General features: G+C 37.4%; 1 pseudogene; it reads right to left on the bottom strand.

Annotated features, from left to right (window-relative positions):
- Positions 1–6,097: 6,097 nt before the first annotated feature.
- On the bottom strand, positions 6,098–57,770 carry LOC100483266 (annotated as a pseudogene).
- Positions 57,771–72,089: the final 14,319 nt, after the last annotated feature.

Below are 72,089 nucleotides of genomic sequence, written 5' to 3' on the forward strand. Positions count from 1 at the left end.
GGAAGAAGCAGGCTCATAGCGGAGGAGCCTGAGGTGGGGCTCGATCCCATGATGCCGGGATCACGCCCTGAGCTGAAGGCAGACGCTTAACCACTGTGCCACCCAGGCGCCCCTACTTTGTTCTTTAGAAACAATGCTGAGATAGTTTTGCAATTACGTTTGTGAGCCTTCAAATTCAAAAGATTTTTAGGTTTTGTTGTTGTTTTTGAAACCAGGGAAATCATGTATATTTTTCTGCAAATGAGATTTTTCCATGAAGTTCCAGTGTCTGAAACAGACAAAAGTGGAGCAGCCTCGGATGATGAGTAGGCCAAACCTGACCTTCCCCCACCAACCTGTGGGCTGTCAGGGACCCCTGGGGATGCTGGGGCTCAACGGAACACAGTGTAAAAACTGCCACCATGGCATTTTCACTTGTGTGTATTAAATGTGATTGTGTAAAGACAGGGCAGGTCAGACATGCAGAATCTCAGGCACCATCCCGGCCCTACTGAATTGGAATCTACTTTTTAAGAAGATTCCCAGGCTATTCTTAAATGTATTACCGTCTGGAAGCATTCATTTGGAGGATTTGGAGGATGTTAGGATAGGAAAGGGGATCAAATAAGAATTTATGTATAATAGTCATGGGAAATAAGATCAAATAAATTATATACATGAGAGAAAACTGTGCTGGAATTGCCTTTGTGTGATTCTGGGTGAAGGCTGGGCACAGGAGAGATGCATATAAGATTCGGAAGGTAGAGATTTTGTGAGTCCCGGTGGTCTTCATGGGTTCTAGTTTTCCCTTGATTTCTCCAGCGCGGTGGCAAGATTTCTTCCCCTGCCTCTGACCTAGCTGACCTATAACAACTTGTGCCTGACCAGCAGAGCCAGACACAGCAGGCTGGTGTAGACTTCTTCTCCAGCTCTCCCTGTCGTTCCTGGTTAGGGATGATTCTCTGGTTCTCCAGCTACCCCCCCTGGAGTTTTCTTTCCCCAGCTTCTCCCACAATTAAGTTTCAATCCCTAAACGAAGCCCTCATTCCATACTAGTCATTGTGGTCTTGGTTCTCCGATTAAACCCTGATACATGTACTGATTCCACTGATGATTGCTGACATGCTGCCTTCAAGTGTGGCTCATTCTGTGTGTATGTGTGTGTGTGTGTGTGTGTGTGTGTGTTTCAAGATTTTATTTATTTATTTGACAGAGAGAGAGAGCACACACAAGCAGGGGGAGTGGCAGAGGGAGACGGAGAAGCAGGGAGCCTGATGGGGAGCTGAATTGGAGGACCCTGAGATCATGACCTGAGCTGAAGGCGCTTAACCAACTGAGCCACACAGGCGCCCCCCTGCATATTTTTTATAGTTCCTCTCTGTGAAGGTTTTCTTGAGGCCTTGAAAGAGGACTTACTTTTTCTAGAAAAACTTAACCTTGATATGCTTAACACAGTTGTTCTTTTTTGGTTTCTTGATGAGGCACAGAGGATAGCTAAGCTGCTACTTAATGCCTCTCTATATAATTTCATACAGATAAGTTAAAAAAAAAAGGCAAAAAAACAACACACAACCCAATCAAGGAGCACTAAATAAGAGGAGAAAGCTCAAGAGAGAGAGGCTATTAAGAGAAAGAGGACAAGGGTTATTGGAAGATATAAAAGGTAATGATAAACTTAAGTTGTTTTGTACCAAGAAGCTAATCATCCCATTGGGTCAGCCTCTCATCTTTTCCTTTACCGTGTTTTTTTTTTTTTTTTTCAGTTAACCATTTTACATCAATCAAATGTGAGTTTCAAGTAACCAGAGGACATAGGATTCTCTGTTTTCCTGTTTTAAGTAATGTAAAATTTAAATTAAAACAACACAAAACCACAAATTTATTATCTGATAGTTCTGGAAATTAGCATCCTGGAAAAAAAAATGAAGAGAATTAAAATCCAGATGTTGGCAGGGCTGGCATCCCTTGGATGTGCTAGGAGAGAATCCTGTTCCCAGCCTCTCAGCTTCTAGAGGCTGCCGCATGGCTTGTGGCTGCTGCATCACCCCGGCTATGTGTTTCCATAGCCACTTCACACTGATCTGCCTCCCTCCTATAAGGACCCTGGTGATGACATCAGGTGCACCCGATATTCAGGATAATCTCACCTCAAGATCTTCCATTTATCGAATCCACAAAGTCCTTTTGCCATATAAGGTATTTAAATTAAAAGGTATTTAAATTAAAATTTAAATTAAAACTAAAATTAAGTAATGTAAAATAAAAATGAGGCCATTTTTGCACCTTTACCCCAAATACTCCATTTCATCTCTTAGGAGTCTTCTTTTACCTTAAACTGAGTTACAAAATGGAAACCAAAGACGCTCATAGTTTCTTTTCCTCGTAATGAAGTCTATTTAATCTGCAGCCAACTCTTTGTTGCTTCTGGAATGCATACACATTTTGAAATTTTCTTTTCTACCCTTGCCCAGAGTATTTCACAGCTCACCTCTTCAGATGTAAGGTTATTTTATTTTTTCACAGGAAGTCCTAACATTTTTGAGCCAGCTCTTGTCTGTTTCAGGCAGTTACCTTGGAAGTCAGATGTTTACTATTTTCCAGATCTTTAAAGTAGAGGAATAAAGAATGTGTGAATCGCACTACTTTTCAACCAAGACATACCTTGCGGGTGGTGCTTAAAGAGTTCCTGGAACACTGCTCTCCCTCTGCTAGAATGAGAGTTCCATGAAGGCAGAAATTTTGATTTGTTCCCTGTTGTATCCCCAGTGCCTAAACAGTGCATGGCACACGGTAGACGCCCGACCAAGATTTCTTTTGTTGTTTGCCATACATACTCTTACACACGGAGTCAACCCTGAACACGAATGTCCACAATTTATTGAAGGGAGTCAGGGCAAGTTTTACTGAGGAGGAAACATTGAAGGATCAGTGGTTTGTAATCTGTTGATTTCCATGGTTCAGTGGAATGTTCTTTACGTGCTCTGTTACCTGAATTGTAAGTGTGTTTGCACCGTTTACTGTGGCAGGCTGAAAAACTGCTCCCCTCACCAGATATCCACTCCTGATCCCTGAAATTTGTAAATGTTACCTTATATGGCAAAAGGACTTTGTGGATTCGATAAATGGAAGATCTTGAGGTGAGATTATCCTGAATATCGGGTGCACCTGATGTCATCACCAGGGTCCTTATAGGAGGGAGGCAGATCAGTGTGAAGTGGCTATGGAAACACATAGCCGGGGTGATGCAGCAGCCACAAGCCATGCGGCAGCCTCTAGAAGCTGAGAGGCTGGGAACAGGATTCTTTCCTAGCACATCCAAGGGATGCCAGCCCTGCCAACATCTGGATTTTAATTCTCTTCATTTTTTTTTCCAGGCTGCTAATTTCCAGAACTATCAGATAATAAATTTGAGGTTTTGTGTTGTTTTAATTCATTAAATTTGTGGTAATTTGTTACAGCGGCTGCAAGAAAACTACCACAGTGACAGTGCTGTTTTTTCTTTGTGGTCAAGTGGTTTCTTTATTTCGGGGGGGTGGTCTTTGTAACTTTTTGTAACTTTTTAACTTGTTTGTCTGTCCTTAAGTTTGCAAGTGAAATAAAAGTTTATAAAGCCAACAGTTAATTGCTGATTTTCCTACCAGCACCTTTGTTCCTTTATTCTGAAATTCCTCAAAGTTTAACGAAGGCAATTTTAGTATAAATTGATTATAGTTTACTTTTTAAAGTTAGAACACACTGGGTGATCTCTTAATTGAGGAACACGTATCTTCAGTATTTCCATAATGACATTCCCTTTATTATCTCCCTTTTGCCTCACACACACTAAAAAACCCCTTTAAATGTATATATTAACCTTTTCATTTTTCAGATAAGGAAAAAAGGGAAATCAATTTATCTTGCTTAGGGTAAAATTGGATGAAGTTAGTGGGTAATTAATAAGAAGAAATTTGAATTCAAATCTATCTGCCTCTTAAGGATGTATTTTTATGCATTGCTTTATTCTGAACTCACTGGTAAAATATAATTTAAATCCAGTAAGGTGAACTTTTAATATGCAGTTGATCTTTGAACAACATGGGGGTTAGTGATACCAACTCCCGTCCAGTTGAAAATCCACTTGTAACTTTTGACTCTCCCAAAACTTTGCTAACTTGTAGCCTACTGTTGACAGGAAGCCTTACTGACAGCATCAACACCTGATTAACACTGTTGATTATCACATATTTTGTTTGTTGTATGTATATATGCTGTGTTCGTATAAAAAAGTAAGCTAGAGAAAAGGAAAAAAAAACTCATTGGGAAGGGAAAATACATTTACAGTGTTGTATTTATTAAAAAAAAAAACCCAAATCCATATGTAAGCGTATCTGGGCCGTTCAAACCTATGTCGTTCCAGGTCCAACTGGATTGCCTTTTGTTTGAGAAATAGAAGAAAATGCCAGTAATCGGAATCTGAATTCTCTTTCATAGGAGAGGGCGGCTGCCCTACAAACAGGGCCTCTGCTGCACGTGTGTGTTGGCACGAGATTAGATCATATCGACCAGACTGAGCTTGGTGCAAGGCTGTCTGCAGAGTGTAGTAAGAGTTAGCAATTCATGGTGGTAGCCATGTCACATTAAAGACTTGATAAAGGACAAGGGATTTAAGCCATGAAGGTGAATATTTTCACTCATCTGACGGACAAATAAATCCCTTGATGGCAACTCTGTGAAAAAAAATGGACAGTGTAAGTTGATAAACTTTTTAGAGGCAAAATGGGTAGTGGCATATCAAAAAATAAAATGTGCATCTAACAATTTTTGATCTAACAATTTTCACTGCCTGGGTTTGGATTCTTTCGGATCTTGTAGGATCAAAGGAGCAGACAGTGTAAGGGTAATTTTTCCCCGCGACGGAGGCAAATCCCCTCGGATGCCCCATGCATTAGGAAGTGTTGCAGTCTGGCTGGGGGGAGCAGACACTACTCCAGGTTCTGTGAATGCAGCAGGTGCTGTTCCCTCTAATCTTTCAGGTGGTTCTTTCCCTGGTCTCACACTGTTTCCTCACATGCAGGTGCTGGTCAGTACTTGACCATCTGCACATTCCCAGATTTCTCTCTGCAGGCAGCTTTCACTCTCTATGCTGCCAGTTCTAACTTCCTTTGTCTCCCCAGAGTCTCGCTTGCAGCTCCTTACCTCAGGGAGACCTTGTCCTCAGGTTGGGCTTTCCTGCACTGGGGTCTGGAAACTCTTAAAGCAGTAAACTGGGACAGTCCCAGTGTCATTTATTATCTCTTAGGGATCACCGTCCTTCAGTGTCTGAGGTTCAGTCTTTAAAGCCATTGTTCCTAATATTTCATTTGGTATTCTTGGTTGCTCTAGGCAGGAGGATAAATCTGATCTGTTATTCCATCTTGGCCAGAAGCTGAAGATTATTGCTTTCATTCATCCATTCTTCCATCCANTAAAGCCATTGTTCCTAATATTTCATTTGGTATTCTTGGTTGCTCTAGGCAGGAGGATAAATCTGATCTGTTGTTCCATCTTGGCCAGAAGCTGAAGATTATTGCTTTCATTCATCCATTCTTCCATCCATCCATCCATCCATCCATCCATTTATTTAAATCTGCGTGTCTATTTTATTTCCATTAGAAAAATATGACCTATTAAAATTTTATCCACTTTCTTCTCCTTTACCTCTACTGTTCAAACTTCAACACTTTAATTTTACTCAAGTAAAAGAAGAATTATATAGCTGATGTGAGAGCTAAATATCTCACCTCATTAAATTAATAGGATTTAATTGAATTAGGTGTGCTTTTTATTATTTATCAGGAAAAGTGAGTCATCTCTCTTACATGTTATTTCCCTTTCCTTTTATTTATTTGTGTAAGTACATAACGAGTGTCTATTTTCCCACATCCAGTAACATGTGTGTGCGTCAGCGTGATCTGTAACACTAGTACCTGGATTTGGCATCTGATCTTCAATTCATGCTCAATTCCCCTTATTATGTGGTATTTCCATAATAACCTCCAATGTTTTAGTCAGTCGTACACTTTCCAACATCAAGTGTAAAAATTCAGATGTTAATTTAAAAGCATTATGATAATTCCAGACTAAATAATGCTGAACCCACTTATGGTGATGCCGTTGTGAGAGGTCCTTGGCCAGCCACTGTTTCAGTCTCCACTTGGCCTCCTTTGGGCAAAGCCGCAAGCTGGTAAGTTGCAGCTCTCACAGGAAAACTACTCTTGAAATGCCGTCTGTCATTTTTATCGGCAGTATTGAAGTCATTCAGGTCAGCCAGCAAAACAGTTGTTTTTACCACTTTAGTGAAGTCACAGCCTGCAGCTTTCAGAATTCCACCCTTGTTTATAAGAGCTAGTTTGGCTTCTTTTGCTGGCCCTCCTGGCTCCAGCTATCCACAGGAAGGGTCCCTGCCTAGCTGTGCTGGAATGTAAATGGTCCTGTCGACTCACACTGCTGACTGTAGGAACCAATGGCCCCTGGGGCTTTCACAGTGCTGATCACCTTTCTGATCGAAGACTTCGTGAAGTCTTCACGATCGGGCTCCACAGCCGGCTTGCTGCCTGCTCCTCCAAGAGAACAATCCTGTCCACTGTCTCTACTGCACCTCACTGGAATAACTGGACAGACAACTGCTTTTAAAAGAAGGAAAAATATATAGAGGATAATTATTAACCAGAGTTTATTAGAAATAATTATTAATTGGCAAAAACTATTGTTTTGCAGCCACTTACTGTTTGGAGTTTGCCTGAGTGGCTTTTTTCTGGAGCAGAAGTTTCTTCTCTTTGTGAAAGGGACATATTTTGGGGTGTCAGGGGATGGGGGGTAGTACTTGCAGCCATTTCCTCCTTGGTGTGCTTTACCTTCCAAACAAGCAGTTCTGGTTAAGAGTCAAGGTGCTGACAATGTGGGAAGGGCACGGATGAGGTTTGGTTCTGTAATTCTCAGGGCCTTGTGCATTTTGTCTTATTTCAGCATAACGACTGCTACCTAAGACCCTTTAAACAAATCCTAATTCCTTAAAGCTTACACCTGATTCTTTTCCTAAGCAGTTTGACATAATCACTTCCCTTCAGGATGAACTGCTTCACGTAGTCTTTTCTCTGTACAAATAGACCTGCTCACTAACTCAGTACTTTTTTAAGTCGTTACATCTTTTTTAGTCTCAGAACAAGTCCAAATTCCTGCACAAATCAAACACCTAATATTTTATACTTCATTCTCATGTCTCCACATTGCCAATTTTCTGGTAAGATTCATTTAAATTTCAGCTGGAATTAATGTCAGGCACAAGCAATATGCACGTCCAGCTGGAGTTTAAAGGTAATTCCTGATCATATTTCTCTTTGAAAACTCTGGCCTTCTCTCTATTTCTCCTTCTGAGCATAGGAAGTAAGTTTTCTGTGCGGAATATCAGTCTGTGTTACTGTTGTGACTTTAAATCAAACCTAGTTTTGTCTTTTACTGTCACTGTAATACGTTGCAAAATTATATTGCATTTTGGACGTTTTCCAAGTTTGTTTCTGATAACAACACTTTTCCCTCCGTTATGCTTTAGTGAAGCTAAGCTTCCTGTTTGGTTTGCGAAATTTATTTAAGAATGTAATGAGAGAAACATATAAACAAATCTCTCCACTTCGTTACTGACCCAAAGCAATAAAAAGATCTTGTTAATTTATAAAAACCATTTTCAGATTGTTTTTTTCCCAAAAGAAGAAGCTCTGCTCCCTGAAAGAAATAATAAACTGCCTTTTAGTCAGCTGCGGAAGCATACAAACAAATCTAGCAAGGAATTAGCTTGGCAGGATATGGTCGGATTTTTCTCTGGAAGATTTCCTTTTATTTCCATATGACAGCCTTACATGCTAGCGAAGTTTGAGCGAATGTTTGAGGTGAAATGGATTGAAGGAACCCCTTGGCAGACAGCACTGTTTACCTTCCTGTGACACCTTATGGTTGCATAAACTCTCCCGTCGGGGCTCACTTCTATGTGAGGACATCTGCTGGATGTCTGAGCCCAATCATGGGACTCGAACTTGAGAACCTCTTTGCAGACAAATATAACTGTATCTCTTATACACAAATACTGGTTGGAATGGATTTCCAATACTTTGTTTTTCAAGAAGCAGGCTTTGCTTCATCCGTGTTCTTGTAATCTGTTCCCCAGATTTTTTTTTTTTTTTTTTTTTTTTTTTTTTTTTTGTTATTTTAGTCCCTGCCTGCCAGAAACCCACTTGACCAGTGAGGGGAAAATTTTTCTGCTGAAGTCTTAAGGTGTTTTTTTTTGTTTGTTTGTTTTTACATAAAATTACTTGTTGTCACTAAATTATTGAGTCTGATTTTTCTAAGTAATTTACGTCGGATGCGGAGAGAACCAGGTTTCTTACTGGAAGTATCTAAATGTTAAATACATTTCGTTATGGTTCCTTATAAGAGTTTTACAGTGGGGCAAGTACCACCCTTAGAGCTGGGTGACTGGAGCCCCCGGTCTGGGTGCCCCATCCTCCAACCACCACTGCCTCACTGGGCTGGACCACCTGTAAACCAGAAGCTTCTGTTCTCCTGCCTCCCCCACTCCCACACCCACTCCAAGCTCTTGGGGACCACGGGATTCCCTGTGAAAATGCATGGGCTTGCTTTCATGCTCCAAGCCTACTTTAAATAGCTGCTCAGGCATCTTCCCCAAATGGGTCACCTGAGCCCCACCTGAACTCCAGTTGTTCACCCCTGCAGCCCCCAAGGGGCACCATTGAAGGGAATGCGATCAGATCATGGGAATGTGGACTGACTGCTCCCCAGATGTGCACTGAGGCCCACTGGGATATCAAGTGGTTCTGGGTGGTGGTGGGTTGAAACCATGGGGACACAGGAACCTTAGTTTGTGTTTTTCCTGGGCTGTAACTGATTGAGGAGGGCCTTGGACAAAGAAAGAAGAAGTCATGAAAAACTGAACGTCATGTGATTTTTCTCGAAGATAGTTTATATGCATGTATGTATGTATGTGAGTACAATGAGAAGATGACGAATCCATTGTCAAGGGCAAGGGATCTAAATTATATGGACTGAATTTGTTCTGGTTTCTTCTCTCATCTGTGTGCTTTCCCCCTACATCTTGGAGTCCCTTCCCAGAGAGTGTTTCTAGCTGAGGTGAGGAAGAGCAGGAGACATGCTGAATGACCATTGGTGGGGCCAGATCACCATCCAACTGGAGCAGAGGTGAGACTGGCCATTAGTGGTAGTGGGAAGCATCATGGAATTAGCTGAGGCAATCAAGCGTTCTATATTCATCAACTGGGAGAATGAATAGGGCTTTACCAGTGCAGGTGCTCTTTTAATTTTCCTTTTTCTAAATTTAAATTCAATTATTCCAACATATAGTACATCATTAGTTTCAGATGTAGAGTTCAGGAATTCATCAGTTGCATATAACACCCAGTGCTCATAGCATCACAGGCCCTCCTTAATGTCGGTCACCCAGTTACCCCATCCCCCAACCCACTTCCCCTCCAGCCACTCTCAGTTTGTTTCCTATAGTTAAGAGTCTCTCATGGTTTGTCTCCCTCTCTGATTTCTTCCCCATTCAGTTTTTCTTCCCTTCCCCTATAATCCTCTGCATTTTTCTTGTATTCCACATATGAGTAAAACCATAGGATAATTGTCTTTCTCTGATTGACTAATTCACTCAGCATGATGTGCGTTCCATCCATTTGCAATGAGCAAATGACAAGGTTTCATTTTTTTGGTGACTGGGTAATATTCCATTGTGTATATATCACATCTTCTTTACCCATTCATCTGTCGATGGACATCTGGGCTTTTTCCATAATTTGGCTATTGTGGACATTTCTGCTATAAACATTGGTGTACACGTGCCCCTTTGGATCACTACATCTGTATCTTTGGGGTAAATACCCAGTGGTGCAGTTGCTGGGTCATAGGGTAGCTCTATTTTTAACTTCTTGAGGAACCTGCATGCTATTTTCCAGAGTGGCTGCACCAGCTTGCATTCCCACCAACAGTGTGAGAGGGTTCCCCTTTCTCTACATTCTTGCCATGGGAGGCCTTTTGAAGTAATAGGGAATGGGGCTTACTCCCTTGCTTAAACAACAAAAAACTGGATAACATATGTGAAACAATCGTTTATCAAGACACGACACATCAAACAATGAAGGACAGGATTCCCTGAGAGAGGAGAAACAAACAAGGTGAGCATTACCATTTCCCCAGTTTACCACTTGAGAGTTTCCAGGCCATGGCAAAAGCAACGACACTCCCAGATGGAAGTCAGTGGTAACCCTGAGTTGATGAGATGAAACTGAGAAATCAGGTAGGCTAAGAGGCTAAAGTAGACAGGGCATTATGCTCAGTGAGGTAAGTCAGACAGAAAGACAAATACTGTATGATACCACTTATATGTAGAATAGAAAAAAGCTGAACTTGTAAAATAGGGAGTAGAATGGTGGTTGCTAGGGGACTGGGGTAGGGGAATTGGGGAGATGTTTAAGTATATATACTTTCAACTAGTAGGAAAGTTCTGGAACTCTAATGCACAGCGTTGGGACTATACAATTCAACAATACTGTATTGTAAACTTCAAAGTTGCTAAGGGACTGGGTCTTAATTGTTCCCACCATGAAGAAGTGGTCATGATGTGATAGAGGTAGTAAATGTATTAAATCCAACGTGTTGTCTACCTTAATTTATACGACTCTATATGACAATTGTATCTCAGTAAAAAAAAAACAAACCAAAAAAAAAAAAACATTTATAGGGCAGAACACCTGAAGGAGGGAGCTTCAGAGAATTTGAGAGATCTTCAGAGGACCCCTTAGAGTCTTCCTCTGAGCACGGGACAATGCTTGTGTGTCAGGATATTACCTGAGGACAAGGAGGAAAAGAACACTCAAAAGGCTCAGAAGGAACAACCCCCTAATAATCTAAATACACATTTAAACGGCAGAAATTCTCAAAAACAGTGTGGTTGGAATGACAAATGGCACCTGGATAGAACAATTAAAACTTTTAATATTAAATCATATTTGCCTGAATTAAAAAAAAACAAACCCAAACTTTAAGTCTGCAATGAAAACAGATTTAGGACCACTGAGAAGATTTGTATTTTAAAAAACTTGCATAAAATTATATTTCAATTACTTATGTATTCTGACAAAACTAATTACATGTGAACATTAAACATCTTTTCTCTAAATTTCTTCTACTCTCATCCAAAACTGTAGATGAATAAATGTATGCTATAAAAAATTCTCGTATGATGCCGCAGAACTTACTGTTTTCATGGTGTAGAGGTAATTTTTTCTTATAAAAGGTGTCCTGAATATTCAGTAGGGTCTGAATAAAAAAATGATTTGTTAGTTTTTTCGGGAGTCTTTTGGAGTCTGTGCTTCGTCTTTTAGACCAACGTTATTTATGAACCGAATTCAATATTCAGATAGGCCATTACATATGAGTTGAGAGTTTGCCATAAACCAAGCACTTTTCTAAAATCCTTCCAACAGTTCAGTGATACAGGTACTATTACTGTCATTCCCATTTTTACAGATGAGGACCCTGAAATCCAGAAAGTTAAGGAATGAATCCAAGGCACTCAGCACAAATCTCATGCATTCTGAGTAAAGGGGCAACTATCCTGACCGTTCAGCTTTATCACGTTGGTATTTTTACTTTAGTCTTTCAAGGTAATGAGAAAAGTATAAACTTCTTATATTTAAATTGAAATTATTTGTCAACCAGTACGGCAGGTGAATTTTGAGTTAATCTCTTTAGATTGGGATTCCTCTTGGTCTCTTAGCAGGACGCTCAGTTCGAGGAGGTTCTTCTAGGTCAGTACAACTCGTATGTGCCCAGCAAGGGAGCCAGCAGCACATAATTATTTCTTTTTATTTGGATCTATGTAAATAATCCCAGAATTGTTTTTTTTTAATCTTACAACCTCTTTTAAAATGTCCAAGGATTCCATTCAAAATAATAGCTTTATTTCTGTAACAATATACACATTTATTTCAACATACTCCAAAACTTTTGGTGATAATAAAAATATGTAGAATGCTGCTTTACTCAGCTTAAACTGTCGTAACAAAATACCATATACTGGGTGGCTTTAACAACAGAAACGTATTTCTCACAGTTCTGGAGACTGGAAGTTCAAGATCAAGTTGACAGCATGGTCAGTTTCTGGTTGAGGACTCTCTTGGCTTGTAGATTGGCTGCCTTTTTCTGTGTCCTCACATGGTTGGGGAGGGGAGAGAGCAAACTCGCTCAAGTCTCTTCTTGTAAGGGTACTAATCCTGTCATGAGGGTCCAGTTTTCATAACCTCATCTAAACCTAATTATCTCCCACAGGAACCATCTCCAGTGAGCACCGCAATGGGGATGAGGCTTCAACTTAAGTCCATGGAACATGCCTACATTACTTTCTCAGAGTTGCCCTATCATATAAAATAAACTGAATTCAAAGACTTTTGCCGCTCTAACAAGGATTTGAAAATGAAACAAATTCCTTTTTTTATTTAAAATTTTAAAAACTTGAATTTGCTTTCTAATTTTTATCTCAGTGGAAAGATTTCCCTTTATTCTAGTGCTGTTACAGGGAGTGAGTTGGAAGTAAAAGCATTTAGGTATAGGGGACCTTTCCATGTATTGTTTCTATGTAAAATTTTGTGATCTGAATCTTTGTGACTTTCTCATTTATAGCACATCACAAAAAGCATATGCATTTCAAGGGACTATTGGTCTCAGTCAAGGAACTATGGACATAACAATCTGGATAAATGTCACATGGTAATATCACTTTTAAAAAAGCAATATTAGGGGTGCCTGTGTGCCGCAGAACTTACTGCTCAGGTCATGATCTCAGCGTCTTGGGATGGAGTCCCACATTGGGCTCCCTGGTCCCTGGGGAGTCTGCTTCTCCCTCTCTCTCCCTCTGCCCCTCCCCCTTGCTCATGCACTTGCTCTCTCTCTCTCAAATAAATAAACAAAATCTTTAAAAGAAAGCAGTATCACACCAAAAATGATGTGGTGTCCCCCTCCCAAAAAAACCCCCCAAAACAAAACAAAACAAAACAAAAACCAACAAAAGAAAAAAACCCAAACCCAAAACCTCACATCGGGCAGCTCAATCTGGCAGTGGGGAATAGTAACCCAGAAGATGGGCAGTGTGTGCAGTAAATGGTAAAATTACTGATCACAAGTTAGTCTGTCAAATATTTCCTTAAAAGTCTTCTCTCACTCCACCCCTTTTGCACCTCCTCTTCCTTCTGGAGTCTTTAAAATAATCCATTCTAATTCCGTTGGAATGTAAGGTGAAATTTAATAGTAACAACTGTTTGACTACAATGCCAACCTTGTATTTGCATGACCGAGGACTGGCTTCACAGCTACGAGTGAGACACCATTTTAGGGATGATGGCACAGAGGCTTAGAAAGTTCTGCAATTGTCTCAGTTTCACAGAGTTAATATGGGTTTGAGATGCACCAGCAGCTCAGGCATTTGACTCTGAAGCCCAAGCTTGTACCCAGTATATTGGAGTTGATTCATTCTGATATACGTATTTATTCAGGGATAATGCTCAGATCTCCAGGAGGAAGCTGACCTGCACTGTGCGCTCCTCTCGTGTGAATGGATTGTCCTCATTCTTAGCCATCAGCTGGCTCCATCTCCAACATCCCGGTCAGAGGAGCTCATATAACAGCTCACTGCGAGAAACTGGTTGGTTATATCGTTTCTCTATCCAGATGAATTAGAGTTTTTCACTAGGGTGAAAAGCCTAGGGTTGGCTGAAAATAGCAAATTTGAAACTATAAAATATCAAGTACCCAAAGGCAAATGGTTTTATTTATTCTGACTTGGAAACTGTTCTGGAACATATCTCCAAATGACGAAAAATCTTTTCTACTATGGTAGGATGGAAAATTTAAGGCATAAATTTCAGGCTGATTTTAGTATCTATTGTATATGAAGAGAATGTGGAGTCTGACTTTTCCTGTTGTTTCAGAATTGTGGCTGAAACCCACAGCTGAAGACACAACAAGACACTAAATATTCCTAAGACATTAATGGCTGCCAGGGCTCAGTAAGTGGCATTTGTCCCTACCATCACCATTAGTTACCATCTCTCTTCCACTCCCCCATCCCATTTCCTCCTCCTGTCCCAGAATTTGAGGGAGGGAGAACATTCACAATTTATGGCTGAAGGTTCCTGCCTCTCTGTTCTTGGAGGGAGAGACCGTGGTGCTTTTCCATCCATGGAGCCAAGTGAGCTTCAATAAAATTTGGGTAGAGGCAAAGGTAAAGATAAGGAAAGTTCTACATTAATAGGTGTTTTTTTTTTTTTCCCTGTGAGTTTATTTATTCTTTTTCAAAAAGGTAGTATAGAAGCATCAGGGTGTACTAACTTGGCTAGGACTTACTTTAATCCAGTTTAAAGAAAATCTTAACAATTAAAAAAAAGGTCACATGTTTAATGACTCATTTGTTAACTTGAGTGTTGAAAGGATGGGATGGAATGCTTGGATTTAGCTCTGCAAAAAACTAAGCCATCTTTATTCAAAGATCATTTCTCCATGGGTCATTGTCCAGAAACATTTGCTTTGACCTTAAAGTTAGAAGTCAAAATTTCTTCCTTAAATGTATTCTGTTTGTCAATATTGCTGTCTTTCAGTTTGACTGTTTATATCAAAGAATGGCTACATAAGGAGTTAAGAAAGCCACAAGGGGGAGGGACATTTTTTTAAAAAGATTTTATTTTTAAGTAATCTCTGCACTCAACATGGGGCTAGAATGCAGGACCCTGAGATAAAGAGTCACATGCTCTACTGATTGAGCCAGCCAGGCGTCCTAGGGCAGTGGCCTTTCTAGTGCATAGGAATTCTTCATAATACCCCTGTCAGAATCAAGATGGATAAGATGGTGTTCTGCTCCATTTCAGTTGGAGATAAGTAAAAGCTATGTTCTATTCTCTCTTCTTATCCATATAAACCAAAAATCTTGTTATTATTATTTAGGTCAATTGGATTCACATCCTTTTGTTGTAACAAATAGTAAAACAAACAGGTTCTCTACACTGATGATGTGGTGATACTCTCATGGATTAGGAGAAGCCCTGTCATCCTGATTGACTACTACTGATAAGAGAACTAACTAAGTTTTCTTGGCTAATGAAGCCCAACTTTCAAATGGTGAATATTTTAAATATTTGTATCCAGTAACTTGGCTGTACATTTCACAGCGAACTCATTCTGGTTGGCTTAATAGGAAGCATAGCTGCTCCAAATCGGTTATTGGCAGCTAGGGTCCCAACTGTCTGCCTGCAGGCCAAATTCTGCTGGGAGACTGGCTGCCACACTGTTTTTGTATTTTGGTATGTGAATGTCTTTCAGTAAGCATCTCCAATTTGCCACTGTTCACATGGAGCCCCATTGCATGGTTAGTGATGGCTAGGGCTTTTGAGTCGTCAACCTTCATTCTACTCAAACTACCCTGAGATTCCTCTATGGTGAAAGCAGCTCATTGACAAAATAGCTGCCCTAAAAGATTTCCAGATCCAATCATCTCTATCTTGCTCTTTGGGGGCTCAACTTAGTGGTTACGTAGGCTTTGGAACAAACTCAGAGAGTAAGGTAAAAGACCCTGCTGACAGGCAGTTCTGGAGTCCCCAGCTCGAGAAGTCCTCCTAATTTATGGTCAAAGGGAGAGATGTTGGAAAGAAGCCATTTATGGGACCATTATGAGGTCCTCTAGATTCAGTCCTTGCAGCAGCTTAGATCAGAAGGCATCTACTTGGACTTATTAGCTTTCCTGTAAAAGTGTTTCTCCTGAAATGAGATTTAGTATTGTGCCCTTGGCTTTATAAAAAAGAAATGTTGGATGAAAAAATTTTATTGATCAATGTCTTTATATAAAGAAACATGGGATACATTTCTTTATCCTGAGTACCAGGGGAGAAGTCTGACTCTCTTGAATTGTCTGTGCTTCTTTTTTATCACACAGTGAGAATTTTCTCACCCACAATGCTTACTTTTCTAAGTTGGTTGTCAGAATATTGAAATTAATCCTGAGTACCAGGGGAGAAGTCTGACTCTCTTGAATTGTCTGTGCTTCTTTTTTATCACACAGTGAGAATATTCTCACCCACAATGCTTACTTTTCTAAGTTGGTTGCCAGAATATTGAAATTANGAAATGAGATTTAGTATTGTGCCCTTGGCTTTATAAAAAAGAAATGTTGGATGAAAAAATTTTATTGATCAATGTCTTTATATAAAGAAACATGGGATACATTTCTTTATCCTGAGTACCAGGGGAGAAGTCTGACTCTCTTGAATTGTCTGTGCTTCTTTTTTATCACACAGTGAGAATTTTCTCACCCACAATGCTTACTTTTCTAAGTTGGTTGTCAGAATATTGAAATTAACTAAAAATTAACCCATGGATTCTTCCTTACACAGTTACTCTCCTCTTTCTGTGGTATGGTTTCTTTCTCATCTCTCTTTCACCTGTACTGCCTTTCTATATGAATGCATATGAATTCATTGGTAATCAATTTCAATGACCTTTTGAAAATATATGCCTCAAAGAGTACAAATAAATCATTAATCATAATACATAGCCATATTCAAATATGCCAAGTAACTTAACAAAAAATTATTTTGTTTATTTATTTATTTGAGAGAGAGAGGTNTGGTAATCAATTTCAATGACCTTTTGAAAATATATGCCTCAAAGAGTACAAATAAATCATTAATCATAATACATAGCCATATTCAAATATGCCAAGTAACTTAACAAAAAAATTATTTTGTTTATTTATTTATTTGAGAGAGAGAGGTTGTGAACATGAGTAGGGGGAGGGGCAGAGGGAGAGGGAGAGAGAGAAACCCAAGCAGGACAATCCCAAGCAGGCTCACTCTCACGACTCTGAGATCATGACCTGAGCTGAAATCAAGAGTCAAACACTTAACCAACTGAGCCACCCACGGGTGATCCATAATATGCCAAATAACATTTAACGATTCTATGATTCTTTGTCTTACTCTTTCTCTCTTTTTTTAAACAAATAAGAAAAAGTATAGAAAAATCTAGTGTTCTAAAGTATAGATTTTCTTAAGGACATAAAAAGATGTGCAAACCAGATATTCTCTTTGACCACTGTTTGTAATAAGAGGACATACCTATCTGCATTTATAGAACCAGTGGCAATTTGTTAAATACTGTATCCATGCAGTGGGATGGTATGCAGCCATTTGAAAAGCCGCTGTTGCAAGTATATTTGTTAGATGAAAGTTGTTAGACTATTGTGATTCAAAACAATATAGTGTTAGAGTTTTTTGTTTTTGTTTTTGTTTGTTTGTTTTTTTGCACAGAAAAGCCTGGAACTATATATACACTAAAGAATTAACAATAATTGCCTCTGGGCAGTTGGAATTACATTTAACATGTATTTTATTTTTTCCCATTTGTATTTTTTCTTTACTTTTTCTGTAATAAACATAGATTACTTTATAATAAAGGCTAACAGATTTCAAATTAAAAAGAACCAGCCAGTGGTTTGGGATTTTTTTGTCATGAGTGTCTGAAATGGCAAAGGAACATGGACTGTGAAGACAGGTCTGTTAGGAAGATGGGGCCCAGAAAGGAACTTCAAAGAGCGGCTTACAGATGAGCCAGGGTGCTTTGATCTTTAGTTAGCACTCCCCTGAGCACCATTTAACTCCTCTTTGTTAGTGTCTGCTGATAAGAAAACAGGCTCAGAGATCCACCTGCTCAGTATAGTAGCTTCGATGTAAAAGAGGGGGAAATCAAGGGATTTTTATTGATTTGACCCATGAAGTCTCATTACCAATGTTTATTGACATTGCTGAGAGATTTTCAGAGAGGGGCATAAAATAATTCAGTTAATGTCTATAAGATAACAACTTTTTAATGGAGAGGCATTTATGAATTTAAGATTTAGAATTTATTAATATCTGAAAAAAAAAAAGCCCCAAACACAAACCTTGATGCCTAGCAGCATTGCAGGAGGGACCAGTGTTGCCCTGTTACAAGCCAGCCCTGTTATAAGCTAGTTCATTTATAAGCTAGTTCTCCAAAGTGATCCCACGAAGTCTTTTATTCTTTTTAAAGTTTCTTCTGATTCTTTTAAAGCATGGGGATTTTATAAATTGCCAGCTTTCACTTCTCCTATGACAATTTGTACTGCGGTTTCCATTTCCAGAGCAGAGTCACTTTTAAGAAGCAGGTCTCTTGTCATTTTCCAGGAATGGCAGCTAATCCTGATTCAATCCTCAGGAATACTCAAAAGGTACAGTTTGCCCCACAGTATGCTGGAAAGTAAAACATTGGGCTGGTGAATGGTGTCTGACTGATGTGTAGAGTGTGAAAATGAAGGTAGCCATTTGGAGAACTGCTCTGTTCATGTGAAGATGGAGAGAAATGTGCTCTTCCGACCTGTGAGGTACCATCTGTCTATGGCTTTATGTAGTTGTAAATTAGAGATTTAGATGTAATGGTCTCTGTAGCAAAAGCCTCACTTGAAACGAAACTCTCGCTCTCTGTTCCCAGTATGACCATTAAAGTCTACCTTCTATGGCAGTTTATATACTAATGCCTGATCTTCTGCTAGGTAGTTAGAGGCCTGAAAAGACTGTGTCTTAGATTTTATTCCTTATAGTGCCTAGTGTAATGCTTTTCACCCTGTTTGCATATGGTACATATACAAGCTATATACATAAAGCTTCTCTTTAAGCTGATGAATAAGAACTGTAAGCTAAAAAATTTATTGGTTCAATATCTTTTTTTAATATAGATTTTATTTATTTATTTGAGAAAGAGAAAGAGAGAGGGAGAAAGGACAAGCAGGAGGGAGGGGCAGAGGGAGAGGGAGCAGCAGACTCCCCCTTGAGTGGGGATCCCAATGTGGGGCTGGATCTCAGGACCCCAAGATCATTACCTGAGCTGAAGGCAAACACTTCACTGACTGGGCCACCCAGATGCCCCTCCTGGTTCAAAATCTAAAGCAAAGAAAGTCTATATACATTTGATCAAATGCCATTTCCTTGAGGTAGCTCCTAACAGTCTACACTGTAATCCATGGTAGATGGCCTCAAATAAGAAGTCCAGACTAAGTATGGAAATCTCTTGTTAGTGATTGGTTTAGGAAAAGTCATGTGACCCCATACCATTCAGTGGGATACCGGAAAGCCAGTAAGTGGCTTTTGAGGGAGGAAAGTATTTCACATTTTATAGAAGGAGGTATATTAAGAGATGGTTCATTTCATCCTTTGGACATTATATCTAGATGTGATATTTGGTATTCTTGCAGTTAACTTGGGGCCACGTGGAGCCAGCCTGAGGGCAAAGGCAACACAATGAAGATAGCAGAGAGGTGACCATAAACTAGGTCTTTGATACTTTATGGAGTCACTGTGGCAAACAACCCTGTAGACTGTACTCCCACAGCAAGTATTACCATGTGACATCATGTATTTCCCTATTGTTTAAGACAATTCATAAAATTATTTTTTGTTATCTGTAGTTAAATGCAAACTGACTAATACAGCCAGCACTCTAATCTCAAGAAATTTTGGAGAATATATATGTTCTAAGCACATACAAGGACGAATAATGAAAGATTGCCTTTCAGAACTTGTTGGTGAAAAAATAATACATTTTTAAAGAAACGAGGCAGTTTGGCTCAGGTCATGATCTCAGGGTCATGAGATTGAGCCCTGAGTTTGGCTCCATGCTGGGTGTGGAGCCTGCCTAAGATTCTCTCCCTCTCCCTTCCTCAACCCCTCCCCCCACTTCCGCTCTCTCTCTCTCTCTAAAAAAAAAAAAGACACATTTTATTAAAGAGGCCCATGTATTTCTTAAAACCATCTATTTGTTATTTTATTTTTATTTATTTTTTTACGATTTTGTTTATTTATTTGAGAGAGACAGAGAAAGTGAGAAAGAGAGAGAGCATGAGTGGGATGAGGGGCAGAGGGAGAAACAATGCGGAACTCGATCCCAAGACTCCAGGCTCATGACCTGAGCCGAAGGCAGATGCTTAACTGACTGAGCCACCTAGGGGCCACTTGTTATTATTATTATTTTTTTAATCAACTTGTTATTTCAGCCCAGATGTTTATTTTTGGTTCTCCACCTGGATGCTGGAGTATGGGGAAAAAAAGATTTGAAAAGTTGAAACTGGAGTTAGGATCTGGTAAGCTAAGTGAAATGGAAGGGAAAGTGGGTTAAGAAATGGACTTGATGGGTTGGTGAAAAAAGAGTTAAGATAATTTATCATGCTGTCCAGACTGGGGTAGAAAGCAAGTGAATCCCGACGGGCTGAAGACCTGGAAAAGGCTCAGTATCAGTGGGTTGGGATGATGATGAATAGTAGTAGTGGTAAAAGGAGTTCAAGCAATAGAAGCAGAGCAGGCTATCATCCTTCTTGAAACAAGCTCAAAAATATGGCTTCATTCATACAACAACTATTCCTAGTGGCTTACTCTTAGAGCTTATAAGATCCATTCTCACATTTTTAGTAGTTAAATCAGAGACCATTGGCTGGCAAAATACTAGAAAATTTTATTTGTACATCATGATTGTGATTCTAAAGGAAAAATTTTTGAAGAGATATTCCAAGCCAAAACTTTCTTGGTTCCTCATGCTAGCTACCCCATTCTAAAAGGAAATGTCTCATATCATATTGCCCAGGGATTTTATTTTAATTTTTAATGTAACAGAGTCATCAGTGCCTCACTCCAAAAATAAAAATCCTAAATTGGTTTGATTTTTATGTTAGGTCCAAGAAACAGATAATCATATTTTTCCATTTATAACACTCATGCCTAAGGCACTCAAACTAACTGTAAGAGTGGGGAAATGTTACTTTAACAGAGAATTGATCCTTGATCTAACCACCTGGAAATGAAAACAAAGGGCTGGATATTCATACCTATTTGACCTTAAGATATTTCCAACTAATAATGGAGAGGGTGAGTTATAATTTTTCAGGAGTTTATTCTTATCTCCATTTCAATATTAGATCTTCTTAATATTTACTTCGGTCAAGAGATTGCTGTCAAGTTGGTGTGAAGATACAAAACACAAATCAGAACTTTTTAAATAAAAATATTTTATTTGAGAGAGAGCATGAAAAGGGGAGGTGGAGGGAGAGATAGGAGAGGGAGAAGCAGACTCCCCTGAGCAGGAAGCCTGACTGGGGCTTGATCCCAGGACCCTAGGATCATGACCAGAGCTGAAGGCAGCTGCTTAACCAATTGAGCCACCCAGGTGCCCCCAAATCAGGACTAACTCTTATAACCAAGCAATGGTGAAGTATGTGTGTTTGAGGTGTTGGTTGGAAATGAAAAATGAAATTTTAAAAATGTGCAAGTAAAGTATAGGAAGTTTTCATTGGAGTTATGTTGATGCTGCTGCTAATTGAACTCACAATACCTAATTTTTGAGTAGGTAGTTTTCCTACAGAAAATGGTATTTTTATTTTTACCAAGTTTATTCTTACAAACTTCTGACAATGTATATGTTAGCAGTGGATTTTCAAATTCCACAGTAATTTAGAAATATTCCAAATTGCTGATGACAAGAAATGCATTAAAAGCAAAAATACTTTTAAAGAAAAATAATATAAATCCTCATATATTTTATGAGTCTATTCCAGGTATCTCCAGAGTAATCTTTCATCTTTTCCTGTGATAGAATTTTCAAGCAGCAGTAAGGAGATGGTGTGATTTCAGAGGTAGTGGTGGAAACTTTCATTCATGCAGGGTTTTTCTCTCCTGGAAATGTGATGCCAGAAATGCCCTTAACTGCACCTCTTTCCCCTCTTTCTCTGCTTGAGCAAATGGTACCCGTGTTTCAAAACTGGTTTAAGTGTTCCTTTCTCACAGAGTCTCTTAATCCTTTCTACTGAAAGGAAGATGTGGAGAGTTTGTGTCTGCCTTCTCAATGATACTGCCCGCCTGGGGGTGAATACTGGCTCTTGGGTAAGTTTGGGTGAAAAAATCTTGGATATTACAAAGGTTCGTGACCCTCCAAAGCCCAACTCTACCCAACAAAATTTTATTATTAAATATTTAATTTCAGGGGAGAGATGGGAATTAGGAATTAGGAAGAAAGATATCTAAAAGGGCTCCTTAAGGTGATAATAGGCAAAAGGTTGAGAAAGATTGTTCTACATTAAAAAGTATGTAACACATGGGGCGCCTGGGTGGCACAGTGGTTAAGCGTCTGCCTTCGGCTCAGGGCGTGATCCTGGCGTTATGGGATCGAGCCCTACATCAGGCTCTTCCGCTATGAGCCTGCTTCTTCCTCTTCCCACTCCCTGCTTGTGTTCCCTCTCTCGCTGGCTGTCTCTATCTCTGTCAAATAAATAAATAAAATCTTTAAAAAAAAAGTATGTAACACATACTCTGTACTTCTTTGTCATCACTACAACCTATAGAGCTCCAGTAGGCTTGAAATGTTTGTGTGTGTAACACTGTACTGTGTTAATTGTTTATGATGGTCTACAAGCTCTTTCAAGGCAGGGTCCATGGTTCATTCATGGCTGTATTTCCTATATGTGGCATATTTTCTGTATGGTCTAAAAAATTCTTGAACTTGACTTTAACTCAAACTCTGTATCTTAACAATCCTCAATGTCTGGCTGTTCCCCAGGGTAGTTACTTGAATAAATGGTCATAGGTCGAGAAAGGATTAGAGGAATCATTACTATATATCTTTGCTTTGGTGTTGGAGGGTCCTTGTTCATGGGGTTTCAGCCCCAGTCAGTGAGTTCCCAGTATGATAATTGGCTCAAGATCAGAAACTGGGCAATGGATCCTGACTTTTAATTGGGGCAGCTGCCCTCAGCTTTCTGATCATTCATCCTTGGCTTTGATTACATCCATGTTCAACATGGTAGCCACATATGGCTTTGCATTTTAAATGAATTTAAATTACATAAACAATTACATTCCCCAGTTGTACTTGCACATTCCCATGATTGCCCATTTCTAGCATCTCTTGTTTTGAGAATCTTTCCATTAAATTACTGGCAAAAAGTGAAACCTTGAGCTTAAAAACTGAGATTTAAAAAGCAAAACAAAAACAAAACATACCAAAAAAACTGTGAGATTTCCCTGTTCATTCTCAACTAAAGTCATAACTTCCAGATGGCAGAGGAAAAATGTCTACCCTCTGCCCAAACAGAGTCTTCCCTCTGGCAGCAAAGCTGCTGGTTTTTAACCACCGAGCTTGGGAAAGGTAGGGAGCTGTTCCAGGCAAGAGTTTCCTGCCACAGACTCCTACCATCCTAGCAGTTTGTCAAATGTAAATACTTTTCTTTTTTAAAAAAAATTATTATTATTTTTAAAAAGATTTTATTTATTTGAGATAGAGAGCACAAGCAGGGGGAGTGGCAGAAGAAGAGGGAGAAGCAGACTCCCTGATAAGCAGGGATCCTGACGTGGGGTTTGATCCCAGAACCCTGGGATCATGACCTGAGCTGAAGGCAGATGCCCAACCGATGGAGCTACCCAGGTGCCCTTCAAATGTAAATATTTTTCAATTTTTTGTCTGCCTTTGGCAATATCCAATGCCCTAAATTGATTGTTTTAGACATTTTCCCCCAGTTTTATATTATTCTTTAGGGAGAGAAATCATTGACCTTTTGATGCTTCCCAAATCAGAAGTCTCTCCAAGGATATGGTTTTAGTTGGTAGAGCCATTAACATGTAGTTAATTCTCAGTAAACATGAGCTAAAAATGCCATCCATACCAATGTCTATTAGAGAGATAAAGTGAAATCATATCACTTTTCTGGCAAAACATAACTTAAAACTTACGTACTGACTTTTCTTAAAGTAGAATGCCACGTTCTTTGAATGGTCTACCAGGCTCCACAAGATCTGTTCTCCTCCTCATCTTCATTTCTCTCCGACCATATTATCTATGAATATGTTTTTTGCTCCTTCTGCTCCAACCACTCTAGCCTCCTTGCTATTTTTCCAAATGCCAAGCACAACTGCCCTCAGGGTTTTTTGATTTTTGCTTTTTTCCACTTGCTCTTTTGGCTGGAACATTCTTGCCTGAGACATCTGTATGGCTCAATCTCTTACTTCTCATCAGTGAATCTTTTCATGACCACATGATATAAAAGATCAACCACCCTCTTGCCCAGCAGTCCCTAGCTCTGTTCCTTTATAGCTCTTGTTACGTCTGACAAAATAGATATTCTTGGATTGTTTACGCTACTCTAATGTCACCTTTTTTAAAATAAAGATTCCTAAAAATAGCTTTATTGAGGTATAATTGACATATAATAAAATGTTCAAATTTAAAACATACAATATAATTTAAAATACAGATATGTAGATGTATCAGTGAAACTATTGTCATAATCCAAATAATAAACATATCCTTCAGTTCTGAAATTACCTACCTACCATTGTAATTCTTCCCTTCAACTGGACCCTTCTCCAGACCACCACTGATCTATTTTCTAATGGTTTGCTGGCATTTTCTAGAATTGTATTAAAATGAATCACACAACATGCATTCTGCTCCATATAAATACTTTGTGATTCATCTATGTTGTGTATATCAATAGTTCATTCTTTTTTGTCTTAGTTCAGGCTGATAAAACAAAATACCATGAACTAGGTAGGTTATGAACAATAGAAATTTACTTTTCAGAATTCTGGAGGCTGTAAGTCTGAGATCAGGGTGCCAGCGTGTTTAGGTTCTGGTGAGAGCCCTCTTCCGGGCTAGACTGCCAACTTTGTGTTGTGTTCCCATTGGTGGAAAGGGTTAGGGAGCTCTGTGGGGTTTCTTTACCAAGAGCACTGTACCCACTCATGAGTGCTCCACCCTCATGACCTAAGCACTCCCAAGGGCCCCACCTCCTAATACCATCACACTGTGCATGAGGACTTTAACAAATGAATGGTGGGGACAGGAGGAGCACACACACTCAAACCATGGGGCTTTCTATTGCTGAATGGTATTCCATTATATAGATCAGGACTGGCTTTTGCACTTTCATATAAAATTTTGGATCAACTTGTCAATTTCCACCCAAAAAGTCTACCAGGATTTTGATAGGGACCATGTTTATTCTATATACCAATTTGGGGAGAATTGCAATATTGATAATATTGAGACTTCTAATCCATAAAGATGAAACGTCTCTTCATTTATTTAGCTCTTTAATTTTTATCAACAATATTTTGTAGATTTCAGTGTACAAGTCTTGCTCTTCTTTAGTCACATTTACTCCTGTTTTATTTTTGATGCTGTTGAGAATGTAATTTTCTTAATTTCATTTTTGGCTTCTTCTTTCCATTTCATAGAAATAAAGTTGGTTTGTATATTGATCTTACCCTCCAACCTTGCTAAACTTGTTTAATTCTAGTTCCCTCTCCTTACCCCCCACCTCCTGGGAATTGTCCCTATATAGGATTGCATCATCTGTAAATTAAGTACCCACATTCCTGTTCAATGCACCTGCTTAATTTCTTTCTTCCCTTTCTTTTTCTGTTTGTCTTATGGCACTGGCTAGAATAACCAGAAAAATGTTGAAGAGAAGTGACAAAAGCCAACATCCTTGCCTTGTTTCCAATCCTAGGGTGAAAACATGCAGTCTTTCGCCAAAATATTAGCTGTAGTTTTTTGTTAGATGTCCTTCACCACGTTCCCTTCTATTCCTATTGGAGAATTTTTTTCTTCATCACAAATGTTGGATTTTGCCAAATACTTTTTCTGCACCTGCAAAATAGTCACTCCGTGATGGCGAAAGACAACAGCAGCTAATTTTGATGGAAGCCCTTTGACAGAAGTTGGTGCAGTAAGCAGACAGACACCACTTGATAGAGCAACAAATTATTTCCACAACAGAAGGATCCAAGCGCAGAGGTGAAGACAGAAACAAAACATCTTCTTATATGATCTCAAAAGGTACCTGAAAATGTTGAACGTTTGCACTATATATGCATGAAGGACACTTGACAATCTTAGGTATCCCCATAGCGCCTGGAGAACATAGGGCAAACAATGCTTGTGCACACATCCATGTGCTCTTCTGACTTTTCTTCATTGCTGTTCACAGATTTTGTGCTGTTTGTCATTTGTTCTTTCACATTTCTGTTTTCTGTCGTTTAGCATCAAGTCCACTTCAACATTTTCCCAGTGGAGTCTGAAGAGTAGAAGGTCATTATGTTCTAAGCGTGTATCATAGTTCGATAGTGTTTCATAGGAAGATTTGAGTTTATTTATATGCTGTTTTTCGATAAGTATAACTTAGATTACATTTTTTCCCCATAAAATGAGTTGATAATGCTGGTGGTGAATCTGGATCAGTAGGAGCACAAGCAGTAGGGACTAGGAGAATTCCTAAAATCCAAGAATTCCTAAAATCCCAGGATGGCAGTAGAGGCCAACTTCCCAAGTTCCTTGAAAGTCACAGTGTCATAGCAGAAAATGTGATACTTCTGAAGCAGCATTTACCACAGTCTTATGGGGTAATAAACTGGAGGCTGGTTGTTACCTTCATCAAAATATACAGCTATTTTATCAAATAAATGGAGGCAGCCTGATGCCTCAGTTCCTGAAGAGTCATTTCACTGAAGTTTATCTAAACATCCCTGGTAGCAGAGAATTCTCCCTTCTATTGGTGGGGGGCAGGGAGTTTTAGGGAACCATATAAATCTATACAATTAAGATTTTTTCTACTTTTCATGGCCAGTTTTCCCATGGTTACTATAGTAAATCAAGGCAAGATCTATTGTCTAAGTTTTTCATTTTCATTAACATTATCATAAATAGGTTCTCTCCAATAAAGAATCCTATACTTATCAAATACCCAAACATTTCTGCGACTCAGAAGGCCTGAGGGTTGCAGTGAAGGTCTGAGCCCATCTGGAACTTCCAATCACCTGACCCCGAAACCTCTCCACGCGCAGTGATGTCAGCTTCTTGAGGGAAATTTTACTCTTGCTGTATCCTGATACCTAAAACCATGCCTGGCATATCCTAGATTTTCAATATATACTTATTGAATTAAGTAAATGAATGAACGTACAATGTAGCAAGTTGAAGAGAAATATAACAGAATCGAAAGACAAAACCATAAAGAAGGTAAGACTGAGCCTTTACTCTTCCCTGCCATAACTTCTCCCCAGGTAAAAACACTTACATTGGGGATACTGACTATACTGGTAGGATTTCTTCCCTCGTCTCTCACAATCCACTACAAATATGGATTGTCGCATAATGAAATAAGGGAGAAATGAACTTGGAAAGGATAGTGAAAGATCTCATCATGAGAACAGTCATCTTACCTGTGCAAACCTCAGGAAAGTCTTATGCACATATCTTGAACTTGAGACATCCTTATTTCTTACTGTCACAAGCTTTGAAGTGAATAAATACTCTCAAGTTTCTGCAATCCATAGTAGCCTCTGCCTAATTACCTGAAGGCTCCACAGAGGCCCTGGTTCCTGAAGGAAGAGTTTGATAACAACAATAATGTTAGTAATTATAGCTAACACGTATTTGAAATTATTATGTGCCAGGCACTGTTAGAAGCTTTTAAGTGCATAATCTTATTTGATCCTTCTAACAACTCTATGAGGCAGGTGCTATTGTCATGCCCATTTTCTTTATGAACTAAAGCACAGAGACATTATTTATTTGGTATTACACCCTGAAAGTTAAAGTTCAAAATGAATGGCACAGAAATTTACTGTTACTGGACACAGAGGAGATAGTTTGAATAATAATACCATTATTTTCTCTGCCCCAGTCCAAGAAAACTTGCAGATTTCTATACTGAATTCATGCAGCTATAATCCAGAGCCTCAGAGAATACATCTAGTCCCATGGTTCTCACAGAAGCGCTTTTGTCTCCCAAGGGATGTTTGGCAATGTCTGAAGATATTTTTGATGGTCACACTGGAGGTGGGAGGCTTTTTAGCATCTAGTGGGTGGAGGCCAAAGATACTGATAAACATTCTGTAGCATGCAAAACACACTCCCCTCCCCAGCACAGCAACAAAGAATTACCTGGCCCCAACTGCCAGCAGGTTACAAAACTCTGCTCTAGATTCTCTCTTGCTCTCCATTCTGAATCTACTTTCTCTCTTTTGACAACTCTGGCTTCTGTCCCATGACTTCCTCTAGTTTCTCTCTCTCTCTCTCTGAATATCTTTTAGATTGCTGCTTCAGTTGGACTGTCAACTTCAACTTGATGATGGCTTTGTAAAGGTTAGATGCTTCTGGCATCATAGCCCTGCTATCCCATCTCATTTTCCAACAAACTCAGAAAGTAATTGCTGCTGAAATTACTAATGGAACTCTCAGGGGATGTGGGACTTGAATGTGTCAGATTTTAGATGGGCAGCTTTTGTTTCCAATGTGGCAGATTCTAAAACATAGAATGATTAGAAAGAAAGAGAACTGGGATTTCTAAGAATCCCGGCATAGTATATAAAATCTTCACAGGAAATTTTTTTTTCCTCTTGTAAACCAGGACAACAGATTTATCATAGAAATGACTTGATATTTTTTTAAAAAAGTATCAAAATCAGTCACTTTTGTGAATAACATTTTGGGGTGATGTATCCTGCTGTTACGATAAATTATTGTGACCCAAATAACCCTGATGAGCCTGTGTTCTTGAAAAGAACTTGTACTTTTAGGTAAGAATGGAAACCTGACTGGGTGTTAGAAAATAGGGGGAAAAAAAACCCAATATTAACACAAAGCAGTATTTTCTTCAGTTGCTGATGTTTAATATTGCTAGTGTAATTAGGCTCATTTCCAATTGATTTTTTTCCTCTAGAGGCTAAATTAATCTTAGAAATATATCAATGGTATTCAGTGGCATATTCTTTAAGCATTATGATTTATACACAAAGATTATTGTTATCTACTTTAAAATTTTGAAAGGTGATGGACACACCATACCTCCAGGTAAAGTCTTTAATTTTGTCACCTTGTTTGGAATAAACAGACCACAGTTAAGTTCCTGAGTATAGATAATGAATGTATCTCACTCCCAGAAGTACCAATTGCAAAGAAGAATGTTCTTAATTGTTATGGTAATCATAACTTTAGTCTTTCATGTATTTATGTGCATTTTTTAAATATTACATGAACTAGAAACGCACCAAGACAAAGCGGAACAGAGAATATCAATTGCTTTTGTCTTTTTGCTTTTTCTTACATCAGTATTCTTCACTTCATTTTACCCTTTATTCTAACCTACATCAGAAAGTAGGCAAAGATAATGGATTGATGAAAATGAATCTATTTTGGCTCTTTCTTGTAGCACTGTTAAATCATAATTTTTTTCTGAGATGAGATAAATAATTTGTGAAGAATGAAATGAGTCTTACTTTAGATTAGATCTTATTTTTTTCATTGCACTAAATATGAGTTTTCAAAATTGGAAAGGTAGATACTAAACTACTATAATTATACAGCTGTACATTTATGGTTACATTCACTAAAATTATTTGAAGAAAACTTTCATAAGAAAGGCAAAATGTAAACATCTACCTTAGTTTTTATCTTTGTAAAAATAGTCAAATGCTTATTGGAAAAGAGAGTTTCTTTTTATATCGTTCTTAAACACCAGGTAGGGACATGATATAGTTTACAAACACACACATACACACACACACACAACTTGGTTTTCAGAAAACCAAGAATAATGTATTATGCTTTTTCTTAAACTACAACAAAATTTCACTTTAAGAGGAGTATTTCCTGAATAATCTAAAAGTCATTTTAAAGGGTTCCTGTTTCTAAGAAGACAAGATCAGAGGATCTTCTTTAAAAAAAATCTATTCACATAGCTTCCTGGCCACTAGTTAAAACAAAGCCATATCTTATGGGTAAAGTCAGGTCATCTCCTTTGTGACCAAAATAAATTAAAGAACTGAGACCCTTTCTACCAGTTTCAGTGAGGGAGACTTCTTTTCCTATTACCTGCGTATATCCGGTGAACATTTTTATCATCCTCAGTAAGCCAGGTGTTTCTCTCCATTCTGTTTTATTGGGGTCAGCCAAACATATTGGATATACTGAAAACACAAGTGAAGAAGTATCGACAAAAGCCCTCGTAATGAAAGAGGTATATAGATTCCATTATTGGAGTAGGCATTGTCTTAGTCTGTTTGAACTGCTATAATAAAATACCATAGACTGGGTGACTTAAACAACAAACACTTATTTCTCACAGTTCTGGAGACTGGGAAGTCCAAGATCACGTCCAGACTTGATGTCTGGGGAGAGCTCACTTCCTGGTTCCTAGATGACCATCTTCTCACTGTGTCCTCACATGATAGAAGAGCCAACGGAGTTGTTTTGGCTCTCTTTTTAAAAGGGACTAATCACATCCATGAGGGCTCCACCCTCATGACCTAATTACTTCCCCAAAGCCCCACCTCCAAATACCATCAATTGAGTTTCAACATATGAAATTTGAAGGGACACAAACATTCAGTCTATAGAGGCATGTTTCGAGAACACAAATCAGGGAAGGACCAGGCAGAAGTGAAATATTCTTCTGGGCTCTTTTTCTTTGTATCATGGTATAATCACCAAACTGTATTCCAGGCAACAGGGCCATAGCAGAAACAAATGCCTAAAGTAGTGGTTCGTGAACGTGGTGGCCCACTGGAATCATCTGGGTAGCTTTAAAAGATGCCAAAATCTGGGCCCTGCACCTAGTTATTTGAATATAACTTATCTGGGTTGGGGTCCGGGTATCAACATTTGAATAATGCCCTCTATGAGATCTAATGTTCAATCATGTCAGAGACCCATTGGTCTATAGCTATGGAGATAATGAGATGGAATCCAAGCCAGGAATGACAGCTGCATACCAGACACAGGCAGGAGAAAACATGGATTGAAAACCAGGCTGATGTCCTCAGAGGCAGATACTTCATCAACCCTGACTAGTGCCCCTGAGCAGCTAGCCTCCTGCACTTGATTATGTATCTAAGTCATGAAGGTCTGTGGATTTCTTGCTACTTAGGGAGGAGCTATACAAAATTTTTTTTTCTTGATTTTTTTTTAAAGGAATGAAAGCACTTTGATTTACTTAAAATGTACCTCATTATCATTAGTTAAATGAAACTTCAGTTTTGGATTTTTAAAAAATAATACAGTATTTTTTTCCTTTGGCTTCCTTAAATTTAAACATTTTTTAAAAAGGATCACATGTTCATTATTTATAATAAAGGCTTATATTGAAAAAAAAATGGATGGCCCTTGGCCTAATACTCTCTGTCCTCAGTTCTGGTCTCCCAAGGCAATCATTGTTAACTCTTCCAGCTGTTTCTTCTGGTGTTTATTTTCATATTTCTCAAGGACATGTTCCTACTGTTATTTTTACTGATCAAATTTAGGTCTTCTCTTTAACTTCTTGCTTTAGTAGATGAAGATTCAGCCTGGTGAGTGGACTCTCCCTTCCCTTCCTGGTGTGGTTATATCAACACATATTTGGTTCCATTTCCGGGAACTCAGCTCTTTACTGCCTTCTCAGCATCCTGGATACACTGGGCATTGGTCAGAGTTGATTTAAGTATGTGCCTCTCAAGAATTCAGCAACAAACCCCCTTTCTCACACCCACAGGGATCATTAGGAACAGGCAGCTTTTTCTTATAAACATTTTTAAAAAGTTTGAATAAACCCCCTTTTACTGCACAATGGAACTATCAAACATTTCCTTAAAATTTCCAAATTTTGGGTACATCCCGTATTCTGAAGGGGGTTTCCTTCTATGTCTCAAAAGTGACTTATTGTTCTTGGCATTAGCCTCCAATTATTCTAGGATGCCCACTCCTCTTTGGGTTGGGGCCACCTCCAGTGATTCCCAGGAGAATATCTGACACATTTATAGCCTGAGAAGAGATAAAGACAAAAATAGAACCCCAAATTCCATTTGTAGTAGGGAATCTCGCCACAATGGTAAATGATTTTCCTGAGTCATTATTACAAGTGAATCCTTCATTACAGCTGCAGGTTCAGACAGGGTTGTCTAAAAACTAGTTTCACTGCTTTATAGAGGTGCCTCTATACACTCTGGACACAGGTACGTGGAAGTGCAGAGCTGAATACAGTTAATGGTGGTGATCAAACAAGAAAAATTTCAGGGTGTTTAGCATGAAGAAATGCGAATGCTTTCGGGGCACCTGGGTGGCTCAGTCAGTTAAGCCTCCTACTCTTGATTTCAGCTCAGGTCATGATCTCAGGGTCATAAGAACAAGTTCCCCCAGAGGGGCTTTGCTTCTCTGCTTCTCTCTCTCTCTCTCGGCCCCTCCCCCAACTCATGCTCTCTCTCTCTCTCTCTCTCTCTCTGTGTCTCTCTCTCAAATAAATATGTATTTTAAAAAAGAAATATGACTGTTTTAATTTAGAATCTCTCTCTCTTTAGTGATGAGCTTCATTTTTTTCTCTGCTTGGACTAGAGCTCCCTCCTCTTCTCTTCCAGAACATTTTCTTCTTCAATAATATAAAACTATGTGTCATTTTCTGGGTATGTGACCCCTGACTTCATCCTTAGGAGTCTAGCCAACAGCACTCGGGGACTCTATAGGGCAGCCGCCTAGACCAGGGGAAGACCTGTGGCTTCTCTGACATGGCTCTTTCTGGCTGGTTTTACTTCCCCTTGGTATTACCAATTCAAATTTGAATAGCTTACTCAGTCTTCACCATAGCAAGTATGTGAGTTGGAATTAATTTGAATGAGGCTAATTCTCCCTTTTAGACCAGAGAACACACACATCCTCTTTTGCAAGGTGTGTGAGAATCCTGGCTAATCTCACACCCCCTGGCCTTTGTCCTTATTTCCCCTCTGCCTTCATCTTTCTTATGGCAACAGGCTCCTCAGTGGAGACCTCCTGGAGGTCTGGTATGGTGGTGTCTTTCTAAGTCCTTCCAGGCAGGCTTAATTATTCCCTTCCTTTTGTTTTCATAACATGTTTTCTGTATCTCTGCAATAGCTCTTTTTAATTCCACTCTGTAATTCACTTCCTTCTTCTCCAATTCCTCTATCCTCTATTTCTTACATGATTTAGTGTTCACTGTACTTAACTCAGTGACTGAATCAAAACAAAGGCTAAATAAGTGTTTATTGAACAAATTAATGAAAGAATTCTAAGATGGAGGCATCGGGAATAGCCTATGATTTATGCTGGTTCTTCACAGGAATATACGGCCAGGCCTCTATTATACTTCAGGAGAGAGTAAGCACCTGGGACCAAAAGAAACCATGGACTATCGGAGAACTCAACCAAAACTGTTCAGGTGTATTTTTGAGGGTTATTGTTCTTCCAAGGACCCAAAGTCTTTCTTCTGCACTTCAAACACTGAGAAGTCAGAATAATTGCCTAGGTATCTGCCCCTCTTCCACACTGGGTGACCTAAGAAACATTCTTTTCTTTGCATTGCCAATGACATTCATCAGAGATCTGTGGGAAATATCTTTTCCAAATTTGCCCTTGGCAATTAACTGAGTGAACTTTTTTTTTTCCCAGAGACAGAGCAAAAGGGAAGAGTTTAGATAAAGCATGTTATAAGAAGAAGATAAGCAGATATTTTCCAAAGAGACTCTAAAATTTGGAGGATCATGCCAGTCATTCAGCTTAAAAGCTGAAAACTATGGAAAGTACTTTTTAAAACTTTTTAAAAAATGATTTTATTTATTTATTTAGAGAGAGAGATAGAGCACGAGCAGGGGGGAGAAGCAGAGGGATAAGGAGAGAAAATCTTGCTGAGTGCTCAGCCCAAGCCAGATGCAGGGCTCCATCTCAGAACCCCGAAATCATGACCTGACCTGAAATCAAGAGTCAGATGCTCAACCGACTGAGCCACCCAGGTGCCCGATGAAAGTACAAATTCATATAAGTAAAACTCAGGTAGAAACTAGAAAATAGGGGTACCTTATATACACTGTGCATGTGTATTATTAGTTTTCAGATTCTTTGCAACCAATATTTATCTTATTGTTAAACTATTTGACTTAGTTTCCTAGGGATGCTCTAACAAATTACCACAAATCTGGTGGCTTAAAACCACAAAAATTTATTTTCTCATAGTTCTGGAGGTCAGAACTCCAAAATTAAGGTATTGTCAGGACTGCTTTCTTCTGGAGTCTTTGAAGTAGAATCCGTTCTCTGCCTCTCTCTCAGTTTCTGGGGGCTGTTGGCAACACTTGCTCTCGGTGTGCAGACTTCATCAGAGCCATTTCTGGTCCATCCTCACATCACCTTCCCCATGTGTCAGTGTCTCAAATCTCTCTTTTTTCATATAAGGAACCAGTCATTGAATTTAGGGCCCACTCCAAATCTGGGATGATCTCATCTCAAAATCCTTAATGTCATTTAATCTGCAGACTGTATTGTCAAATAAGGTGACATTCATGGATACCAGGGTTAGGATCTGGACATATCTTCTGGGGGGATAACACTCAACTCACTACACCACCTATGGTTTTTAAAAATTTCTGCACTGTGTAAAAAACACGTGTGTGATTTTGTTTATGTTAAGGATATGATGACAGAAGCAAAGTACAGTGAGAAGTTGAGCCAGTTTTCTGGAAAATTCCAAGAAACTTGTCAATTTTGATCGATGTGGCTGACTATTTTAGGCTGAGTGTACTTTGAAAATTTGTATGATGCTCTGGGCAGATTCTCTTAGCCTTGAGAGATATGGAGTTGAGAAAAAGATAAGGCAATATCTAGAGGGGGGAGGCGTCAGTAGAAAACAGAAAGGCAAGGCTTTTCAGGCTAGAAAACATTTGGGAAGTCTGGTGGCTTGTGAAAATGACTTGCAACATTGCAAAATTACTTGACCATGGGTGTTTTTTATTTTTTTATTTTTAATTTCTTACAGTCTAGAATTTGTGCTTTGATCTGTAATTCTGCAGTTTAAGAAATTAATTGGAGTCAGTTGGTTAATGTTCATTGAACTCTAGATGTTCAATTTTGAGGGAATCAATAAATACATTTAGCTATTCTTTACTAGCTTCCATTGGTCAGTGATGTTTACATGATTGAATAAGGTTTTGATTGCTCTAATCTCAATTCCTTTTAACAATTTATTTTGCCTGTGAGGGATCAGTGGATCAGTGTAGCGAATTTCAATAACAGTGGAGAATTGTATTTACATTTTCTTAAACACATCACTCTAATTTATAAAACTTCTTCTATACAGTAAATAATTTGATGAATTCCTCTAAAACATGATTTGCTTGGTTTTGGAATAAATAAGACATGTTTAACAAAATAAATGGTTGAGTTCTTATGATTAAAAAAGGAAAAAATTATAATTGTTAGTTAAGAAAATTGTACAACAATGAGTCATTGTTTGAATAACTTGTTTTTAAAAAAGTGGTGAATAAGAAACCCTTTAAAATATTAAAGATCAAGGCAATAAAAAGACCGTGTTAACCAGTTTTGGCCCTTTTCATTAACCAAAACATACGGAATATTTACTGCATTGTAAAGACATTCTTGGTGCATTTAATATTGTGGGTTTCTTAACCTATCTGTTTAATTTTGAATCATAAAAAAATGAAAAGAGTAAAATCAGAGAAAGTGCAGTTGAAACAAATGTGGTAGGAAAAGAAAATAGAATCATTAGGGTGAGTGTAAACAGTCATCAGAAAGATGTACGTGTGTGTAGGAAATGGATCATTGAATTGATTATGGGCTAGAGAGTAAAGGATAAATATCCTGCCTTCTTACTGCTTCATTTTTCTCCTCTCCAGCTTTTAACACATTCTAAAAAGTGTTCATATTAATTACTGAAAGCAATATGAATGTGATTGGACAGAATTAAGTTATAATAATATGGTCAAAGAGTATAGTATGCTTCCACTTTAGTAGAAGGAAAGAAACCACTCTCATTAGTTTTAAATATCTAGCTTGGAGAGGGAGACACTGCGGGAAGACACAGTCTACCCTATCAGGCAAGGCTGGAGTAAGGAACGTGGCAAATGATATCTGCCCAGCAGTTCTTCACTGCATGCGGGAAAGGGATGTGTAACGAAGGGAACACACATGTCATCTTTGTGTTCTCACCTGTGCTTTTTCTCCATTATGCAAGAAAAAATCCAAATAACTCCTGGTTAGGTTGCCAAAGAAGAGGTGAGCTATAAAAAGAAACGTTTGTTAAGAAGTAGAATAAAGAGAACATAATCCTTTAGCATGGTGATCTATGAATATAGAAACCAATGGGTCCTAAGTTAAACCAGTGTGAGAAAGTGGAAAGAATAGGAGGTTGGGCTCCAGGGCAAGAATCACTTCCCCTAATTAAATGGGTGGTGGTTGGTAAACCAGCACACTTTTCTGAGCCCCAATTACGTCCTCAGTAAAATGAGGGGCTTGGTGCAGATAAGAATATCATAATGTGTGGTTGAATGAAAAGCACTAATAAGTCAAAGCTGCACACTTAATTTAACCTTTGGGTAGAATAGTGATATCACTATGGTCGCATACAGTTTTTAAATGACATTCAGCTTTTCAGGAGATATTATTCATTTTTTGTAATAGTGCCTGGGTAAGAGATGATGAATTATCCAAAATTTCTCACCATTATTAGGAAAACAGCTAAAACTTCATGGCTCTTTCATTTAAGGGAGGATTGATAGATTTGACTATTTAAAAACAATTGCATGGCAAATCACCATAAACAAAGCAGAAGAAAAATCGCACATTGTGAAGAAAATATTTGTATCTTAAATATCTAAGAAATGAAGGTACTAAAAATAGGAAAGGGAAAAGCTTATAGTAATAGAAAAATGGGTAAAAGACATGGCATGCAGTTCACAAGAAGTGAAAACTGAGTTTCTGATCTATAAAGATACTAAAAGATATTCAAGCTCACTTATAATAGAAGAAATGAAAGTTAAAACTATATTGAGATACTATTTCTGACCTATCAGATTGGCAACAATCCACGTTTGGCAGCATATTCTATTGGCAAGGTTGTTATGAAACAGGCACTTTCGTATGGTACTGGTTGGAATGCAAAATTTTTATGTCCCTATGAAAAGAGATTTGGCAATATTTTTCCAAAGTACATGTTCATTTACTCTTTGACACAGAATTTTAACTTCTAGGAATATAATCCAAGAACACACTAGTATAAATGGAAATGACATCAGCAAAAAATTATTCATTGTGTTATTTGTGTACATAATAATAGGTGTTATCTATGTATAATATAGCAAAGATTTACATACACATATAAAATTAAACATATATGTGAATATTCATAAATGCAATTACATATGTATGTAATAATAGTAAAGAAAAAACAAAACACAACCCACATGGTATGGTACATCTCATTTATTTTATATATATATATATATATATATATATGTATATATATATGCACACACAGACATATATACACTATTATATACTATATTATAACATATTATATATTATCATAAAGGATATTATACAGAATAGTTTCATTGCTTTAATAATCCTCTGTGCTCCACCTATTAACCCCCAACAACTAACAATCTTTTTACTGTCTTCATAGTTTTGTCTTTTCCAGAATGTCATATAGTTGGAATTAAACAGTATCTGTATGTGTACATTTAAAGACTTGTGTCTAGATTGAACATAATAGGTTGCACATAATAGGTGAACAGAAAATAAACAAATTGAGAACTACAAATGATAAGAAGAAAGGACTATTGTGAATTTTTGGAACTACAGGCTACAAATACAAAGCAGATGGATGTTTACAAAGTCAGAGATCTAGCATGTGAGACAGAGATAGACATTCTTAAGAGCACCTACATTAAATGATATGATAGAAGGTAAGAAATACCATATTCCTTAAAAAGTACTTAAATACTTACTTTAGTGACAAGTGTCCAAAATTCCTACATCTAAGATGCTTCTTATTGGATTAATTTTCATAGAAGCTCTTTAAATGTTCCCCAAATGGTAATAATCTGGTAGCATTTGCACCTAAATTTACCAGAGTACTTGCTGACCACTGTCTGAGAGTACTTGCTCCTATTGAATCCTTGGAGATTAAATTTATGCTGGTGGACCATTTTAATTATCTCAATTTGAAATTTGGAAGGAAAGATACAAACCTTTAGATAGTCAAATATCAGAGCCCCATTATATTTTGTCATATGAAATCAAGAGAAGAGGGCCCTGAAAACAAATAAGGAAAAGTCATATAGTTTTCCTCTTACAAGTAATTCAAGTAACTCAACATAAAATCGGTATCGAATATAATTCTATAGTTACCTTGCTTCCAGTCTGCTTATCAGAATTCCCTCCAATTGAACCTTCTTCTTTCATTCAAATAGCTATATGGGCTTTTCTTCCACAATATACCAGTGAAATCAAGTGCACTGATTCATTGTTTTTAGTGGAATCACATAAGAGAAAATCTGTATCTAAATTCCTGGTCATCAAGATGCTTCATTCCCTGTCCCTAACCTATCTCTTGAGCCTCATTGCCTTTCAACTCTTCAAGTACATCAAAATCCCTTCTGCCAGTAAGCTTTGGATGTTCCCTCTGCCTGGAGCACTCCCCACCTCCCCTAGCTAACTCCTTTTTACCACTCTTTGGGGCCCTGCTCAATCAATTGTCAACTTGCTCAGAAGAGTATTCTTTGCCCCTTTAGACTAAATCAGAACTCCTCATTATGTGTTCTCAAAATTTCTATTAAGTGTTTTTTCAAAACACTTGTCACAGTTTTTAGTTACATATTTTATGATGTTTTGTTTTTCTGCCTCCTCTTTTAAATTGTATGGTCCATGAAGGCACAGGCCTTTATGTTTTCAGTGCTTAATATCGTGCCTGGGACATGTCTATGTTGTGATATCTTTGGTTTCACTTACCTTGCTGTCTTGATTCTGTACCTCTTGCTGCTTTAAACTCAGAGATGTATCCTCAAACTGAATAAGGTCAGTTTCAATCCTGGCAGCTCATTAGAATCATCAAAGTGGGTTTTATAAATGGGTCTCACCTCAGATCAATCAAATCAGAATCTCTGGGGCAGTGATTCTCAAAGTGTGTGATGCTGTTGACCAGCACATCAGCATCTCCCACCTAGGAACTTGCTGGAAATGCAAAATCTTGTCCCCTCCCTGCACCTACTGAATCAGAAGGTGTGGGTAGAGACCAGCAAGCTGTTGAACAAGCACACCAGCTGATTCTGGTACATGTTCAAGTTTGAGAACAAAACCACTGTTTTAGCAAACATCAGAGTCAACTAGAGAGTGAATTAAAATACAGGTTGCTGGGCCCTGCCTCCAAAGCTTCTGAGTCAGTAGGTCTGGGGTGGGCCTACGAATTTATATACCAAACAAGTGCCCACATAATGCTCATGCTGCTGGTCAAATTTTGAGAACCACTGCTCTAGGGCTGGGGTCAACAAACATTTTCTGTCATGACAAGATGGCAAATATTTTAGGCTTTGTGTGTCACATGGTTTCATGACAACTCCTCAACTCTGCCATTGTAGTGGGGAAAACAGCCATGGACAACATATCAACAAATGGGTTCTCTGGCACTGGGATGGGTTTGGCCCAATGGGCTATTGTGTGCCAGCTCTTTCGCCTAATGGACTATAGTGACTTCTAGAGGCTGGGACCCAGGGATTTTCTCAGATGGTGGTTCTGAACCTTGTATGTACTGTATTAAAATCACTGGATAAGATTTTAAATATTCTCAATTCTCCAGACCATAATCAGTATCTCTGAAGGTAGGGCCCAGACATTAGCGTTTTTAAAGCTCCAAGTTATTTCTGGTATGCAGCCAGGTTTGGGAATTATTGATTTGAAACCTTGGCTAATCCTCTGATTTCTGATTCTGGCTTGTTCTTGACCAGATTCCCTGGAATCTCTCTGATCCTTGACTTGTTGTTGACCCTGACCGCCCCCCCCCGCAGGGAATGTTAACCAACTATAAACTGTTAGGCAGGCGGATTCTAAAAAGCTCTGGAAACAACATAAAGCATGTAACCTTGAACCTTTAAAATGAGCTTAATTGGCAAATAATATGTAGTTCATCAACAAAGAAATAAATCATGAAGGAATGAGTTTTGGTGGCTTGGAGACTGTCCAGCTGATCCCTATTATCTCAGGGTTGAATTACTGTGGGTCAGTTTTCCAAAGGCTGATCTCACTTCTTAAAGTATATCAAATAGTTTGGAACCAAAGGAAACTAAAGTAGTTTTGGAGAGTCAAAAACGATTGGAACAATGAAGACACAGGACGCAGTATAGTTCTAGTTATCATGATTCCTTTGGTAAATCAGTCTGTTATCTTCTATTTGGAGAAAAGGATAGAATGTGCCTGTGCACGCATGTGCACACCTGCAAATGTGCACATGTGAATCCTTGTGGTTTATAATTGAGAGGCAAGAATGCCTGGAAACTTTGATGGCAGGTGTTTTCTCTTACCTGCATGCTTGGTGCTAGCACTCACTTAACAGGTTGGTTAGAGGTATGGATGCTGCAAAGTGTGGATTTCCTCATGAGATTCTGCAGGCTCCTGAGATTTAGTGAGGTTCCTCCAAAAGGAAGGTGTCTCTCTGTGTCTGTGTGTGCGGGTGGTGTAACACGGGTCTAGTGCTCTTCAACAGAGCTTTCTGTGATGGTGGAAACTTACTATATATGCACCATGCAATGCGGAAGTTATGGGCTACATCTGGCTTGTGAACACTTGAAATGTGGCTGGTGTGAGTAAAGAATTAATTTTTAAATTAAATTATTTTTTATAGCTACATATAAGAAATGACTACAGTATTGGCCACTGTGGCTTTCATCAATTAGAGCACGAATCTTTTTTTTTTTTTTTGAAGATTTTATTTATTTATTTAACAGAGAGAGAGACAGCCAGTGAGAGAGGGAACACAAGCAGGGGGAGTGGGAGAGGAAGAAGCAGGCTCCCAGTGGAGGAGCCCGATGCAGGGCTCAATCCCAGAACACCGGGATCACGCCCTGAGCCGAAGGCAGACGCTTAACGACTGAGCCACCCAGGTGCCTCTAGAGCACGAATCTTGGCATATGACCTTCACATTACTCCTACTTAAAAAGAGCCCCTCAGGCTGAACATCAATAGAGGTGGGTGTAGAATTCAATGCATCTATGACTGGGATGGGGAGAGCACGTGCCCTTGGCAGAGTTATGCATATCTCATTTTAGTGCCAATTGTAAAAAAGTAGGAATAACCATGGTGCCTGACCAGGCACATGATGATTAGGTAGGAAAAAGGTAACAAACGCCATTCTGGCATGTACTAGTTACTTTTTTTGAGGATAACTAGTTGGTGATATCCGACAGATTGGAAATCTCAGAGGTGAGAAAAAACTATGTGTGCAGATGCAAGGACCCCACAATAAGCTTCAGTTTATTGAACCCAGAGTTTCTCAAACTGACTCCAGAACTCATGTCTGCATGTGCGTGTGTACTATCTATTAGCAACCACAGAGCTGGTGCTCCGTGCTGCACACTTTGAGAAAGAATGCTCTATAAAATAGTTGGTTGCTGTTCCTGCTATAAATCATATTTCCAATCATTCCATTCATGGATTTTTCTCTTCCTTCCGTTTTTGTCTTCTGCCTTCTTATGTGGCTGGGTCTATGTCAGAGCATCCTAGGGCCTTGACGAGTGGGATTGTGCCATAAGAATCAGAGCCATGGCTCATGCCACTGGCTTGTGACCTCAGTAGCAGTTTGAGCCCCATCTAATGTATGCAATTTCCACTTGGTGATGGTCGGCCGCTGGGCACACTGAGTTATATCGCTTAGTGTGTCAAATAGCATTTGGTTCATGATGGGCCTCTCAGGTAACTTGGTGTCTTAATAGAGGTTTGCTTTTGAAGTTTGAGGATTTCTAATGATAATTTATTTCACTTGAAAACCTAAATGGAAAAAGAGCAAGTGATACCTTTTGAATGTACAATGCCAAAAATGCCTGGGAAGTCAATTTCTCTAGTTCGTAATCATTTTATTATTTCATAGCATACTTAACTAAATGCAGAATAGTTTCTCATATCTAGCTTTTCTATTAATATCCACCATACCTTCCTATTAGTCTGTGCACTTAGTTTATCTTCCTACATGCAGAGTGGTCTCTTTTTCACAGTTGCTCAGCCAAGCAAGATAGGGAACTATAATTATAGAGAAATGTAACCTTTTTAGCATTGAAACATTCCTTACATAATTTTTTTTTGTTCAGGAAATAGGTAACAACTGCAAAGTAAGCCATATTTACTTCCACTTTTGCCAAATTATTTATCAAATTTCAAAGGCCATGCTGGCCTACAGAAATGTGAAAATGAACTTAATTTCTTGTTAAAATATTTTGGCTTATGCATAAAATAAACATACAATTTATTGAATTGGATAATATATTAGTACAAGTAAAATACGTTTTTTTAAAGCTAAGATTATAATTGAATACTTATGTATTTTTATATCTCATCATACTTATTGCCAGGACTCCCAGAACAGATTGGGCAATTGTTTTTACTTATTTGTCACTTTTTTACTGAGCACCAGTATCTCAAGCAAAGGACTTCCTTGGGGGGGCCAGCAGTAACAGAGTTCCAAATATACTTATGTGCAGATTATCCAGTTGTCTTTATTCTCCCAACTTTATTTATTTTGTTTCTTACATGTTAAGATGTTAACGTAATAGGTCAAAATTCATGCTTACTTGTCTTAACAATCATAAAAGATTTTGGATCACCTTATTACTAGAGAGCTTGGTTTTGCTTACCACCAATGTCGAACGTGGACACATTGTGTTATTTAGAATATTTCCGAAAAGTTAATCTAAATATACCATGTGTGTTGTATTTTATGGGAATTGGAATCATGTAAATTGATAAACAAATAACATAAAATATTAATGAAATCTTTTTTTAATGTGAAAAAATGTGTATTATCCATAGCACATAAAAAACAAAGGATAATTTCTAGGTTCATCCAGCAAATAATGACACCCTATGTAGAAAACCCAAAAGACTCCACCAAAAGATAGCTAGAACTGATACGTGAATTCAGCAAAGTCACGGGATATAAAATCAATGTGCAGAAATTGGTTGCATTTCTATTCACTAATAATGAAGCAGCAAAAAGAGGACTCAAGGAATAGGTTCCATTTACAATTGTACCAAAACCCGTAAGATACCTAGGAATAAAACTAATCAAAGAGGTAAAAGATCTGTAGGCTGAAAACTATAGAACACTTAGAAAGAAATCGAAGAAGACATAGAGAAATGGAAAAACATTCCATGTGCACGGATTGGAAGAACAAATATTGTTAAAATGTTTATATTGCCCAAAGTCATATACACATTCATGGCAATTGCAAGGTTGCTGTGGCAAACTGTGTTTACATCTACTGCCACATAGTGGCGCCACTTCAGCTGATAGAAATGGCCATCACTCCTGCAGCATCCTGGGAACCCAGCTATTACTGCTTATGGAAATTGGGCCTTTTTCTGGGGGAATGTGGTGACTGCTACACTGTTATTTTGTCATTCACTATTATTATGATTTAAAATATTTTTAGATTCCATAAAAAGGCATCCGAATATTATTTAAGAGGTGGTACATCTTTTAGTGATGAAAAACAAGCTTTAAAATCAGTAATTTTGGGATGGAATTTAGAGGTGATGAAATGTGATGAAAAATTTCTCGTAATTGTCATTTTGGTTATACATATTTTTGGAGAACTCTGCAAAACATCAGAGATAATATTGCAAAAATTAAAATGAGACATTAAAGCAAAAAATGCATATTTGTGGTAAATTATTCATTCTAGGCAGGCATTTCCCATCACATACTCAACTTGGGTAAATGAGGCTTGAATTATCAAGGTTTTGAAATATGCTGTGTTCAGCAACTCAGTGCTTGTGCAAAATGCTACTTTTCCAATACCAGAAGAGCTTCCTATTTTTATTTAAGACTAAGAAATTTTCCTTAAAGGTGGAGATTGGAGGATAGGAATGAGGAGGAAAGACAATGGTTTGAGCAAACACATTCTAATATCCTCCTGACTTCACAACTGTCCTGTTTATTTTTCTATTTCTAATATTTGCTCTGATAAAAAAAATTGACTCAGGAAATAGGCCCATGGACAAGAAGAAAAGAGAGCAACTGAAGACAGCAAATAAGAAATCTACCAACCCTGAGTGTTATTGCAATGGAAAAATAAATATAGAACCAAAAAAGACCTAATATGATTGATTTCTCTGCATTCTCTCTCATCTTTTTAACTTTTCATTCTAAGTCCTACTTATTCTATTAGCATACCTCTTCTACCAGCTGAGTCCCCATATAGCAAGATTTTAAATATCGAGTCCCCTAAATATGTTACTATTGCCATGTTTCTTCATGGATATTTTAGCTATCAAAGATGGTAAGCATTTTTACCCACAATATATTTTAGATCATATTCATTAGGGGCTGAGACACCCAGTTCCTGTCTGACTACTATAGCACTTGCAAAATATATCCATAAGAGCCATTCATAAATTTCTGGAGATGAGTAATAAACATGAAAATTTTATTTCTTGGATTAATGATATACCCTATGAATGATGAGGAATTGTTGAAATAAATTATGGCTTTCATATTGGATACCCTTGGAGAGATGACTTAATTGGATTGTGTGTAGCACCAGGGTTTCTTCAAAAAATTTCCTAAAAACATCTCTCATTGTGTCTTAGTACATTGCTTAGTTTGGATTTCCCCCAAGAGAGAAACCTTTGGGAGAATTCAAACTAATGAAGGGGAAAAGAGGAAAAGGGAAGGAAGTAAAGCCAGAAAAAAAGGGGGGGGCATGTATTAGTGAGCAGGATATTGCTGTGGGCAACTAGGGTTGTACAATTGTGTGGGGAGCTTTGAGAAACTATATGGAACACTCTGGTCCCTGTGGAGGGCAGGAGGGTTGGGGCGTTTATCCACCAGCTCTCATCCTCTATTGTTTCAAGATGGCCTCATGGTCTTAACTCTTCTGCCTTCCAGTACCTCCTGGTCCTATAGGATTGAAAACAACCTCAAGCATAGAAGAGAAACACACCCTTGACATGGGAAGTTAGCTTGCCAGGTGCTTTGCACTTCAGTTTCAGGTGCACTCAGGTGGGCAGAGGGAAAGAGGAGAAACATCAACATCACTTGCTGCAGGAATAATGCTAATATTGAGCGAATAAAAAGTATTAAAACCTCCATGATAAGTGGAGTTCGTTCATATACACACTACTAGTAGTAGTCTCATCCATTTTGCTTCCATAGATTTTCTTTTAGATTTGATTGATCTCCTTGCCAGCTCTGCCCCAAGTGCACATAATGATTTCCCAAGGCATTTCTCAATATTTTTAAAGCGCTTCAGACTTAGAATTTCTCTTTAGGGAATTTCCAAAATATATGCAGCATCAGGTCCTAGAAATATAAAAAAGCAAGAGTTATTACTATAATGACAATAGAGGGAATTTGTAAAGAATCTTAAAAAAGTAGTTGACAAAGTCAATTTTTTGAAGCCAACAATTCCTTTAGACATGCATGTACTATACAAAATAAAATCTTTCAGAATGTATTTATTTTTAACATTTGCATTACTAAAGTTTGGTTTAATCTTTATTTAATGTATTATGTACCAATTTGATGAATCAAAATGTGCATTGTTAAGGAAGGAGCAGAATATGGAAGTGAATGGAAAATAGCTATCTTTATTATCTTAATGCAATGCCATCTTGATAGAGCAAAGACTCTTCTGGAGTCTGATTTGTTTAACAGAAAGGTAACCTTTGTGGAATGGGTTGGCTACTAAATATTTGGAATTATTTATTATGGATAACACAAATCAACCTCTTACATTTTGTTTTGGTTTTATGTTCCTTTCCATTGAAATGGGAAAAAAGTACACTCTTGATTATCTTCTCTGATGTAAGGAATAATTAGTGAAGATAGTCAAAAGATTTCTTCTCACATTTGTTACATCTCTAAAGTAGGAAGCTAAAAGTACTTGTAACACAGAGAGCCTAGGCCTCTCTCTTCCCACAGTGCACTACTGCTGAAGCTGTTACTTGGCCAAACTGTCTGTTTTTTCCAATACTATTCATGTTTATTATATAAGTAGTATATGTGAACAGTAATATATGATGTATATAATTAAGTATGTATCAATTGCCAGATTAAATTACTTAAACTAGTTTATATCATGTTATCACCATATTTAAGAAGATGAATAATATATCAAGATTAAACTTTGCCAAGCTCTCCATGATCTGTATGATTTTATCTTGCCCATCCAAAATTAACCACCACTGTTACTGAATCTATGTGCTATAAAAAATTCTGGCCATTGTCTTTTCAGACTTTTCAGGCTCATGCTTCCTTTTTGCTTTCTATCATTGTGCTTCTAAAATCTAAAGGGAGAAGTTTCTTCTTTTCCCTTAAATGTCAACATTTCATTGACAGCTTCTCGTAGCAGGCCACACAGATTTTTTTCCTCCTTTAACTCCCTTGTTTATTGAACTGTGTATATACTACAAGAAGTATCTTGTACTTTTCCTCTTTGCTAATAGTTAAAATAAAAAATAAAATAAAATAAATCAGAACAATTATCTTGACTTATAATGCACATGACAATTACTTGGGAAACTTGTTGGAAATGCAGATTCTTGGCTCCCTTCAGATAATTTAGATAATTCATTGACCACTCTCTGAGAAATATTGTTTTAGTTTCTTCTACATGTAAAACTATAATTTACTTATTCTTTACAGGCTACATAAAATATTACATTATCTTCCTATTCTCCTTGAGTTGATTAGTTGATAAAGTCCTATCTTGACCACTGCTGGGCCAATAGTTAAGCCTTGACACTGAGGTGGTTTTAGAATGTCATAGACATTGATAAGGAGTGAAAACTGCTAGTTGACAGATAAATTAGATGTCACTTTGGATTATAGACAGTGATGCCATTTGAGTTAACTGTATCCACTTGCCAAGTAGCATTCAACAGATTTGTTGATAGGTTTCATATTTTCCTGTAATATGTTATCACCATCTCTAGATGACAGTTAAGTTTTCCAGTCCTAGATGGGAGTAAGTGCTTCTCAGGCAAGATGGTGCCCATCTTGTTGGCCCATGATTCTATTTCATAAAAATAGCCCTCCAGTGGGATAGCCGTAGGTAGTTTTGAAGGAAAACAATAAAATTTAAGAGTGAATCTTTAAAATTCAAAGAGCAGGAAGATAGAATAAAACCTTTTTTTTAATAAAATCAGGCTTATTTTCTATTTAATAGAGTCCAAGTAAACCTTCAATAAGCAAGTAAGCCTTCCAGCTTCTTCTTGTCTATTTGTTTCTTATCTCTATTATAAAAACTTGGTTAAAATATACTACAGTGTATTTCTTTAAAATAGCCATTTCAGATGATCTGTTCTTCAGGTTTATCTATGCACTTCATGTCAGCAAGTCATGAAAGGCATATACCATCCTATAGCTTTTTTTCTTCCATCTTAGTCTCAATTCAGAATTCATAGCTTAAGGTTTTCATGCTAAAATTAAAAAAAACTGATATAAAATTTTCCAATTTCCTCTGTTCTTTGCTAGTAAAAAGTCTCATTGCCTAATGACTCATTTGCTTTTTCCCATTTCTTTTCTAATATGTCCTACAGATTACATTGTTATCCCTAACCAAGGCATTTAAAATTTAACTTCTAAAGATATGTCATTTCTATCCAAGTGAGAGAAAGGAATCAGTGATCCCACTTCAAGATGGAATTTATTTTAAGGAAAGCAAAGCACTATGGTTGGAATCACTTAAAATATGAGTAAACCTGCTACACACACAATTTTAGAATGAGGAAAAGAAAACAAAGATTTATATTTGTTTTAGGTATTGAATTCATATGTGGGAGAAATAGGTTTGGTTCTAAGCTTCATAAATATTGAGGTATTGTGAATAGGACAGTCTGATAATAAATAGTAATTGAGCCATTTATTCCTGATATAGAAACTATATGTGGGTAGGAGAAAAGGAATGGGTGAGAATGTAATTCTTAGTGTTAGAATGCACAAAAGGAAAATAAACAATAAGATGGGTATAAAGAAAGGCTAACTCTATACAAGTCCCTCCAGGAAAGAGAAGTCAAGATGAGAAATGGAACAAGATCAAAAGGGAATTAAAAACATAAGCCTATTTAGCAAGTATGCCAGAGATCAAAGGAATATTGATTCAAGAATTAGCTAAGATTGTCTAAGCAGATGTTATTTAATCAGTAAGAAATTGTCTAAAATTCTAAATGGCATTATTGTTAACATGTATTGATAGTTGGAATGTTTTTAGCACATCTAGCACATGATTATTGTACCTTTTATGCCTTTATTAAAAGTTAAGAATAATGCTTGATTTCTCTCATTATAGGTTTATTTCAGTTCAGTTCAACAAAAGATGACAGAATTACTTTTGGGTCCCAGGTACTGCAGTGGCATTAAAAATACAAAACATTGTTGAGAAAAATTAAGGAAGACCTGAATAAATGGAGAGATATACTATGTTCATGGATCACAGACTTGATGTTTTTAAGATGTCACTCCACCCTTCTTCCACAATGATCTTTAGGTTGAAGGCAATTTCAACCAAAATCCAAGAAGACATTTTTGTAGAATTGACATGCTAATTCTGAAATTTGTATTGAAATGCAAAAGACTAGAATAGGTCAAACCATGTTGGAAAGAATAATAAAGTTGGAAGACATACACTATTTGACTTCAGGACTTGTTATAAATCTATCATAATCAAGACACTGTACTAATGGTGTAAAAATAGATGTATTATGGAACATAATAAAGAGTCCAGAATTAGACTCACGTATATATAGTTGAATTTTGACAAAGGTGCCATGGCAATTTTGGTGTAGAAAAAATAGTCTTTTAAACAAATAGTGTTGGAACAATTAAATATCCACATGCAAATGAATGAAATTTGATTCATTTGTGGTACAAGATACAAAAATTAACTCTAAATGAGTTATAAACCTAAATATAAAACTTTATAAAATTTCTAGAAGAAAATTTTGTGATCTTGGATTTATTGGATATGACATCAAAGATGGTAACCAAAGATTTCTTAAATATAACAAAAGTTCCATTCATAAAAGAACAAGTTGATAAGTTGTATGTAATCAAAAGTGAGACTTCTGCTCTCCAAAATACACCATTAATAGAATGAAAATAAGCCAGACTAGGAAAAATATTTGTAATACACTTATCTAATAAAGTATGTCTACCCAGAATATTAAACAATGTTTAACACAATAATAAGAAAACAGGCTCTCCAAAAGAAATAGTCAAAAAATTTAATAGATATTATCAAAGATTTATGGATGGCAAGTAAGCAAATGAAAAGACACTCACTATCATGTAAATTAAAACCACATTGAGATACCATTCTATAGCCAATAGAATTGCTATAATTAAAGACTGCTTATATCATTTGTTGGCAATGGTGGAACAATTAGGACTTTCATAAACTCCTGGTGGTACAACCATATAGGAAAATAGTTAGGCAATTTTTTAAAAAGTTAAACATACTCTTACCTTATAATCTGGCCATTCCACTGCTAGGTATTTATGTGAAAGTGATGAAAGCCTATGTTCATATGAATATTTGAACACAAACAGTCATAACGGCTTTATTTGTAATGTCCAAAAACTGGAAACAGCTCAAATGTTCATCAACAGGTGAATGGATAAACAAGTTGTTGTATGTCTGTACAATAGAATAATACTTAGCAATAAAAAGGAAAGAACTACTGGTGCATGCAACAAATGGATGAATCTGGGGGTCATTATTATGAGTGAAAGAATCTAGACCAAAAAGATAAGGTATTTCATGATTCTATTTATATAAAATTTTAGTAAATACAAACTCATCTATGACAGGAAGTGGATCATTAGTTGTGTGAGGAGAGAGGAAAAGCCATTGGAGTGGAACAAGAGGGTTGGATTACCAATGGGGCACTAGGAACAAATGGGAGTGACATATTCTTTATGTTTATAGTAGTGATATTAAGACATATGAACTGTGAACTTTAAACACCTTAATAAAGCTGATCTAAAACAAAGAAAGAATATTGGAATTATCTTTGATGTAAATAAATATTTTGTTTCTCAGATTATAAATGGGTAAATTATAGTTCTATATTTTACTTAATAAAAAGCCTGTTAAAGGAATCTCCCCCTCCCTTTTATGTAAATGTTAGTATAGTCAACAAATTGGATTTCTAAGAATATATCTAGTTCTAGTTCTAGTTTTAAAACTCTTTACCCAGATATATGCTTTCACAAGGGAAAAAAATCTTCCCTTTGCTTTTTGGAGAACAACAAGTGATTTTAGAGGGGAAATGAGCCTGGCTAGTGCTCTTATTCTGCGTGCTCACCAAAACTGGCCAAATCTGGCAGAAACAGTTTAAAGATGTTTTTGGTTATGACAATCAGAATCCAGCCAATATGTCGCTCTGACTCTTTTTGAGTCTTTGAGTAACTTAAAGAAATATAGACTGTTTAGCGAGATGACTCTAAAAGACTGTCTTATGAGAGCCTCGTGTCATGGGAACCTCGCCAAGTCCTAGTCCAATGCTGACTCAGAGAGAGAGAGGATTTCTCAAACATTTTAAAAGCTTCAGTACAAAAAAAAAAAAGTCTTTCTCCCCACACCACACACCCAAACACAAACATCTGGGCTAGGAGTGGGGTGGGGAATACTTCTTAAAAGAGAACAGCAAAGCTAAGTCATAGTGCCATAATCAGGTTTACTGTCGCATCTTAAACTGCAGACCCCATATTATCCAGTTTTAACATAATGGAGCAAAGAGATTCTACAGACAAAAGACCTGGGGTGCCAGTAACTACACTCTAAAATAATTAGCATGAAAAATTAAAGAAACAAAGGAAATCAAATGCAAAGATGTTTGGCATTCTAGCCAAGGGGAAAAGGAGAAAAGCTGCCCAAGTCTTAAGCTTACGGATGACTAACATCCCTAAATGTTAGCAGGATCCCTAAATAAATACAAATATAGCATCGTTCCATATTTGAGCTAATCTGTTGTGGAAAATTTAAGCTGGTTTATCTGTTATTTACAGTCATAGTGAAATATTTTTCTTACTTTTAATGCCCTATGATATATGTTTGGATTGGCAGATTGCTGTTGTCATACGTTGGGATGATTTGAACCATCCTTTAGTCTTCTGACAAATTATGATCTAGGGTGAGGTACATGAGAGTATGAATACCAGACAAGAGGCAAAGGGAAAAGACACAGAAAAGAGAGAAATTAATAACACAGAAATAATGCGTCAGAACAGCATTGGTCTGTGTGATAGGCTGACTAAGCAGGTGTTGAAAGCATTTTGTGAAGGGTCCTCAAAAGAATAATCTGGTAATCTAGAAAGAAGCTATGTGAATTTCCCCATACATGTTTCATTTCATTTTTGAAATATCTTTTTTTCTTAGCGTTATTTTTATTTTGAACTACATGTGGTAAGACGTTGTCTTTCAAATGTTTATGTTCTCTAAATTTTTTAAATTTTCTTGTTAGAGGCTTATCTTTGCAGGAGCTAATGGAATAGGAAAAGAGAAAAAATGGATTGAACCTAAAGTAATAAAGTAAATGTTCTTCAGGGACAATAGAAGAGGGCGGGGAAGAAAAGTTTATATGGTTGATGGAACTTAAAGCAATAAAGTTGATGGTAGAAGCCATTGGGGCTTTTTGGCTCTGTAATAGATAATGACCTCAGTATTTCCAGCACCATGAAGATCTTATGCTTGATTTAAATTTAATTGGTTGGACACTTGATTCATATTTTTATCAAATAGTGTATTTCCTTTAAAAGGGAATATGCATAATGAGCACAAAGAGAATGGAGTGAAAAGTTAATATTCCACTATTTTTAGACCATCAGTTCCTGGGCCCTCAAACAGTAGAAGCTCTTTCTTTGTGTAGCCTGGGAACTTTTACCTTTTAATGCTTGAATCTAAATATTTTGACTATTAGCATATTTTTCCTTGATTGTTTTCACAAAGAGTGTAAATCACATCATTGGTCATGGCGACCCTGCCTATGTGACATTTATGCACATTTTATTTTCTGTTTCATAGCAACAGGTGATGGAGGCAATAAAAATTAAGTTGGGTAAAATGTTTTATGTTGAACAACAACCCATTTTTATGTGGACTATATCCTGCCATGAATGTAAGCATTCTAGAATGACGTCTGTTTTCTTTCCCTTGAAACAAATTGAGAAAAAGTATTTTCCAAGGTCTTCGTCTGGCTTGAAGAATTGCATTTTTGCAGTTGTCATTTCGTTAGTAGCATGCATGCAAAGTGAATACTGTTTGTGTACTCCATACATATTTTTAATAGAACCCTTTGTGCCATGCCACTTCCCTGAAAATCATGACATTTTTAAGAAGAATTAAAACCTGAAGAATGTGTAAATCCATTGAAATTTTTATGCTCAATTAAACCAAACAATTACCAAGTTACCAATCCTCGGACTTCCTCCTTGGCTCCAAATACCATCCACACCCTGATGACTTTGAAAGTTATACTTTTGTTCTCAAACTTTCCAGAATCTCTTACATATAACTATCTACACAACATCTCTGGTTAGAAATCTAATGAGCACTTAAAAACTTACATGCCCAGAAATGACTCTTAACTTTCCCCCTAAAATTTTCCCCATTTCTATTTGCGGCAACTTGTCCATCCAGATGCTTAAATCACAAACCTTAGAATCAACCTTGACTCTTTTTGCTTTTTCCTCACATCAAGAAGCTAACCCAGACACAAAACTGAGCCTTCAAGATATATCTTGGGTCTGCCCACTTTTCACCACTTGTAGCACAGTGCTCTAGTTGCTTCCCCCCACCCTGTCTTCCATTTGAATTCTTGCAATAGCTTAATGGGCTTCCCCACTTCCACCTTTGATCTCACAGTCTGCACTTCATAGAGGGGCTCCAGTCATACCCAATGCTCACAACCTCAAGACCTCCCATTCATCTCAGATGGCTTCCAAGGTCCTATATGATCTGCCTTCTTGCAGCTTTGCGGCCTCATATGTATACCTCCTTGCTATTTCACTCCAGCTTCCTTGCTGTCTCTTGAACATGCTCAGCATATTTCCATTAAGGACCGTTGTAATTGCTGTTTCCGCTGCCCGGAAAGTTCTCCTGCACATAGCTATGTGGATTGCTGCCTCCCTTTGACATCTCTGCTTGAAGGTCACTTTGTCACAGAGCCCTCTCTGAACACTCTATAAATGTTAACTTCTCCTCACTGTCCTATCTCACACACACTGCTTGGTTTTCAACAGAACACCACCACCTGACATGATTTTAAATCTCTTTATCATCTGACTCTTCCTTCTAGGTTATAAGATAACTGAGACCAAGCAAGGTCTTGCCTTTTTGTACTCACTAAAATTGCAAAATTTAAAAAGCCTGGAAATCCTAAGTGTTAGCAAGAATGTGAAAAAACTTACTCTTATACATAAGAATTCAAAATAGTACAGCCATTTTGCAATACATTTGGCAGTTCCTTATAAAGTTAAAGATACATTTGCCATATGACCCAAAAAACTCTCTCCTGCGTGTTTACTTAAGTGACATGGAAATATTTATCTACACAAACATTTATATGCAAATGTTCGTAGCAAATTTATTCATAGTATTCATCATAATAGCTCCAAATTAGAAACTACCCAATGTCTATTCATTGGTGACTGGATTAACAAATGGGATAGTTTTATGTAATGGAGTACTACTCAAGAATAAAAAGGAACCAACTATTGATACACTTAACAACCTGCATGAATCTCAAAAATATTATGCTAAGTGAAAGAAGTCAGACACAGAAGACTACATATTCTGTGATGCCACTGATATATGTTGGGAAAGTCACCATGTAGTGACAGAAAGCAGACCAGTAGTTACAGGGTTTGGGATAGTAGGAGGGGATTGACTATAAAGGGGCTCAAAGGAATGCTTTGCGATGATGGAAATTCATGGTATATTCATTTACCACTGCAAAGCAGACATTAAGAAGGTATAGGGAGTAAGATAATAAGAAAGCATGCTCCCTTGATAGGATATAATTTGTGTAGCAAATGATATTATAAAGTAAGTAACAGTAAGCTTTATATAAAATTTTTAACTCTCTGGTCGTAAGAATTTTGTTACAATTAATAATTAACAATTGCTTTCACTGCTTACTGTCCAACTGTTCGTTATAGATATGGACTTTTGTATAGTGTAAAGAAATAAGAGGATCTAGATTCTTTGCACTTTAGTTTCGTGATGATCAGATAATAGCCTAATTACTTCAAAGAGTAAATGCATGATTTTTCATATGAATTATGAACTGAGGAATATGCTCTCACACAATGCCCATTCAATATTTTTGAGTTAAGTTTATGTCATTTGAATGTCCTAAATTTATACAGTATAATTAATTTTAATTTAATGACATATAATTAAGAAAGGAAAGCATTCAAATATGTATTCAAAATCATAGTGGAATTAAGATTTTCCCTATCCGTAAACTTTATTTTAATTTTATTTAATTTATTCTGGCAGACATTTGGTTTCTCACAAAGGAAATGCAATAAAAATTTTTATTCTTTCCATCTTGAGCATATGGTTTTCATATTCAAAAGCAAATATTTACTATATAATAATATAGAAAAGAAAGGAAATGAGAGATGGGGAAGCTTTGTGAAGCATAAGCATTTGCTTTGATAACTACTCTGTACTATACTAAATATGTTAGTTTGCCTAGTAAAAATACACTTAAACTTTTCCATCTAAATAATCACACATTGTTTCTTAATTACTAAATCTGTAAGTGCACTCTTAATCAAATTAAATACCCATATAATTAAAAAAATATTAAAGGATACCATAATAGAGGAAAGCACACTAATCCTAAGAGTACATGTGAATGAAATTTCAGGAACTAAATGTGCTTGTAACCAGCACCAAACCCAAGAAACATAACACTACTGGTACCCAGAAATTCTCTCCAAAGCCCTCTAAGTCACTACACCCCTCCAGAGAGAATTCACTTTTCTGACTTGTTGTAGCATAGATTAGTTTTGCCTGATTTTGAACTATACACAAAAAGAATATGCACTTGTTTTTTGTATAGGTTCTTTCATTCAATATGTTTTTAAGATTCATTTTTGTGTGCAGCTCTAGTTTGCTCCTTCTCATTGTGTTTGTATCCACTATGGAAAAATAACACAACTTATTCATTCTGCTAGAGTAGATTTTAGTTTCATTGCAATTACGAATAGCTCTACTAAGAACATTCTTGTCCATATCTTTTGGTGAATAGGTGCATGAAGTTCTGTTGGGTACATGTAAAATTGCTAGATGATAAGGTAGGTGTATGTTCAGTTTCAGTAAATACTGCCAACAGTTCTCAGAGTGTTTGTATTAATTTATTTTCTTACCAGCAGTGTATAAAAATTCTGGTTGCTCCATAGCCTTATTAATCTTTGTTACTTTCTGACTCAAAAAATTTAGATCTTCTAGGAGAAGGGCCTTTTGAATTATGGTTATAATATGTAATTTCCTATGTTTAATAAAGTTGAGCACGTATTTTATATGCTTATTGGCCATTTGGATATCTTTATTCATGAAATACATGTTCAAATTTTTTGTTCATTTTATTTTAGAATTTCTTTCTTTATCTGCTTTTTCTAACATACTGGTTTTAGGAGTTCTGAATTTTTTTTGTTGTATATGGGTACTACAAATATTTCACTTTCCATAAAATTTTATGTATCAAAGAATTTTCAGAAAAATATCTCTTGTGTTAGAATACTACTCTACAGTTAAACAGCTCATTACTTAGCTCTTAGTTTAGCTCTGGTATTGCAGTACAAAAGAAGCTGAAAACAATATATAAACTAATGTGTGGCCAGAGTTGGCCTAGAGGTGGCCAGATTTAGCCAACAGGCCAAGGCAAGATAGGAGAAAAAGAGGAGTAAGAGGGTAGGTATAATCTCAAATATTTTAGTATTTTATTAACTGTAAGTGGACCAAATGTTCTAATTAAAATTCTTTCTCTATTCTAGGGAAAACACAAGATTGTCATATTGTATTGAAAAGAAACTAACATGTAATATACCTTAAATATAAGGCCCAGGAAAGTTGAAAGCAAAAGGATAAAAAGTCATTCTATGCAAACACCAACAAAAAGAAAGCTTGCAGAACTATACTAGCAACCGACAAAGAAGACTGTGGAGCAAAAATTATTACTAAAGAAAATAACACTCCTAATTTTGTATACGTGATCTCCAAACATGTAAGACAAAACTGACAGAATCAAAAAAAGAAGCAGACAAAACTAAGGTCATAGAAGAATTGAAATACCTGTATCACGAACTGACAGAACAGACAGAATCACTAGATATAAAAATTAAGAACAACATGCTTAACTTTATGTGTGTGTGCATAAAACATACCGCTGAATCGTAACATTCAGCATCTGTATTATACATGTTCTATTCAAGTTCACATGGAGCATTCACCAAAATTACATATATATATTTGTACTATAAAGGAAGTCACAACATCTTTTCCAAGTATCAAATCAAAGTACGTTCCCTGATGATGGTGGAGTTAAGTTAGAAATGAATAACAGAAATAGAGTGAAAATCCCTAAATTATTAGAAAATAAGCAATACATTTCTTTTTTTCCTTTGGAAATTTCTTTTTTCCCATGATCCTTATTTCCATTTTCTGTTTAAGAACTCGTGAAAGAGAAATACCATATGTTCTAATAATTCCACTACTGGTTATTTATGAAAATGAGAACATTAATTCAAAAAGATATATGCACACATGTTTAACATTATTTACAATAACCAAGCTATGGAAGCAATCTAAGTGTTCATAGATAGACAAATGAATAAGGAACATGTGATATATATACACCATAGAATATTATGCAGGCATAAAAAGGATGAGATCTTGCCATTTTCAACAACATGATGAACTTACGCTAAGTGAAGTAAGTTAGACTGAGAAAGACAAATGCCATGTGTTTTCACTCATATGTGGACTCTAAAAAAAAGAAGATAAAGGAATAAACAAAAAGCAGAATCAGAGAATAAACTGATGGTAGCCAAAGTGAAGGGGGGTGAGGGGATGGGCAAATGGGTGGGGGGGGCAGGAAATTCAGACTTCCACTTATTGATGAATAAGCCATGGGGATAAAAGGTACAGTATAGGGAATGATATGTAATAGTATTGTATGCTGACAGATGCTAGCTACATTTTTTGTGAGCATAGCATAATATATGACTTGTTGAATCACCAAGTTGTACACCTGAAATTAATGTAACATATCAACTATACTGCAATATAAAAAAGATAAATAAAGAAAAAGAATTTGTAAAAGAACAGCTCAAGACCACTCAGTGGTTGTTTCTACTCATTAGCTGTAGACCAGTCTTCAATGGCAGGCTGAGTGCTCCAGTAGTTAATGAGGAATTGCTAAGTAGGCATAGGGGGCATCCACAAGCCTTCAGACCAGCTGGTGAACTCGGGGTGTATAGAAGTAAATTTGGGAGCTGGAACAGTCTATTTACCTTGAAATTCCTCCATGATCACAGCCTTTCCAGCAGTAGCTTGCTCTTCCTTTTCAATCTGTTCAGGATCTCTGTGGAAGTAGAGATCAGGCATGGCCCCCTTGGGTATTCACTGAAGATGGTGCCACTCATGCAGAGAACTTCCCTGGCTATCTTCTACCACCTCAGGCCACTAAGTGCACTCCCTCAGTGCAGTGTCCACATATTGCAGATGAGAGTCTGTGTTACACAGAGCAATGTCACTCAGGTGAACATAAGACACCTTCTGAAAGGCTGGTGATCAGCTCTGGGATCAGTAACCATTGGAAGGCTGCCTGGATCTTCTGATTGGTGAAGTTTCCAGGAGTGAAGTGACCCAGTGATAGGGGTGGCTCCGGTGGCAGTGGCAAACTTCAGCACAGCTCACTGGCCGGTATTCCTGGAGAATGTGACACTGACATCAGCTGGGTTTTCAGTGGCAACGATGGCATGAGCTGCCCACAGAAGCTTCTCCCAGGTTCTCTTCAGATTTATGATGTAGATGCCATCACTTCTCCTTTCATAGATGTACGTTCCATTTGGAAGTCAAGTTGGTGCCACCTAAGTGGATTTCTGCTACAAGCAATTTGAGGATGTCCTTCTTCATTTGCAGGACATCAAGGTCCATCAAAGCTTCCCTTTCGGTTATGATGGAAACCCAGAACAATATCATATGGACGCCTCTCTAGGAAGAGTGGAAAAAGCAGCAATATCTTTCTAAATTATCCATGTGTCAAAGGTGAGATCACACTAAAAATTACAAAATATTAAAAAATAAAGGATAATAAAAATATGACATCAAAACATAGGATTCAGCTACAACAATGCTAAGAGGGGAATTTATAGTATTAAATGCATATATTAGAAAAGAAAGTCTGAAATTTTATTATACAGTCATCAATATAAGTTAGACTAAAATGAGCAAATTGAATTCAAACAACGTAGAAGAAAGGAAAGATATTAAGAAAAGGAATACAAATTAATGAAACTGAGAATAAATGCCAGAGAAAATCAGTACTGCTAATATTGATAAATATCTAGGCAAAACTGACAAGAAAAAAAATAAGGGATAAAAATCATCAACATAAAGATCCCACAGACATTAAAAAATTTTATCATGTACATTTTATGCTAATAAATTTGAAAATCTAGGTGAAATACATAAACTGAAACAGGAGAAAATAGGAAATCTGAACCGTGTATTTTCTGTTAAAGAAATTTAAACTTTGATAAAACAGGAACAACACAAACCTCCAAAAAGAATATTCCAGGCCCAGAAGAACTTACTAATAAAATCTTCCAAACATCAAGGTAAGACTCATTAATATCTTAAACAAAATCTTTCCTAAAATAGAGAAAAAAGGAAAACATCCAACTCATTTTACAAAGCCAACGTTAACACTGGTACCAAACCCTGTCCGGGACATTTCAAAAAAGAAAACTTAAAGTCATTTGTCGGATATGCATAGATGCAGGAGTCCTCAGGGAAATAACCTAGCACATTTAGAGTTATTTTGGGAAGGAGTGCAGTGTTCCTTCAACATATAGAAAATAATTCACCACATTAATAGCAAAAAGAGGAAAAAATACAATAATTTTTACAGATGCAGAAAAACCTCTTGATAAAATTCAATACCTATATTTGACTTAAAAACAAATTGCTTGGGGGTATCTGGGTGGCTCAGTCAGTTAAGCGTCTGCCTTCAGTTCAGGTCATGATCTCAGGGTCCTGGGATCAAACCCCATGTCAGGCTCCCTGCTCAGCGGGAAGTCTGCTTGTCCCTCTCCCTCTGCCCCTGGCACTCCTCTCGTGCTCTCTCTTGCTCTCTTTCTCTCAAATAAATAAATAAAATCTTTAAAAAAATAAATCCCTTGGGAAACTAGGGTTCAATGAGGACTCCCTTAACCTATAAAAACCTGCAAGAAATAACACACTTCATGGTAAAGTGATAAAAGCTTAACCCCTACAACTGAGAAGGGGAGAACAATGCCTAACCCCACCATTTCTGTTTAACTCTTTGCTGGTGGTGCTCCCCAATGCCATGTAGCCAGCCCTCAGAAATTGGAATATTTCAGGACCTAGCAACATCTCTGGGTCACTGATGATACTATTTCTGCATCTACCAGGAAGAGCGCTCTTGTCTACTGCAAAACCACTGGGATTTATCTTGAAAGGCAGAACATTTGCAAAGAGTACAACCCAGCAGTTTCACTCCTAGGTATGCCATGGAGAAAATTTTGTTCCTATGCACCAGGAACAATTAGAAGAAAGTTCATGGCAGCACAGATCATAATATATACCTTTTTCTATTATGAAAATGATAGTTGGGGTCCTGGGTGGCTCAGTCAATTAAGTGTCTGCCTTCAGCTCAAGTCATGATCCCAGGGTCCTGGGATTGAGCCCCACATCTCCCTGCTCATCAGGGATCCTGCTTCTCCCTCTCCTCCCAGCTCATGCTCTCTCTTATTATCTCTGTCTCTCTCAAATAAATAAATCTTTAAAAAAAAAAGAAAATGATAGTTTTTAACATAATTGATTAAATTGTGGAAGTTTAACACAAGAAAGCATTAAATCATGAAAATAAATAACATAAAATAAATAACCATCTAAGTGATTTGTGAATGCTTAATGTTGAATGCATACATATATTTGTGACAAAAAGTTTTAAAAATTAAGGGAATGCGAAACACAAAATTTAAGATAGTGATTAGTGCTGATCTGGACAGGAAGCCGGGAAATGGGATGAGGAGAAACACACGAGTAGAGACATACAACGTTTCGTTTCTTGGTTGGGTGACGGCTTCATTGGTGTTCATTATATTATTGTTTATAATGTATATACTTCATGCATGTATCTTCTTTCTATATTCCAAGTCTCTATACCAAATGACTATGTTTTTATTACAAATGATAGTAAATCGGGGGAAAAGATTTGCTCTGGTGATGATTCCCTTGCCGTGGAGTCCATGGCCACTCAGGTGCTGTGTCTTATTTCATAGATGAGGGTCATCTGAAATGCTTCAAAACTACCAGCTGCTGCTTCTTACTTTTGCAGGTAATATAAAGGCACATCCAAAAAGGGGAAAAAAAATTACAAGACTTGATTGAGCTCTTGGCAGACTTCCGTCATCAGATTACCTCACAGGTTACTGGCCACCCTATGGATGGGCTTCTTTTGGGTAAGATATCCAGGGAGCTGTGATTCCATCACATGCCATGAGCTAAAGAAGTCTGTGAATGTGGCAGGCATTCTGTGGCTTCTCTAGAAGAGAGAATGCCATCGGCTAGCAGCTTGTTTGGTCTATCCAGAGCATGGAATGAGCTCATCTAGCAAATATTAAGGCACAAAGTTCTAAACAGCGTGCCCTTTTCACCAGAGGGTAATTTGAATCTCAATATAATGTTTCTTGAATTTTAGAGCTTCCACTTACTTTCAAAACATTTCTTGTAAATATAAAAGTTTTCTGGCCTTAAAATTTTATGGTATCTGAAAGCTGGAGTTGACTGATGTAATATTTGTGTTTTTCCTCAGACTGTTTTGGATAGTTTAATTCACAGCTGCAGCTGGTACCTTGCTTTAGTCAAGATTTTAAAACTTTGTCTTTAGGATAAAACTGACTAAATAAGCTTGAGTGTAAACATTCATTTATTTAAAATTTAGGAGTTAGAATTTACCTTTTTTTAATAGAAAAAGCAATTTAGGAGAATCATTTGGCATTGCTTTTGCTTAGCAAATTATCTACTGTGCTATTATTTTGCAATGGCTAGAGAAAAACCTTCAAAACAGGTAAAGGATGAAGAAATTATTTTTCTTATATTTATATTTTCATTTTCTTCCTTATTATATGTACTAAATATTCTAGGGTTTAGTTAGTAAAAGCATTGCAGCCACTCAAAGAAAAAGCAGTGGCTCAAATAAAATACTTATTTCTTTCTGAAAGTCTATATATTCCAATAGTTATAGTATAACTAAGAATAAGTACAAAGTCACACAATTGTTAAAAATGTCCTGGATGGAATTAAAATTATAAAATATCAAGCTTCTACTTAACTGGTGACTAGAATGAACTTATCACTTGGAAAAATATTTTAATCTCAACTGGTTTTACCCAATGATAAATATTTCACAATATTACAAATGACTTAATATCTGTAGTACAGATCATTGCTAAAAGTTGTAATTATTTAAAAACTTTATTGATGATGTGACTTTCAGCTTTTACCTGTAAAAGGATTATAGTCTCCTTTAAGAAGAAACACATAGTTAAGTATAATACTAAGTTATGGCCAGCTCTGCAAAAACAGTTAATCTTTCCAGCTCAAGCAGGCAGTGTAGCTTCAGTTTGGAATGAAGATAATTATTAGTTATGTAATACAAACTCTGAGGTGTGTAACCTGACCCAGGATGGGGGTAACAGAACCACTGTGGATCTTCCCAAAGACGTTTCAGGCTTATGTTTATCCTGCGGTGCTTGTATGCTAAAAGAGGAAACTGACTTCTGTATGTAACAGTACTGTGTTCAGCACCAACCCAATTGATGGCCTCAAGATCAATTAGGACAGAATAAAAACAATCTGCATCAAAGCCTCATCTGGCACACTCTGTCTTGATCCGGTGATATTTTTGTGTGAAAGTTCAAGTCTTTTGAGTTCTATTTTTTTTTTTGTACCAGTTTGTGACTTTGTGAAATTAGGACATAAAGGGCTTTAACTTGAAGACTGGACCAGCATTGACAATAATACCTGCTTCATTAAAATTTATATGTATTTAGGTGAAAGGATTGGCCTGATTTTTTTTTTTTTTTTTGGTTCAACTGCTAAGGGGATCTGTTAGTGACATTATGACTGGTCCAGCCACATTTATCTCTGTTGTCCTTTATGACAACAAGCAGAAGTCAGGTCTGTCCCAAGGATCCCCCTGTGTCTCCTAGCAATGAAGCCTGGCGGTGAGCCCGAGTTGCTGCTCTGTATTGTGCAATCTAAACACATGCACGGGAATGGACTCAGACTTATTGGAAGCAGACTGAAGCAATGCACCAGGAATTATTTACCAGGTTTTAGAAGTCCCAATAAAGCACAGTAAATAATAGATCAAAAGCATTCAAAAATCTGGTGGCTGTTGATAAACTGGACCAAGTTGCTTAGGGACTTCTTAACTAAAATGTTTATATATTGAAAAAAGGGTTATTTAGTGGTGTCATCATCAAGGGAGAAGGAAAGCTACAAAAGCTGTAAAAGTTAATAAAGTCACCTTGAATGAAATCTCTGGCCCAGCAAACCCACTGAACTCTAATGAAATAGTATGAAATAGCAGAGCTAATAGCAGGTATCCTGGGGGTATATTTAATGGTAAGAGAAAAAAAAGCAGTAAGAATTTTCCTTTAGCTGACATTTGAATGGTAATAATGAAAGACGCAATGAAGAAGTCCTGCCTGTGCTTCCTTTTTAGTACTTATCAAATAACACCATGAAAAAACATCTTCCTGTTTGGAGGAGTTTGATACTGGAGAAGCATGGAAAGGGTGAGAACAAGCTTGACTTCCTCGCCATTCAGACCGCCACTCTTGCCAGTTCCCCTGTTGCGCTTGACTGCAGGGAAGCTGGTGTCATTTGAGAGCAGGGAGCAAGACAAAAGTGAACTGGCTCATGTGAATTCTAAGTCGTGAAATAGACTCTAAATGATATACCCCAATAAATGAGTGCAGCCTTGGAAAGTATGGTTGAATTTCTATTGAATTACCATCCCTATGCAGTTAGAGTTAAGGGGAGTGGAGCGAAGGTAGTGTGGACACTGCCACTTACAGTGCCATGTTCTATGTGAGTATTTGGTAATTTTAAGGAGTGAACGAGGACAACACTAACGTTTGCTGAGGGTCTGGCACCTCACAATTTTTTCTCCTTTCTATGATGGATCCCGTAATATTCCCATTTTTACTAATGAGGAAATTGAGACAGAGAGAGCCAAAGTAATTTGCCAAAGGTTATGTTTCTGATCAATGACAAAGCTGAGATTTGACCTTGGGTCTGTCTGTCTCCAAATATTTATGTTATTCTAGACTGAGACCACCCATCAGAATCACCTTTGGAGATTTGAAGAAATATGCATGTCTGATAATATCCTTGATGGATTTGAAAGGAGAGGGAGGAAAGAATTGATAAAATTTAAACGTGCACTATGGATTAGATAACAGTGATTTATCAATATTAAATTTTCTGATTTTGGTAATTATACTGTGAAATAATGCCCTTGTTTTTGGGAAATACACACTTAAATATATGTCTATGGATAGATATTCTATATCTATATCTATGTAGATATAGGCGAACAAATCGATAGAGACAATGACAAAACAGATGGGGTAAAATGTAAACAATTCTGGGTGTGAAGCACTGTATTTTGCAAAAATACAATAATCTTTCATCCATAGTTCTTTTTCTAGGATGAGGGGTGTATTCCCCCTCTGCCTTCTGAATCTGGGTGTGCACTTTTGTCTGTGGCGGAAGTGATGTTGTATGACTTTCCAGGCTAGATAAAAAAAAAGGCAATAGAGCTGCTGCTGGCTTCTCCTGCATGTCCGTGCTCAGACCCCAGCTGCCATGCTCTGAGAAAGCTCAAGCAGCTCACCTAGTAGCCTGTGTGCAAAGGCCTCCCTGGAAAGGAAAGGAGGTCTGCAGCTGAGCACCAATTTCATAGCAACACTGAGTTGCCAGTCAAAGGAAGAGCCATCTTGCTCCAACTGCTCTAACCACTACCACTGCTGGTGCTGCATGGAGCAGAGATGAGCCTTCCCTCTGACACCTGCCAAACATCAGTTCTGTGAGCTAAAATATAACTGTTTTTTTTTTTAAATCACTGCCTTTTGAAATGTTTATCGTGTAGCAATAGATAACAAGAACTCTGAGTAAAGAGTATATGGAAGTTCTTTATACTATTCTTGTAGTTTTCTCATGAGTTTACAATGATATCAAAATGAAAGCTAAAAGCACACATACTCAGACTCTATCTTCAGAAGTTTGATGCATGGAGGCATGTATATTTTGAAACAACTAAACAAACCAAAACCAACCAAAAAGATTTCTCAGGAGATTCTTTATTTGTAAATCACCAGTCTAGTTGGAAAGGAGCAAATTGAGAACTACGATAAAAAATGATATGATTCAAAATTATGTCAAATGAAGTTATGCTAGAATATATAAGAACTTCAATAAATTGGTCATGCATATGCATAGATGACTGGGATTTTTTTTTTTTAGTTATTATTGGAACTTTTTTTTAATGTGATATTTCCTTCATTATTTGAAGTTTGAGGCCATTCTAACGAGAATTTTTAGGCTCTTTCAAGACCAAGTTTTTTCGAGTATGGCTGTCAGGCTGTGATTTTTTTTTTTCTTTCTATTCTTTGTGTGAACTTGACATACTGAACACCTCTATGATGAAAGTTTGGAGAATATGTGTCATATTCTTGTTATAGACCTGTACCCTAAGAAAGGTGAGGAGCAATCCAGATCATATTAAAGTGATGTTTTCACATTTTGAAATTTATATAGATTCATGTTAACATCCAAATGGTTGGACTTCTTGAGTCTACCATGAATGTCCTTCTGAACAAGTCACAAGGAGGAGCAGGGGTTGTGACATTTTGTATCAACAAAGGACTTCCACTCAGTGGCTGAGATAGACAAATGACGTCCTTTGCTGAAGAAACATGTCAGGACTAGACAAGCAGACTGAAGAAGGCATCCAGGGTTAACCTAGAAGTGAGCAAAAACCTGAAGTGAGTAGAGAAGCCCTTTCATATTGACCAGGAAAACACATATGAGAATTGGGCAAGGTGGCCATGGCCTTAGTGGGTATGTTCAGGCCAAACGCTATATATTTCACACTCCACTCACCAGTAGAAAATGGGATCTTAGGATACTGTCAGATTTATTTCTGGTGTAGGGGCCTCTATTATTTCTTCTCTTTTCGAATGCCACAACAATTGACCCAGGACTTCAAGCCCAAATCAGAGAAATAAAACCTAGATTTCTCTTCTGTTCTTCATGTCAAGAACAAATTTCCAAGTCATTTGGTTTCACCTAAAAATGCTTGTAGTTTTCCTCCACTCATCTTCATTCCCACCTTTGATGCCCTAGTTCAGATCCTTGTAGCCTATCACAAGTACTTCAGTAGCTCCTAATTGGTCTCCTGACCTCAAGTATTGACACCTTCTGATTCACCCATTCCTCTTTCCTGCCTGCCATATTTAATACATATAAACCACTATATATTACTTTTTTTTTTTTTTTTTTTTTTAGAGAGAGAGAGAGAAAGTGAGAAAGCACAGGAGGGGCAGAGGGAGATGGAGCAGGAGAATCCTAAGCAACTCCATGCTCAGCTTGGAGCCCAACATGGGGCTTGATCCCACGACCCTGGATCATGACCTATGCCAAAAGCAAGAGTAGGTTGCTTAACAGACTAAGCTACCCAGGTGCCCCATATATTACTCTTGATCAAAGTTTTTCAGTGTTTTTCAACACGTGCAGATTCACCTTCAGGTCTTTTTTAGGAATCACATGGCCCTTCCCAATACGGCTCTTACTTACCTTTCTAATTTCATCTCTTTCACTTTATTTGGAATTTAATGTTTCATCCCTGCAAACCTATTATTCCTGAATATACTATGCTCTCTCACACTCCTGTGCCCCTGGGCAAACTCTTCTCTGCCAAGAATACCCTGTCTGTGTTTATATCCTTCCTACCTAGCAATTTCCTATTGATGCTTCAAGTCTCAATCCAAATGCCATTTTGTGGGTGCAGTTATTAGTTTTATGTCCATTAGAGCAATGATCATATTCATTCAACATCCAACACATTTATGGAGCAGATACTGTACGCCTGGCCATTTTTAGGCATCGGGGACAGAGAATTAAATAAGAATATAAAATGTTTCTGTTCCTGAGGAGATGAGTTCTACCACAATGGTTAATTTGCCCTCCATCTCCTCACTAGTCAGTATATGACTTGAGAGCAGGGCATTCATTTTAATGATCTTTGTATCCTCTGCACCAAGCACAGTGTCTGTCCTATAGCGGGAATCGAACAACATTTTATGATTATTTAATGAATAATCTGATACTAGTTTACAAAGGACAAGTTGAATAAAGGAGAAAACCAGTAGATGTCAGAAGACAGAATCCTTTTCAAAATCATTGTTTCAAATTTTCCTTTTAACATGAAAGTAATGAAATAGTCCAACAATCTTGTGCCCTAAAGCAATCTCTCTATGATATTTTTTCTTTCTTTGCATTTATATTACTTTATCTCCTTTCCTGAGCAGTCCAGGTATCATGCTGCTATTTCTGGGGAGAAGGGGTAATTTCTAAGTGGAGATGATCCCAGGAAAGTCGTGAGGGAATGAAGATTCCATCTCCCCTATTCTCAAACTTTCCTTTATCCCAGGCAAGACTGTCTTTTAATGACTCAGTATACCCCTCTTCTTCTTTGCTAAATTTCCTTTTAGAGAAGGCTCGGACATAACAATATCATGTGATTATTTACCCTTTAGTGAAATTCTGTGACTATATGAGAGTATATCACCTCTTCCACTGAATTTGTCTTCATTCTAGTGGACAAATGGAAAGTTATGATTCTAAGAGAATTTCAACTAATAAGATATGTTTTTGATTATAAAACTTCTCCCTCCCTCCCTGAAACCACAAAAGATAAATGCTTATGTGCATATTCTTATACCTTCCCTGTTCCTTGTTTTTGGTGGTCACCCTTGGCAAATTCAGATATGAGCTGGTGGTACTTATAAAGCCAGGAACTGTAAAAGCGTGCTTCATCCCCACCTTGAAACACACAGACATACACATGTAAATTGGAGGACTGCATGGAGCCAGCACACAGCCACTGGAGGAGCGAGGCTGGGCAGTGGCCCTGAAAATGGTTACTATAATGCTCTCTTTCTTAGGAAGGCGTACACAGGTTTGATTCACTGGAACGATTCTAAACATCTTTAGAACAGAAAGATTCACTCCTTGAACAGAACTACCTTGGGTTTATTGTTTCAGAGTTTCAGGATGTAATGGTTCCATTCAGGGCAGAATTACTTGAAGGAAATGGCTGTAAAATCCTTCTAGTTCTTCTATTTACAAATGCAGTTTTACACCATTCAATTCACTGAACTGCAGCTTACAACAGAAACCATCACAGAGCTCCTACTGTATAAAACAATAGCTATTGAAATCCTACCTGCGGAACTCCTGATACTGCTTTCTTCCTGTGTTGAGAATCTTTTTTATTCTTTGGGTTCTTTGTGTTTTATTAGAAGCAAGCACATGATTTCAAATATTAAAAAATATATAAAAATATGACTTTTTTGGGCTCAGTGGACACAACCATGCTGAGAAAGTTGGGATAATGCATGGAACTGATTCACCTGGTACAACAATCTTATAGTTACTACATGGAGAGGATTATTTCAGTATCCTGTGACCTTAAAAAGAATTGGAGATAAACATTTAATAGTCAGTCACTCATTTGCCCGACATATATTGAGTACCCATCACATATGCGGTAGGCTCTCTGTTAGTGTCTAGATATTCAATGGTATACAGAGCAGTCTCTTGCCTACCCTCACAGAGTTTACAAAGAGAGGGCAGATTAAAACAAACAAACAAAAAAACTTCACAGATTTTGGATACTAGCCCTTTATCTGATATGTCATTTGCAAATATCTTCTCCCATTCTGTCAGTTGTCTTTTGGTTTTGTTGACTGTTTCCTTTGAACTTACCAAACTCAACCACCAAAGAACAAATAATCCAATCAAGAAATGGGCAGAAGAGATGAACAAACATTTCTGCAAAGAAGACATCCAGATGGCCAACGGACACATGAAAAAGTGTTCAACATCACTTGGCATCAGGGAAATACAAATCAAAACCACAATGAAATACCACCTCCCATCAGTCAAAATAAACACGTCAGGAAACAACAGATGTTGGCCAGGATGTGGAGAAAGGAGAGCCCTCCTACACTGTTAGTGGGAATGCAAGCTGGTGCAGCCACTCTGGAAAACAGTATGGAGGTTCCTCAAGAAGTTGAAAATAGAGCTACGCTATGGCCCAGCAATTGCACTACTGGGTATTTACCCCAAAGATACAAATGTAGTGATCCGAAGGGGCACCTGCACCCCAGTGTTTATAGCAGCAATGTCCACAATAGCCAAACTATGGAAAAAGCCCAGAAGTCCATTGATGGATGAATGCATAAAGAAGATGTGGTGCATACACACACACACACACACACACACACACACACACGCAATGAAATATTACGCAGCCATCAAAAAATGAAATCTTTCCATTTACAATGACTTGGAAGGAACTAGAGGGTATTATGCTAAGCAAAATAAGTCAATCAGAGAGACAATTATCATATGATCTCACTGATATGCAGAATTTAAGAAATGAGGCAGAGGATCATAGGGGAAGAGAGGAAAAAAATGAAACAAGATGAAACCAGAGAGGGAGACAAACCATAAGAGACTTTTAATCTTAGGAAACAAACTGAGAATGGCTGGAGGGGAGGGGGTGTGTGGAGAGATGGTGTGGCTGGGTGATGGACATTGGGGAGGGTATGTGTTGTGGTGAGTGCTGTGTGTTGTGTAAGACCAATGAATCACAGACCTGTACCCCTGAAACAAATAATACATTATTGTTAATAATTTAAAAAAAAGAAAAAGAAAAGAAAAAGATGCCTCACAAAGAGATAGATAAACACGTGTTGTAATAAGTGCTATGAAGAAGACCCGAACCAAAAGATTATAGTTGATTCTAATTTACACTGGGGTTATATAAATACAATCACGATCTTTTACTTAAAACCCCCAAATGACTTTCTGTCACATTTAAAATCAAGTTCAAAGGGCTTACTGTTGTGTAGAAGGCCCTGCATGGTTTTGTTGTAGCCCACCTGTCCAGTTTCCGTTTGTAACTCCCGTCTTCCCCACTCACATAATTTATTCACATGGTCTTCTTCTTTTTATTGCTTACTATTCCAAGTTTGATTCTGCTCCAGGGCCTATGCTCCTGTGCTCCTTTTTTCTTGGATTACTTTTCCCTTGGATTTTCTCATAGATGACTTCTTCCTGATAGGCCTTAGACAATAGCCGCTCTTCAGAAAGTCTTTCCCTGATTGTCCAATTCTAATAGCCCCTTACTTCCACCTATCTTTTCACCATCACAATACCTTAGACTTAGATCATTGAACTATTTGACATTCTTGTTTAGTGTGTGTGTGTGTGTTCCTTTGTTGACTTGTTTATTCTCTGTCTCTCTCACTGGAAGGTAAGCTCTGTGAGAGAAGTGAGACCTCAACATTCACCCCAGAACTTAGAATTGGGTACATGGAAGTTTTTATTACTCTATCCGGAACCACCTCTGAGTCATACATGCTAAATATAGCTGAATCCAATCCAGTGCTTTCTTGAAGTTTGGTGTCCAGTTGAATCAATAGGTAGGAGATTCGTTTGATTGATATCTATCGAGAGCTTCTTGGCCACTCACATACACACATTTCAAGGAGGTGAAATTTAGTATAGAGTCCCAGGATAGTTAAATCCACTTGCAAGTAAAGAATCTCCAAAACAATCAGCAGAGTTAGAGCTTGGTGGAGAAGACATATTTTTAAACTGCATTTTTCAAAGACTACACATACTTACTCTAAAACACCAGCAAGTAGACCACTTTCAACTTCTAGTGTGTTTTACCGGAAGAAGAGATGAGTTACCTTCAAAGTTTAATCTTAAGATAGAGAAAAATATTTTATAGGAAAAAATGGTGGTGTTCCACTTTCAATCAAGACTACTATTTCCTCCAAAAAATTTCTTAATTCTTCATGTAATGGCTGATATTAACAACAAAAACAACAACAACAACAACTGTCTCATTTTAATTGCAAAGACATTTGTGTTAATGGTGGCTTCCTTAAGTTAGTATTATATAGCAGTAGCTAAACTACATTTGCAACCATTTTTCTGGAATGTCAACACAACTGTAGTGCAGCTGTAAATGATTGAAGTCAAAATAAATAAACTAATTGAAAAGATTTTTTAAGTGTGTATGGTTAGCACACAATATTACATTAGTTTCAGGTTTACAACGTAGTGATTCCACTTCTCCATACATTATACTATACTTACCACAAGTGTAGCTGCCATCTACCTTTTACATCTCTCTATTATAATACATTGGCCAAATTCCCTGTGCTATGTTTTTATTTCCATGACTTATTCATTTCATAACCAGAAACCTGTATCTCACTCTCCCCTTCACCCATTCTGCCCATCCCTCTCCCTTCTGGCAACCATCAGTTTGTTTTCTGTATTTATAGGTCCGATTCTGCTTTTTGTCTGTTTGAAGAAACTAATTTTGAAAGATGAATATCCAGTTCCCTCAAATACCCTTACTGTTTTACTTGAGCCTAGTATTTTTAGAAGACTGAAGAAGAGCTAGTGAGTTAACTTCTACAAAGAATGAAAACAATGGTATATTAAAACCATATCAGAACAGAAAATGAAGGAGCAAAAACCCTTTAGAATTCAAAACCTTATATAACTTGCTGTATGGATATGAGTAGCTGGTAGAAGGGATGCTTGGGTCCATAGGAATCCAAACTTATTGACTCTTTCAACTCCTTTTAAAGGGGAAACTAGTAATGCCCACTTGATGTCATGTGGAGGGAGAGCTCCCACTGGTCCTCTTCCTGAGTTTTCAATACCACAGAGAAGTTTATGTTCAGCTGGTATGGCTGTATATCTCAGCTTTAGACAACTTCACAGTGCCAGGGGAGAGTTTCAGTGCAGTCGTATGAGGAAGGCCAGTGGCCCCTGCAATTAGCACCCTTAGTCATTATGCGCTATGGCTGCCTGCTTTGTCTTCATCAGCTGCCATTTTGGGGCTGGGCTGACAAGGCTCTGTGAACATGCAGCAGTGTCGCATGGTGTCTTTTGTGTTAACAGGTGAGGACAGAGAAGGCTCAGGTGGATTGCTGAAGGGTGCTGAAAGGATTCTCCACATGAGAAATATATTTTCAATTTACTAGGGAATTCCAGCAACTCGGTTTATTCTTATTAACTTTTTATTTATCAAAGACTTGGTCATATAATAAAAAGAAATTAGTTTCTTTGCTGCAAGATAGTAGAACATCTGCATTTTAACTGCGGATGTGTTTGGCATAAATAGACTTTTTATTCCCCCCCACCCAAATAAGATTTTACCAGTAACAACCGTGGGTGTGTTAAGGGAAAATAAGGTAATAATGAGAATCCTTTCACTTCTTCAGGTAGTATCCATCTCCTACCCACAAACTGACAAATTAATATCAACTAGAGAAAGTGTCTTATTGC

Source organism: Ailuropoda melanoleuca, chromosome 5, assembly GCF_002007445.2.
Source record: "Ailuropoda melanoleuca isolate Jingjing chromosome 5, ASM200744v2, whole genome shotgun sequence".
Taxonomy (NCBI): Eukaryota; Metazoa; Chordata; class Mammalia; order Carnivora; family Ursidae; genus Ailuropoda; species Ailuropoda melanoleuca.